Genomic DNA, 72,089 nt, shown 5'->3' with positions numbered 1-72,089 from the left:
GGTACCAAAAATGCCAGGATGACCTGCCAACGCAGAAGAATGAACCTCAGAGATGACTCTACTGGTCCAATCATCAGGAACAAACAGTTTATCAGGTGGGCAACGATCAGGTCTATCCGCCTGAAACTCCTGCAAGGCCCGCCGCAGGTCTGGAGAAACGGCTGACAATACCACTCCATCCTTAAGGATACCTGTGGGCTCAGAGTTACCAGGCGAGTCAGGCTCAAAACTCCTAGAAAGGGCATCCGCCTTAACATTCTTAGAACCCGGTAGGTATGACACCACAAAATTAAACCGAGAGAAAAATAATGACCAGCGCGCCTGTCTAGGATTCAGGCGCCTGGCAGTCTCAAGATAAACCAAATTTTTGTGGTCAGTCAATACCACCACCTGATGTCTGGCCCCCTCAAGCCAATGGCGCCACTCCTCAAAAGCCCACTTCATGGCCAAAAGCTCCCGATTCCCAACATCATAATTCCGCTCAGCGGGCGAAAATTTACGGGAAAAGAAGGCACAAGGCCTCATCACGGAGCAGTCAGAACTTTTCTGCGACAACACTGCCCCAGCTCCGATCTCAGAAGCGTCGACCTCAACCTGAAAAGGTAGAGCAACATCAGGCTGACGCAACACAGGGGCAGAGGAAAAACGGCGCTTAAGCTCCCGAAAGGCCTCCACAGCATCAGGGGACCAATCAGCAACATCAGCACCCTTCTTAGTCAAATCGGTCAATGGCTTAGCAATATCCGAAAAACCAGCAATAAATCGACGATAAAAGTTAGCAAAGCCCAAAAATTTCTGAAGACTCTTAAGAGAAGAGGGCTGCGTCCAATCACAAATAGCTTGAACCTTGACAGGATCCATTTCAATGGAAGAGGGGGAAAAAATATATCCCAAAAAGGAAATCCTCTGTACCCCAAAAACACACTTAGAACCCTTCACACACAAAGAATTAGACCGCAAAACCTGAAAAACCCTCCTGACTTGCTGGACATGAGAGTCCCAGTCATCCGAAAAAATCAGAATATCATCCAGATACACAATCATAAATTTATCCAAATAATCGCGAAAAATATCATGCATAAAGGACTGGAAAACTGACGGAGCATTTGAAAGACCAAAAGGCATCACTAAATACTCAAAGTGGCCCTCGGGCGTATTAAATGCGGTTTTCCACTCATCCCCCTGCCTGATTCGCACCAAATTATACGCCCCACGAAGGTCAATCTTAGAGAACCACTTGGCCCCCTTTATGCGAGCAAACAAATCAGTCAGCAACGGCAATGGGTATTGATATTTAACAGTGATTTTATTCAAAAGCCGATAATCAATACATGGTCTCAAAGAGCCGTCTTTTTTTGACACGAAGAAAAAACCGGCTCCTAAGGGAGATGACGATGGACGAATATGTCCCTTTTCCAAGGACTCCTTTATATATTCACGCATAGCAGCATGTTCAGGCACAGACAGATTAAATAAACGACCCTTTGGGTATTTACTACCCGGGATTAAATCTATGGCACAATCGCACTCTCGGTGCGGAGGTAACGAATCAAGCTTGGATTCTTCAAAGACGTCACGATAGTCAGACAGGAACTCAGGAATTTCAGAGGGAATAGATGATGAAATGGAAACCACAGGTACATCCCCATGAGCCCCCTTACATCCCCAGCTCAACACAGACATAGCTTTCCAGTCGAGGACTGGGTTGTGAGATTGCAGCCAAGGCAATCCTAGCACCAAATCATCATGTAGATTATACAGCACCAGAAAGCGAATAATCTCCTGGTGATCCGGATTAATACGCATAGTTACTTGTGTCCAGTATTGTGGTTTATTATTAGCCAATGGGGTGGAGTCAATCCCCTTCAGAGGAATAGGAGTCTCCAAAGGTTCTAAATCATACCCACAGCGTTTGGCAAAGGACCAATCCATAAGACTCAAAGCGGCGCCAGAGTCGACATAGGCGTCTGTGGTAATAGATGACAAAGAGCAAATCAGGGTCACAGATAGAATAAACTTAGACGGTAAGGTGCAAATGGAAACAGATTTACCAAGCTTTTTAGTGCGCTTAGAGCATGCTGATATAACATGAGTAGAATCACCACAATAGAAACACAACCCATTTTTCCGTCTAAAATTCTGCCGCTCGCTTCGGGACAGAATTCTATCACACTGCATACTCTCTGGCGATTTCTCAGTGGACACCGCCAGATGGTGCACTGGTTTGCGCTCCCGCAAACGCCTATCGATCTGAATAGCCATTGTCATGGACTCATTCAGACCCGCAGGCACAGGGAACCCCACCATAACATCCTTAATGGCATCAGAGAGACCCTCTCTGAAAGTCGCCGCCAGGGCGCACTCATTCCACTGAGTAAGCACAGACCATTTACGGAATCTTTGGCAGTAAATTTCCGCTTCATCTTGCCCCTGAGATAGGGACATCAAAGTTTTTTCTGCCTGAAGCTCCAAATGAGGTTCGTCATAAAGCAACCCCAAGGCCAGAAAAAACGCATCCACATTGAGCAACGCAGGATCCCCTGGTGTCAATGAAAAAGCCCAGTCTTGAGGGTCGCCCCGGAGCAAGGAAATCACAATCCTGACCTGCTGTGCAGGATCTCCGGCAGAGCGAGATTTCAGGGACAAAAATAATTTGCAATTATTTCGAAAATTCTGAAACCCAGATCTATTCCCCGAGAAAAATTCCGGCAAAGGAATTCTCGGCTCAGATACAGGTGCATGACAAACAAAATCTTGCAAATTTTGTACCTTAGTGGCGAGATTATTCAAACCTGCAGTTACACTCTGAAGATCCATTGCAAACAGGTGAACACAGAGCCATTCAAAGGAGAGAAAAAAAAAAAAAAAAAAAAATTTCAGCAGACTACTTATTTCTCTCCTTTCTCAGCCAAGGATTTTAACCCTTTAGTGGGCCGGTCAAACTGTCATGATCTCAATGGCAAGAGATCATAGCATCAGCATATATAGGAACTAGCTCTTGGAAGATGGAAACTGAGCTGACCATGAACTAAACCTAACGCACAACTAGCAGTGGCCGGGTAGCATGCCTACGTTGATTCTAGATGCCCAGCACCAGCCGGAGGACTAAATAAAGCTAGCAGAGGAAAATATTAGTCCTAGCTCACCTCTAGAGAAATACCCCGAAAGGAGACAGAGGCCCCCACATGTATTGGCGGTGAATCAAGATGAAATAACAAACGTAGTATGAAAATAGGTTTAGCAAATTTGAGGTCCACTTACTACATAGCAGAAGACAGAAAGGACACTTTCATGGTCAGCTAAAAACCCTATCAAAACACCATCCAGAAATTACTTTAAAACTCTGGCATTAACTCATAACACCAGAGTGGCAATTCCTGTTCACAAGAGCTTTCCAGACACAGTAACGAAACTACAGCTGTGAACTGGAACAAAAATGCAAAAACAAACATGGACAAGAGTCCAACTCATCTAGTAGTTGTCTAGGAGCAGGAACAAGCACAGAGAGGCTTCTGATAACATTGTTGACCGGCAAGCAACTAACAGAGCAGCAAGGTTATATAGCGACTCCCACATCTTGATGGGAACAGGTGAACAGAGAAGATGAAGACACCAGTTCAATTCCACCAGTAGCCACCGGGGGAGCCCAGAATCCAAATTCACAACAGAACTCCTTTAGTGCAATCAAACGTAACATCACTCCCCTTAGTGGCAGAGCAACATTACTGCAATGACCAGGACTCTGGGGCGCTGCACTCCCCCCCCCCCGGTTAAATCCAGTACTCCCGGACTGGGAAAACAAGAACAACAATACATGTTAACAGAAAACACACAAAATTTTGAAATATCATAAACAATTAAAAATAACAGTGCTTCCCTTTATGGGAGGTGAAGACTCTTGAACGTTGCAAAAGTTAGGTCATGCACAGTTTATGACTCTCAGTTCAGTGGTTGAAACAGCGAGGACCCCGAGTAAACAAAGGGGTCCCCTTTTAGAAGTTTTTGGAGCAATTCACTGTCCATTACTCCGTTGTCCATTTTAAAACCTGTAACAAAAGATATGCACACAAACAATTTTAACTAAATAGCAGCCCTCACTAATACCTCCAAGTTTTGTAGCGGAGGGGAGTTTGATTCTTGGTGCTGCGTGTCGACCTTCGCAGCGTAGGGGTTGCTACCAGCCTAACAGGGCCCGCTATGCTTGCTACCGCTGGTGTAGTGCACTGCCTTCTAGCTACACTTCTAGTGAGTCTGGGTAGCACTGGCAGGCTGGAGTTCTCAGGGCTGCTGCTACCAACAGTGGGTACGGCAGGTTCGCCGATAGCAGAGGGAGTATTTGCCAGTTCAACGGTCAGCACGGCATCTTCAGGTAGGGCTTGTTGAGGTTGCGGGGCCGGATGATCTGGTACCACCATTGGTTCTGGTGGGTTCGGCTGGTGGAACGTTAGAACAGGTACCACGATGGCCTGATTTATCTGAGTCCAGGACTGGGGAAAATCACCAAGGATGGTGTGGATCATCTTCTCCTTTTCTACAGGTGGGGAGGTTCCTGGATCCATTTCCCTCTCTCTCAGCTTATCAGGGCAGGCTTTAAGGTGGTCCCTGGATATCACCGTCGAGGTCTCCCCTCCATCCTTGCTGATGAGGCAAACCTTCGTGTTATCGAAATCGGATGGCAGGACGGTATACGGTTCCGCTTCCCATTGGTCGTCGAGTTTGTGTAGCCTCCTCTTTCGTTTGAGTACGTGCTCACCAGGTGGCAAGGGAATCGCAGGGGCATGCTGGTTGTAGTCCCTTTCCTGTTTTTGCCTGGCCTGAGCGAGGCTTCTTTCCACGCACTCCTGTACCTTGCGGTACCTTTGCTGCCTCTCGGTATCCCAATCGGCATCCGGCGAGGTATCTTCGGGGGTTAGGACCCCCATGTCCAGATCAACGGGTAACTTGCTAGACCTTCCTCGCATCAGGTACGCTGGAGTGCAGTTGGTGGAATTTACTGGGATGTGATTGTATATGTCCACCAAGTCAGGCAACTTCGTTGGCCACAGGCTCCGTTCCTCTACAGGCAAGGTCTTTAGTAAGTCGATCACCACCTGGTTCATCTTTTCGCACATTCCATTGGTTTGGGGATGGTACGGTGTGGTTCTGATCTTCTTACACCCGTACAGTTGGCAGAACTCTTGGTACACTTCCGCATCGAATGCTGGTCCCTGATCGGTCAGTACCTTCTCCGGGTAGCCATGGGGCCTACAAAAGTACTGCCTGAAGGCCTTGGCGGCTGTCCTGGCCGTTAGATCCTTGACAGGCACAACCACCAAAAATCTGGAGTAGTGATCCACAATGCTAAGAGCGTAGACATAGCCTGACCGGCTAGGTGTCAGCTTCACATGATCCAGCGCGACCAGTTCGAGCGGCCGCTTGGTGATGATAGACTGCAAGGGAGCCCGTTGGCTGCTATGGTCCTTCCTGCGTAGGCTACATGGACCGCACTCTCGACACCACTTCTCAATGGCTCTCTTCATGCCAATCCAATAGAACCTCCCTCGGAGTAGCCTCTCCAGCTTCTTCCATCCGAAGTGTCCGGCTCCATCGTGGTAGGCTCCCAGAACCATGGGCGCATCTCACCTTGGCACTACTATCTGCCATACCAATTCGTGAGTACGTGGGTCGATGCTTCTCCGGCACAGCTTGCCATCATGGATAAACAGTTTGCTTCTCCCCTTCCACGGCTGTTGGGTCTCCTGTGGATCATCTGGGCCGGGATGCAACCCTGCCTGCGTCAAGAGCTCTTTCACCTGACGGACCGCGGGGTCACCATCCTGGGTCTCCGCCCATCCGTGATGGGGCAGGGGATTCGGCGTGGCATCCGGCTGGTTCTTGTGCCTGTTCTTCACATGATGGGAGTTCTGAGTGGCTTTGGGGTGATGGAATGCAGGCAGCTCCACCTCTTCAAGTGCCTCCGGATCTTCCCCCGTTTCTGGCAAATTGGGCATTCGGGACAAGGCATCGGCATTTGCATTCTTGCGTCCTGCCCGGTACTTGATGGTGAAGTCGTAGTTGGACAGCCGGGCCATCCACCGCTGTTCCAAGGCCCCGAGTTTGGCGGTATCCAGATGCGTTAGCGGATTGTTATCCGTGAATTTCGCTGAGGCCAGGTAGTGTTTGAACCTCTCTGTCACTGCCTAGACAATGGCAAGGAATTCCAGTTTAAAGGAACTGTAGTTGTCAGGGTTCCTTTCCGTGGGACGAAGCTTCCTGCTGGCGTAAGCGATTACCCTCTCCTTGCCTTTCTGGACCTGGGACAGCACGGCCCCCAATCCTACATTGATGGCATCCGTGTACAGCACAAACGGTTGGTCGTATTCAGGGTAGGCCAGTACCTCTTCTCCCATCAGTGCCGACTTTAAGCAAGTAAAGGATCCTTCCAGCCCCTCCTTCCAATCAAATGGGGTGTTCCTCCCTTTGGTCTTCTTTGATTGGCCCACCAACAGGTCTTGCAAGGGCGCGGCCTTCTTGGTGAAGTCCTTAATGAACCTCCGGTAATAGCCTACCAGCCCGAGGAACTGCTGGACCTCGTGGAGGTTGCTGGGCTTTGGCCAGTCCTGGATCACCGTGACCTTGACGGGGTCTAGGGCCACTCCTTCAGCGCTCACCACATGGCCCAGGTACTGCACTTTAGGTTTCAGCAGATGACATTTGGACGGTTTCACCTTTAAGCCAAAGTTGGACAGGGCTTCAAACACCTCAGCCAGGTGCTTCAGATGGTCTTCGTAGGTCTTAGAGAAGACAATGACATAATCCAAATACAGCAGTACGGTCTCAAAGTTCTTGTGCCCCAGGCAGCACTCCATCATCCTCTGGAACGTCCCTGGGGCATTGCACAATCCGAAGGGCATGAAGTTAAATTTGCAGAGACCCATCGGTGTCGTGAAGGCCGTCTTCTCTTTGTCCGCCTCCACCATGGGAACCTGCCAGTACCCACTAGTGAGCTCTAAGGTAGAGAAGTAGTTAGCAGATTTTAAGGCAGCCAGAGACTCCTCTATCCTGGGCAGTGGGGATGCGTCCTTATGTGTAATGCGATTCAACTGCCTGTAATCAACACACATCCTCATTGTGCCATCCTTCATTTTAACAAGGACTAATGGAGCTGCCCAGGGGCTACAACTGTCTCTCACCACCAGAGCCTCCTTCATTTCTCGCAACATGTCCTTGGCACACTGGTAATGAGCTGGGGGTACAGGGCGATATCTCTCTTTTATGGGTCGGTGATCTCCCGTGGGGATGTGATGTTGGATCCCTTTCACCTGTCCAAAATCTAAGGGGTGTTTGCTGAATACCTGCTCGTACTCGTGAACCACCCTGTATGCCCCCTGTTTCTGATGGGATGGGGTGGAGTCAGTGCCCACATGCAATTCCCGACACCAATCTTTCGAGTGCCCTGCAGAACCGTTGTCCTCCGCCACGTTTGACGGTACCAAGGGTCCAGGTGTCTGTATCACACTATTATTGACAGCGAACAGTTTGGCGAGCGTGACATACTTGGTGAGGTGGACCTCTTCCTCCCCACAATTGAGGATACGTACGGGCACCCTCCCCTGGCGGACGTCGACCACCCCCCGGGCTGTCAGGATAGTAGGCCTATTGTCTGAATATACGGGTTCTACCAAGGCCTGGTAGTCCTTACCCCTGAGGCCTATGGCTGCCCAACACCATATTAACATCTCACTCCTGGGGGGTATCGTGATGGGGTTTGAATCACTCACAGTGACGCGACCAATCTCACCACCAGTCAGCTCTACCTGCTGTCTCTGCATCAGAGCTCTGATTTCTTTTTGCAGGGCGCGTTGTTCACTGTGGCCAGCGGTTTCTGCTACCTGTTGCAACAAAACAATAACTTCTGCAAGACAATTTTCTATAACATTAGTACCGATAGTCATCATGTGATTACATTCTCGGCGATCAATATCAACAATCACAATCCCATGGGCCTTCAATTCCACCCGCACCACCTTGATAGTGACCTCTTTATACCCCACTTGTGGCAACGGCTGACCATTACTGGCTATTATGGTGAAATCGTCATCGGGGCCACGAGTATTATCTGTGTCCTCCCAATACCGTTTATAAAGCACGTAAGGCATAGTCGTCACCTGAGAACCGGTGTCCAGCAAAGCGTTCATGGGGATACCGTCAATCACCACAGGAAGAACTGGTCACCCTCCAATGTATTTGGCTCTCCAATGCTGCTGGCCTGACCGTCCTACTCCTGGGGGTTGGCCCTTTGCCCCAGGGGTTACTCGTTTAAAGGACAGTACCTTGCAAGGTGGCCCACCTGATGGCAGTGGCGGCAGATGGGTCGTCCGTCCCGATGGAAGCGATCGTCGTCCCGGCCTCTGGTCGGCGGAGTCCTCCTCTGTTGCATCCAAGGGACATCCTCTGGTCTGGAGGCCAGCTGGATCTTCTCCTTGGGGGCCTCCTGTAGGGACTGCACCATCCGGGCCAGGGCATCAACGCTCTTGGTCAGCTCCTGCATCTGGAGGCAGAGTCCTGCAGGGGAGTCGTCCTCTAGGCTCTGGGCATCGGCCTCGGCGGCGACTGGGGCATCCGACGCCACCTCCTGGTGGTATGTGAGAGCGGGATGCCTGGGAGGCGCTGCACGGCTGGGCTGTCGCTCCTGCAACGCCTGAATAGCTTTATCCTTGAATTGCGCAAAAGTCAAGTCTGGATTTTGCATGGCCAGGAAGTGCAATTGGCCCCGTTGGTGACTGCACAGGAGCCCCTCAATGAACCGCTCCTTCAGGAGTTTATCCTCATCCTGCATGCTGTCGGGGTCACTCTGCTTAAAGGCCCGCAGTGCCTCATGGAGATTAAGGGCATAGTCCCGTAAGCTATCCTGCGGTCTCTGTTTGCATCCATAGAAAATCAATTTAATTTCTGTAGCAGTGCGGGTATCGAAGGTGGCTTTAAGCTTTGCAAAAACCTGCTGTGCAGTTCCCTTATCCGCGGCGGGCCAGGACTTCACTTCTCTCAGAGCCACCCCGAAGAGTTGGCCGATTATCATATGAACCTTCTGAGGCTCCATCAGGGGATAGAACTCGAGCAGGCTGCAGATTCCTTCTTTAAAATCAGTTAATGTGTGCGACTCCCCGGAGTATCGCGGGAGCAAGGCCGCTCCGGGCAGGTACGGCATAGAGAAGGGCATTATGGCCTTTGTGGTAGCGGCAGTGTCTGACTGGCTGATGGGGGCAGCGGGCTCTGCGGCCACCGGTGGTGGTGGTATTAGGGCCGCGGCTACGTCCGCTATGGGGACCGGAGCTGCCTCTGCATCCACGGCTGCGACCGCCGCCTCCCCCCTGACTCAGACATGGCTGTCCCTTCTTCCCACTAACCTGCTGGAGGTCGGAGTTCCTCTTCCGGGGTTGGCACTTTACCGCGCTTTCTCGTTCCGCGCTTCTGTTGACCGGTTCCGCCCACGAAGCTAAGGCTCCTCCCTCCGTGCGCGGCGATGGCGAATTGTGGCGGGAACTCTTGGCGGCAATAACAATGCACAGTCTTTGCAATAAGTCACAGTCCAAGCACAATAAATCACAGTTCCAAGACACACATGACCTGATTCTTAAGGCTTAAGTAGATCCTGTTCGTGACGCCAAGTTGTAGCGCCCCCACTGCCGCAGGGCAGAGGGGTACCCGGTACCGGGCCTCTGAGTCTCTGTTCTGGGGTTGTCACGGTGGCTAGACCCGGTCCGTGACCCTGCTGAGGGGCGCCCAATGAAAGGTGTGGATGGTGATGATGTTGTGGTGGTGCGGTGCAGGTCGCAGTAAATAACAAAGACACCGGGTTGCAGTCTCTTTACCTTTTTACTGAAGGTTTGGAGGTACCCAATCCAGAGTGCTGTTAACAGGGCTGGCTGAGACCGGCCGGTCCAACGGCACATCCGGAGTTCCCTTTGCAGGTGGGAATCAGTGTCTACCTTCTAGCGCCTGTGTGTTGTAGTCCTTCCCTGCTGAGCACCCCAGGATAGTCCTCACAACTGCTTCTATCTGTCTCTGATGTTCGTTCTCTCCGTCCCCCAGATGATATGGTCAGGACGCACCCGTATGACGGGGTAGGCCTGGAGTTCTTCCGGGACCCTAGAGTCACCCCTCTCCCACAGCTGCCTCCGTTGTCTGCTTAGGTGTTTTAGTGAGACAGCCAACCTATAATTGGCTGTCCTGCCGTGGTTTGAAGTAATGCTTAAAGTCTCTTACTTTCTCGGCGTTCCGGCCACCGACTGTTTGCGCCTCAGACGGATGTTGCCTCGATCTTACAGCACGACTCCCTCTGGTCCTATCGCCTCTTTGCTGTATTCCCGTTTTCTCACTTTTTGTCCTCGCTTAGGAATCTGTCAGGGTCCCATCCCTGACAGGTCCTCTCTCTAGCTCTTCCCAGTTACTTCTCTTTCTGTCTTCCTGTCCAACCCCCAGTTTTACCAGAGTGTGAGGAGTGGCCTACTAGATAGAACCACTCCCCCTGGTGGCCGGAGTGTGAAGTGTAGTGTGAGTGTTACCTGGTCAGGTGAACTCCTTTAGTGCAATCAGACGTAACATCACTCCCCTTAGTGGCAGTGCGACATTACTGCAACGACCAGGACTCTGGGGCGCTGCATCTCCTTATTGTGCATCTTGAAACAGCCGCATCGCTAGTTTTCAGAGATTCCTGTATTTCAGCTGATGTTATTTGTGAGTTTTTCTTTGCATCCCGAACAATTTGCCACGCAGCTGTAGATGACATTTTCGTTGGTCTACCTAACCGTGGTTTTGTTTTTACAGAGCCCCTGATTTTCCATTTGTTGATCACAGTTTGAGCGGTGCTGATTGGCATTATCAATTCCTTGGATATCTTTTTTTATCTTTTTGTATCCCTTTCCTGTTTTATACAGTTCAACTACCTTTTCCCGTAGATCCGTTAACAATTCTTTTGCTTTCTCCATGACTCACAATCCAGAAACGTCAGCTGCTGAATGAAAGATGCAAGAGTCTGTCTGGATCACAGAAACTCACTCAGCTTTTATGCACACACACTGATAACAAGCAAACAGGTCACAGGTGAAGATGTCACCTTTAGTAGCCATTCAAACCCATTTGTGTTAACTTCTGTGCATGTTATTATGCCAAAGTCACAAGGGTATGTGAACTTTTGATCAGGGTCATTTGGATGTTTTGGGTTGTCATTATGATTTTAAAAGAGAAAACACAGTAGTTTGACAATAAATGGCTTCACCCAACCACTAAACATGAGTGGATAAAAGTTTTTGTTTTTCTTATCCATATTGTCTGAAAAAATTCCAAGAAAGCAAAAATTTGTCCGAGTTATATAAACTTTTGAGCACAACCTTATATTTGCCACATATTTGTCAATTTTTTAAAGCATAGATTAAGCATTTCAGTCTCCTGATTTATTATGTGAAATACATGGTCCTTAATAGGAAACATGTCCCTCTCTGGGACTTCTAGTGTTAAATGAAAAGTTGAGCAACATTTCACAGATATGGTAATCTCTAGATAGAAACTGTAGTAAGTTGCATGCAGAAGCAAAATTTTGTTTTTCACAACAGTATATTTTTGCGAAAGAAATATGTATTCCTTTAATGGGTTTCTAAACTGTTCAACATCTCGAACGCATGTATTGTGTTATTTTGCTTGGCTTCTTAGTGTCGTTGGATGAAATATTTGAGGTTTCTTGCACAAGGCACATGACTTTCTGGGTCAGTTCATGTTACCTCAAATAGAGCTGACTGTGAAGACTAAGAATTTTCCTGTCAATTAGAGATCATAACCATAACATTTTTGAAAATCACAGAGGATTGTAAAATACATTTTATTTAAACAGAACCATTTATTGAAATTCCTTCTTTCTTCATAGTATTAACATTATGATGTAGCCTGTTGTGAATTTGCTTTTTGCTCCCTCTAGTGGTTACTAGTTTTTTGACTCTGGTTTTTCTGTCATTCCTTTTATCCGCACCTGGGTCGTTAGTTAGGGGGTGTTGCTATATAAGCTCCCTGGACCTTCAGTTCAATGCCTGGCAACGTAGTTATCAGAGCTAGTCTGCTGTGCTCTTGTCTACTGATCCTGGTTCCAGTTATATCAGCTAAGTCTGCCTTTTGCTTTTTGCTATTTGTTTTGGTTTTGTATTTTTGTCCAGCTTGTTCCAAATCTATATCCTGACCTTTGCTGGAAGCTCTAGGGAGCTGGTGGTCTCCCCCCGGACCGTTAGACGGTTCGGGGGTTCTTGAATTTCCAGTGTGGATTTTGATAGGGTTTTTGTTGACCATATAAGTTACCTTTCTTTATTCTGCTATCAGTAAGCGGGCCTCTCTGTGCTAAACCTGATTCATTTCTGTGTTTGTCATTTCCTCTTACCTCACCGTCATTATTTGTGGGGGGCTTCTATCCAGCTTTGGGGTCCCCTTCTCTGGAGGCAAGAAAGGTCTTTGTTTTCCTCTACTAGGGGTAGCTAGATTCTCCGGCTGGCGCGTGTCATCTAGAATCAACGTAGGAATGATTCCCGGCTACTTCTAGTGTTGGCGTTAGGAGTAGATATATGGTCAACCCAGTTACCACTGCCCTATGAGCTGGATTTTTGTATTCTGCAGACTTCCATGTTCCTCTGAGACCCTCGCCATTGGGGTCATAACAGTTTGCCAGGCCAGTATTAAATGTTTAATGCATTGCAGAAGAGGGATTATAAGAAAGAAGATTCTGAGTTTTTTTTTTTTTTTTTTTCTTCTTCCCCTTTACCTCAGAGTGGCTATGCTTGCTGCAGACATGAATGTCCAGACCTTGATTACAAGTGTGGACCAGCTGGCTACTCCTGTGCAGGGCATACAAGACTATGTTATCAGAAATCCTAGGTCAGAACCTAAAATACCGATTCCTGAACTATTTTCCGGAGACAGGTTTAAGTTTAGGAATTTCGTGAATAATTGTAAATTGTTTTTGTCCCTGAGACCCTGTTCATCTGGAGATTCTGCTCAGCAAGTAAAAATTGTTATTTCGTTCTTACGGGGCGACCCTCAGGATTGGGCTTTTTCGCTGGCGCCAGGAGATCCGGCATTGGCTGATCTTGATGCGTTTTTTCTGGCGCTCGGTTTACTTTATGAGGAACCCAATCTTGAGATTCAGGCAGAAAAGGCCTTGCTGGCTATGTCTCAGGGGCAGGACGAGGCTGAAGTGTATTGCCAAAAATTTCGGAAATGGTCCGTGCTGACACATTGGAACGAGTGTGCACTGGCCGCTAATTTTAGAAATGGCCTTTCTGAAGCCATTAAGAATGTTATGGTGGGTTTTCCCATTCCCACAGGTCTGAATGATACTATGGCACTGGCTATTCAAATTGACCGGCGGTTGCGGGAGCGCAAAACCGCAAATTCCCTCATGGTGTTGTCTGAACAGACACCTAATTCGGTGCAATGTGATAGAAAAACCGCAAATTCCCTCATGGTGTTGTCTGAACAGACACCTGATTTAATGCAATGTGATAGAATCCTGACTAGAAATGAGCGGAAAATTCATAGACGCCGGAATGGCTTGTGCTACTACTGTGGTGATTCTACACATGTTATCTCAGCATGCTCTAAACGTATAGCTAAGGTTGTTAGTCCTGTCACCGTTGGTAATTTGCAACCTAAATTTATTCTGTCTGTAACTTTGATTTGCTCACTGTCATCTTATCCTGTCATGGCGTTTGTAGATTCAGGTGCTGCCCTGAGTCTCATGGATCTCTCATTTGCTAAGCGCTGTGGTTTTACTCTTGAACCATTAGAAAATCCTATTCCTCTTAGGGGTATTGATGCTACACCATTGGCAGCAAATAAACCGCAGTATTGGACACAGGTTACCATGTGCATGACTCCTGAACACCGCGAGGTGATACGTTTCCTGGTTTTACATAAAATGCATGATTTGGTTGTTTTAGGGCTGCCATGGTTACAGACCCATAATCCAGTCCTGGACTGGAAGGCTATGTCAGTCTCAAGTTGGGGCTGTCGTGGTATTCATGGGGATTCCCTGCCTGTGTCTATTGCTTCTTCTACGCCTTTGGAAGTTCCGGAGTATTTGTCTGATTATCAGGATGTCTTCAGTGAGTCTGAGTCCAGTGCACTGCCTCCTCATAGGGACTGTGACTGTGCTATAGATTTGATCCCAGGCAGTAAGTTTCCTAAGGGAAGACTGTTTAATCTGTCGGTACCTGAACATACCGCTATGCGTTCATATATCAAGGAGTCTCTGGAGAAAGGACATATTCGTCCGTCTTCTTCCCCTCTTGGTGCGGGATTCTTTTTTGTGGCAAAAAAGGACGGATCTTTGAGACCTTGTATTGATTATCGGCTTTTAAATAAGATCACTGTCAAATTTCAGTATCCTTTACCGCTGTTGTCTGACTTGTTTGCCCGGATTAAGGGTGCCAAGTGGTTCACCAAGATAGACCTTCGTGGTGCGTACAACCTTGTGCGCATTAAGCAAGGTGATGAATGGAAAACCGCATTCAATACGCCCGAAGGTCATTTTGAGTACTTGGTGATGCCTTTTGGGCTCTCCAATGCGCCTTCAGTTTTTCAGTCCTTTATGCATGACATTTTCCGGAAGTATCTGGATAAATTTTTGATTGTTTATCTGGATGATATTTTGGTTTTTTCTGATAATTGGGATTCGCATGTGGAGCAGGTCAGGTTGGTCTTTAAAATTTTGCGTGAAAATTCTTTGTTTGTCAAGGGCTCAAAGTGTCTCTTTGGTGTACAGAAGGTTCCATTTTTGGGGTTCATTTTTTCTCCTTCTGCTGTGGAGATGGACCCAGTCAAGGTCCGAGCTATTCTTGATTGGACTCAGCCCTCGTCAGTTAAGAGTCTTCAGAAGTTCTTGGGCTTCGCTAACTTCTACCGTCGTTTTATTGCTAATTTTTCTAGCATTGTGAAACCTTTGACGGATATGACCAAGAAGGGCTCCGATGTAGCTAACTGGGCTCCTGCTGCCGTGGAGGCTTTCCAGGAGTTGAAACGCCGGTTTACTTCGGCGCCTGTTTTGTGCCAGCCTGACGTCTCACTTCCCTTTCAGGTTGAGGTGGATGCTTCGGAGATTGGGGCAGGGGCCGTTTTGTCGCAGAGAGGCCCTGGTTGCTCTGTTATGAAACCTTGTGCCTTTTTCTCTAGGAAGTTTTCGCCTGCCGAGCGAAATTATGATGTGGGCAATCGGGAGTTGTTGGCCATGAAATGGGCATTTGAGGAGTGGCGTCATTGGCTCGAGGGTGCTAAGCATCGTGTGGTGGTCTTGACTGATCACAAAAATCTGATGTATCTCGAGTCTGCTAAACGCCTTAATCCGAGACAGGCCCGCTGGTCATTGTTTTTCTCCCGCTTTGATTTTGTTGTCTCGTATTTACCAGGTTCAAAGAATGTGAAGGCCGATGCTCTTTCTAGGAGCTTTGTGCCTGATGCTCCTGGAGTCGCTGATCCTGTTGGTATTCTTAAAGATGGAGTTATCTTGTCAGCTATTTCTCCGGATCTGCGACGTGTGTTGCAGAGATTTCAGGCTGATAGGCCTGAGTCTTGTCCACCTGACAGACTGTTTGTCCTGGATAAGTGGACCAGCAGAGTCATTTCCGAGGTTCATTCCTCGGTGTTGGCAGGTCACCCGGGAATTTTTGGCACCAGAGATCTGGTGGCCAGGTCCTTTTGGTGGCCTTCCTTGTCAAGAGATGTGCGGTCATTTGTGCAGTCCTGTGGGACTTGTGCTCGAGCTAAGCCTTGCTGTTCTCGTGCCAGCGGTTTGCTCTTGCCCTTGCCTGTCCCGAAGAGACCTTGGACACATATCTCCATGGATTTCATTTCTGATCTTCCGCTATCTCAGGGCATGTCCGTTATCTGGGTGATATGTGATCGCTTCTCCAAGATGGTCCATTTGGTTCCTTTGCCTAAGCTGCCTTCCTCTTCCGATCTGGTTCCTGTGTTTTTCCAGAACGTGGTTCGTTTGCACGGCATCCCTGAGAATATTGTGTCAGACAGAGGATCCCAGTTCGTTTCCAGGTTCTGGCGATCCTTTTGTAGTAGGATGGGCATTGATTTGTCGTTTTCGTCTGCTTTCCATCCTCAGACTAATGGACAGACGGAGCGAACCAATCAGACTTTGGAGGCTTATTTGAGGTGTTTTGTCTCTGCTGATCAGGACGATTGGGTGACATTCTTGCCGTTGGCTGAGTTTGCCCTTAATAATCGGGCTAGTTCCGCCACCTTGGTTTCGCCTTTTTTCTGCAACTCTGGTTTCCATCCTCGCTTTTCTTCGGGTCATGTGGAGCCTTCTGACTGTCCTGGGGTGGATTCTGTGGTGGATAGGTTGCAGCAGATCTGGAATCATGTGGTGGACAACTTGAAGTTGTCACAGGAGAAGGCTCAGCGCTTTGCCAACCGCCGCCGCGGTGTGGGTCCCCGACTACGCGTTGGGGATTTGGTATGGCTTTCTTCCCGCTTTGTTCCTATGAAGGTCTCCTCTCCCAAATTTAAACCTCGTTTTATTGGGCCTTACAAGATATTGGAAATCCTTAATCCTGTATCTTTTCGTCTGGATCTTCCTGTGTCGTTTGCTATTCACAATGTATTTCATAGGTCCTTGTTGCGGCGGTACATTGTGCCTGTAGTTCCTTCTGCTGAGCCTCCTGCTCCGGTGTTGGTTGAGGGCGAGTTGGAGTACGTGGTGGAGAAGATCTTGGATTCTCGCCTCTCCAGGCGGAGGCTTCAGTACCTGGTCAAGTGGAAGGGCTATGGTCAGGAGGATAATTCCTGGGTGGTTGCCTCTGATGTTCATGCGGCCGATTTAGTTCGTGCCTTTCATGCCGCTCATCCTGATCGCCCTGGTGGTCGTGGTGAGGGTTCGGTGACCCCTCACTAAGGGGGGGGTACTGTTGTGAATTTGCTTTTTGCTCCCTCTAGTGGTTACTAGTTTTTTGACTCTGGTTTTTCTGTCATTCCTTTTATCCGCACCTGGGTCGTTAGTTAGGGGTGTTGCTATATAAGCTCCCTGGACCTTCAGTTCAATGCCTGGCAACGTAGTTATCAGAGCTAGTCTGCTGTGCTCTTGTCTACTGATCCTGGTTCCAGTTATATCAGCTAAGTCTGCCTTTTGCTTTTTGCTATTTGTTTTGGTTTTGTATTTTTGTCCAGCTTGTTCCAAATCTATATCCTGACCTTTGCTGGAAGCTCTAGGGAGCTGGTGTTCTCCCCCCGGACCGTTAGACGGTTCGGGGGTTCTTGAATTTCCAGTGTGGATTTTGATAGGGTTTTTGTTGACCATATAAGTTACCTTTCTTTATTCTGCTATCAGTAAGCGGGCCTCTCTGTGCTAAACCTGATTCATTTCTGTGTTTGTCATTTCCTCTTACCTCACCGTCATTATTTGTGGGGGGCTTCTATCCAGCTTTGGGGTCCCCTTCTCTGGAGGCAAGAAAGGTCTTTGTTTTCCTCTACTAGGGGTAGCTAGATTCTCCGGCTGGCGCGTGTCATCTAGAATCAACGTAGGAATGATTCCCGGCTACTTCTAGTGTTGGCGTTAGGAGTAGATATATGGTCAACCCAGTTACCACTGCCCTATGAGCTGGATTTTTGTATTCTGCAGACTTCCACGTTCCTCTGAGACCCTCGCCATTGGGGTCATAACAGTAGCCCCTCATGTGAGCCTAATGTTTGCAATAATTTATATAAATATACAGTATGTATATGTAAGATGCAGATGGATAGGAAGTAGTGATAAGCGAGCACTAAAATGCTCGCGTGCTCATTGCTCGGGTCGAGCAAATTGGAATGCTCGGGTGCCCGACCCGAGCAACGAGCCCAATGTAAGTCTATGGGAAAGTCGAGCATTTTTGCAGCGACCACCCCATCGGCTGAAGTTGATGGAAACAGTGCTCAAATGACAAGGGAATATCATGGGGAATACCCTGGAAGCATTTCTGACTCCCAGGTCACAGCTGTGAACAATGTTGTCAGAGTCTTACGACACTTTTACAGGCGCACAATAAAACATACAAAAACGAAACCACAATGGATTTTCCTGGGAAATATGTTAAGGAATATCTTTTCCAGGCTAATGACTTCTATATAAGGCAAAATAAATAACCCAAAACAAAAATGCTCCTCCACCACTTGGGCTATATTCACACGTAGCGTTTTGGATGCGTTTTTCAACTTTACCATTGCGTTCAACCAGGACAAATGCATTCCCTGGGAAATGTAATTTTAGCATTTAACAACCTTATTTGGTCATGTTGTGCGTGACATATCATCAGACACATCCTGTTTCATTTATGAAGGAGGGACTCTGAAAGTCACAGAGTCTTTTTTTTATAGGGCCATCAGTCAGACCTCACTTTTCTCAGAGAACTATCAGTCAGCTTTTGTTGCTCACATTATTAAACAATGAGTCCCTTATACTGTTATAGTGTATGCAGTGAGTGGCAGGGCTGTCCAAAATTTGGATGCACCCCAACAACCCATTCAACAGATGTCATGAATGACCACATGCAACCAAAGTTCCCAGGATTCATTTGGTACTCCAATACTGTTTGCTTATGCATTGAATGCAAAGCATTCCCTGCACCAAAGTTACATGCACCCCAATAGCCTTTGAACCCATGTACTGGATGGCCACATGGAAACCAAGTTCACATAATTCATTTGGTACTCCCATACTGTTTGCTTATGCATTTGTAAGGAGAAGAACCAAGCTAGGTGTGTTTCCTCTGTGACATGTCCGGAACCATTGGGGCTGTCACCTATGTTGCAGGGGGTAAAGCTTAAGGCCCCGGACTGCTCCCGGCAGTTGAGAAAAGGGGGTTATATATAGTCTGCTCCACACTCCTCGTACACATGGCCCTGCTCCATACACCTTTTACACACGTGGCTCCGCTCCGTACACCCCATACACATGTGACTCTGCTCCGTACACCACGTACACACATGGCTCTGCTCCATACACCTCATACACATGCGGCTCCGCTCCGCACACCTCGAACACACGCGGCTCTGTTCCGTACACCTTAAACACACACGGCTCCGCTCTGTACACCCCGTAGACATGTGGCTACGGTCCGTACACTTCGCACACACATGGCTCTGCTACATCCACACTGTGCTGGGCCTGCAAAAGTGGAGACAATTGTGTCTTCTCCTCATGGTCCTGCATGCTCCATTCTGGCTGCTGTCTGAGTCCTCGTGTGTGCCTGCTTCTTCACTGCTGTGACTGACTGTCATGATATGCTGATACACTGGGACTCAGAGAGTAGCCACAATGGAGCACACAGGAACTGCTGCTTCTGGAGGACACTGTTCTTCTTGCTTTGGCTGCAGAAATTACCTCGGTCCAGGAGTAAGTAAGCAGGAAGACGACCTGAGCTCTCTCTGAATGACGAGAAGAGGGGGAGACAGAGAGGGCATGTCCTGATACAAGAGGGGGCGTGTCCACTGCTTCCCACTAGTACAGTGCAGGAAAAGAAGATCTCGGATTGGACAGTGGGACAGAGTCTCAAAAATGGGAGTGTCCCGCTGGATCCGGGACAGTTGGGAGGTCTGTGTAAAGGTACAGTGCCTCGATGTATCACTTAGTTTACAGGGTGCAAAGGTCCTGACACAATCAGAGTTCTTAGATTTAGTAATGCAGCAGATGTGAGAAAGCTGCCCCTTGCCACAAGAGGCTCTTCTGTAGACAATAAGCTGCCTATAACAGAAGGGAACGGAGTTGGACCACCATGCACATCTGCTGTAGCTGATGTAGTCTAGACAATGATAATCACAAAGTGATTCCTTTTAAAAGATTACAGTACAGTTATAGATAGTGACTAGAGATTGGCGAACCTAAACAGTAAACTCGGTGTCTGTACTGAACACCTACTGTTCGGGCATGGACGCCGAACATGGACTTCACCAGGAAGTCCATGTTACTGTTTGGGTTCAGCTCCCCTGAACACCGGGTGTTTGTCGAGCAGTCAAATGCATGACAGTGTGGCCAACACTGCTTCTAATCAGCGGCAAAATCATTACCGCCGACAGACAGTCATGATTCCCATGACAGCATGTGCCTGCAGCTGTGATCGGAGGTATAAATTTTACCTCCGGTCACTGGTGCAGGCTGATGGGACTACTGTTCCCCTCAGCCTATGCCTGCTGCTGCTAATAACAGTGAGAGCAGGTGGCGGCTGATGGGAGAATTAATCAGCCGGTGCCTGCGCTCTAAATAAATTATTTTTTTTTAAAAATGGTGTGGCATCCCCTGTATTTTTGATCACCAGCCAGGAAAAACTTAGGCTTCACATCATCGGACAATGCAAAGGTGACATCAGCCCGACAAATATGAACCCCACTGGCCACCACTTCAGGGTAAGTGGGAAGAGCGGGGTAAAGCGCTAAAATTGGGGCATCTAATAGGAGCAATGAATGCAAAAGTCACCGACACTGCTGAGTAAATAACTGCAAAGTACCTATCTTACTATGGTATTAATATAAAAAAAAACACTGTGCACTGAGAGTTTCTTAGCTGTAGATTTCATGGACAACAGCTGCGTGCAAGTCTTACATCACCAAGCACAATGCCAAAACATCAGATGTAGTGGTATAAGGCAAGTCGTGAATGGACACTGGTGCAGTGAAACTTGTTTTGTGTTGTGATGAATTACTTATCTGGCAGTTCTCCACTAATCTCATGGATGAGTTTGGGTTTTGTAAATGCTGCAAGGACATTATCTGTTTCTCTACATAGTGCCAACTGTAACGTTTTTTGGACGATAGATAATGCTCTGGGGTTGTTTTTCCAGAGGTTGTTTTTCAGAGATTGTTATAGGTTCCTTAGTTTCAGTGACAGGAAATCTTAATGATTCAGAATACCAAGACATATGGACAATTGTATGTGTCCAATTTTCTGAGAACGGTTTGGGGAACTCCATTTTCTGTATCAACAAGGCTGTTTCAAAGACTCTTCTAGATGGATGGGCAAAAATTCCCACAGACACACTCCAAAATCTTGTAGAAAGCCAGCACACAAGAGTGAAATCCTGTATTGCTGCAAAATCATACAATATCACTAGTGTCATACCCTAAGCCATGGGCCCGGTCTCTCATGGGACACCGGCACCGATCACGCAGCTCCACTGGTACTGCTCACCCTGTCCGTGGCTCCAGACGATCGGTGGCTCCTTTCTCTGCTAGGAACCTGCATCCCCTTGGCAGGTCTGGAAATGCTCTTAAGAGGAGCGCCCCACTTCCTGCACATACTTAAAGCAGCAGGGCACCTGTTCTCTATTAGGGCTGTTTGTGCTGTGATGCTCTTTGCTTAAAAGGCATCCTCCCCTTAAGAGAGGTGCCTGGACAACGTGTTCATTCTTAGGATCGTTGCCTCCTGCTCAGGCCACACTTAGCTGTGCTCTGTGATTGGAACTCTGTGGCTTTGCACTATAATAATTTCTCTGTCTCCACAGAATCCTCTGGTGGCAGTTCCATATCCTGGATTCCTCTGGGATCTATCCAGATACCACTACCGGCTGGATCAGTCTTTCTAGGATTACACGGAACTCCCGGGATTCTCTCAAGTATTCTACAGTATCTGCTATCCGGTATGTACGGGTTGTCTCTCTGGTCCGGGTTTAGCGGCATTAAGGCCTCCTGGTGTTGTGACGGGGAATACCTGTGTAGGGGTATACCTTGCCCGGTGCTCCACTACATGGCACAGCGTCGTGATCCAGAGGATCCTCCCATCAGGCACCTTTTCCCTTTTTGTTAAACTTCCTTTACTAAACATCTTTGTGGATCGCCCCCACGTTAAGGGCAATGGGGTACTCAGTACCGGGTCTATCTCTCTGGATTCTGGGGATGTCCCGGTGGCCCGACCCGGTCTGTGGCCCTTCTGAGGGGCGTCCAATTAAAAGTGAAGTAGTTTGTACGGTGTTCGTGATGCCACCTGTGGTATTCGGTCAGGGTGACCGACGCTGCAGGGGTCCACTGGGGTGATGGAATGGCAGCTAGATGGTATACCTTCCCACAGGTGAAGTATGTCCCCAGGGCTTCCCAGATGTGTAGGTGGTGATGGTGGACGTTGTAAGGCACAATGAATAACGAGGACACAAAGGTTGCAGTCTCTTTACCTTTTACTGAAGACTTCAGAGTCCACAGTCCAGAGCACCGTTCACAGGGCAAGCAGAGACCGGCCGGTCCGAAGGCACATCCAGAATTCCCTTATCCAGGTGGAAATCAGGAGCCTTCCTACTAGCGCCTGTGTGTTGTAGTACCTCCCTGCTGAGCACCGCGGGATAGTCCTCAAAACTTTTGTGGATGTTTCTGATCTTCTCTCTCTCTGTCCCCCAGATGATATGGATAGGACAACCCATATGACGGGTTAGGCCTGGAGCTATTTTATAGGGACCCTAGTGACGCCCCTCTCCCACAATTTTGCCTCCGTGTCTTCATAGGTATTAAGGTCGGGCAGCCAACTTGGAATCAACCGTCCTGCCGGTCTCTGAAGTAATGCGTAGAGCCTTATACTCCCTCGGTGTTCTGGCCACCAGCTACACGCCTCAGAAGGAGGCTGCGATCTTGGGGCAGAACTCCTCCCGGTATTAACTCTTTGTGCTGTGACTTCGTTTCTCACTCTCCACAATATACTTCGCTTCGTGTCCTTTCTTAGGATGCTGCCACAATGGGTGCAGGCGCAACTCCGTAACGCTCTATCTCGTGCTTGGTCTCTGTCAGGATCCCACCCCTGACAGGGACCCTCTGTCTGCAGCTCAGATGTTCCTCCTTCTCCCCCTGTCTGCCTCACAGGTCCTCTCTGGGTCAAACCCAGGTCGCTTCTCACTAACTTCCTATCCAACCCACCAGTTTTACCCGTGTGTGAGGAGTGGCCTAGTAGATAGCACCTTTGCTCCCCCTGGTGGACTGGAGTGTGAAGTGTAGTGTGTGACTGTGATACCTGGTCAGGTGAACTCCTTTAGTACCATCAGACGTAATATCACTCTCCCAGGTGGAAGAGCGACACTACTGCAACGACCAGGACTCTGGGGCGCTGCATTTGGTTTTATGAAGCTCATTCTCCTGTCTCTTGAGTATCGGGTATATAGCTATCTCTGCACCATCAGTGGTCTAGTGAGTGCACTACACATCAATTCCTGTGGGCATAACAGCTAGTAATGAGAAAATCTGCTGAAATTCAAATTTGACGATTTATTTAAATATGGTCAGGAAACTTGATTTTCATCAGATGTATTCTATGCATATTGAATGTGCCTTATTATGCCAGCCAGCTACTATTTTGCTGAATTCATGCAAACTAAATCACAAGATCTTTGGATTCAGGTGGATCTAAATTTTTGTCAAAATTCAAGGCAAATTTCATTTGACATGAACTGATACACTTATATCTAAATGTTGTGAAAGCCTCTGTAGGTGTAGTGTAATCCCAATACAATTATGGGAACACTTGAGCATTACATTATAACCCTAAGTAAATTAAACTTCAACAATTTCAATATGTCAACTTATTAAGCATAAGCAGTTGTCTATCAAATTATTTTTCTTTGGTACAAATAATAGTGACAAAAAGTGCACTGGAGAGGCTCAAAGTCAAGCATTTGAAATGGAAATATAAAGCTCTATTGCATTTGACAATTACTCCAAACAATATAACTGCAATATTGAAAAAAGTTTAGGAAACAATAAAGAGATTCACTTGATAGGGAAAAAAATATGAGAATTGCTAGCAGCAGTGCCATATTCAGTGTATTCAGTGTGACTTATCAGTGATATGGAGTAACTAGCATCTGTTCTACTGCATTTGATTTACAAATGCACTTTTTTGCTCATTCTTAGGGCTTGTTTCCACTTGTGAGAAACACATCCGTATCTCGCATGTGAAAACCAAGCTCTGGCGCCGGCGCTTGGGAGCGGAGCGTGCGGCTCCATGTGTTCCTATGCAGCCGCACGCTCCACTCCCAAGTGCCGGTGCCAGAGCTTGGCTTTCACATGCGAGATACGGACGTGTTTCTCGCAAGTGGAAACAAGCCCTTAGCCTGCCGTCACACTAGCAGCATTTGGTCAGTATTTTACATCAGTATTTGTAAGCCAAAACCAGGAGTGGGTGATAAATACAGAAGTGGTGCATATGTCTCTATTATACTTTTCCTCTATTTGTTCCACTCCTGGTTTTGGCTTACAAATACTGATGTAAAATACTGACCAAATACTGTTAGTGTGACAGCAGCCTTAATGTACTAAAAAGCAGAAGCAAGACTTCCATTGTAGGTACTGATTTTCTTGTTCATGTACCTACTTTGTATTTCTTAGTGAAGAAGTTTGAGGGAGGGGTTTGGATTTAAAAAACTTAGAAAATAAAAAAGTAGACATTTAACTGTGCACATCTGTCTTTGCACACCAGTTTTACCAGTCCAGTTTGACAAGTGCATGCCACTTTCATGCTGCACTCAAACAAAAAAGGTGACAAGTTGGTGACTCTAGGTTCAGCACCTGTACACACTTAGTCTGTTTGGATGTGGCGGTCAGTTTTTGTGAAACTCCTAAGCTGCAATCTGCTGCCACATTTTGTTTTAGGTACAACTACCTACATGAGATGGGTGGACCTTTGCATGTTCGGGTCTGGCAGGTTCGGCTGAACAATTAAAAATAGTTTGAACTCCGGTACCAGAGCAGTACCAGGACCCGAACCTGAACCTAGACCCAATTTACTTGAAAGGGGGGCCCGAACATCCAGTGTTTGCCATGCTGTCATGTGCATGACAGAGCAGCAAACACGGCTTCTGATCAGCGGTAAAATCATTACTGCCGATCAGAGAGCCGCGGTTCCCACACAGTCAAATGACAGCGTGAGCCCACAGCTGTGATCGAAGGCAGCTGATGGGAGTATTCATCAGCCGACGCCTGTGCTCTAAATAAGTAATTAAATTAAAACATTGTGGGTTATCCTGTATTTTTGATAACCATCCAGGCAAAACTGACAGCTGGGGGCTGCAACCTTCAGCTGTCAGCATTAACAAGGCTGGCTATCAAGAATAAAGGGGTCCCCATGCTGATTTTTTTTCAATTAATTAAATAAATAATTTAGAAAATGGCATGTGGCCCCACATTTTTGACAAATTGCTAAAGCAGACAGCTGGGGCTAGTATTCTCAGGCTGGTAAGAGGCCATGGATCTACATCTATTTGATGTGCCAATTCTGGCACTTTTCCAAACTCTTCCCACCTGCCATGTAGTGGTGACAAGTGGGGTTCATATTTGTGGGATTCGTTGTTTTCACCTTTGTATACATCCGATCACAGCTGCAGGCTCATGCTGTTATATAACAGTGTGGGAAGCGCGGCTCTCTCACCGGCGGTAATGATTTTACCATCCATCAGAAGCAGTGTTGCCGCACTGGCATGCACATGACAGTGCAACAAACACTCGGAGTTTGAGGGGCCGAACCAGAAAATTAACACAGACTTCCTGGTGAAGCCCGTGTTTGGTGTCCGTGCCTGAACAGTAGGTGTTTGGTACGGATGCCGAACTTTACTGTTCGCGTTTGCCCATCTCTACTACCTACTGTACCTAACATTTCTATATAATGGTTCTTTTGGTAATGGTTAAAAAAATGGCTCTGAAAAGATTGTCAAAAGTTAATTACAGTCTTGTACAAAATGTATGGTATAAGGAAAGGTTACAATGGCAATGGACAATGTAGTATAGAAGAAAGAAAAACATATTCCGGCTAATAATGTGGGAACTTTCAGCCATTATTGGCACAAACAGTAGTACTACCAAACACAGACCACAATTCTTCTCATTTGCCTCCGTCAAGTCTTTTAGTGGAGATGAAGCAAAGGTCATTACAGAATGCATTGCACATCAGTCCTCTCAGTCACAGCAGGATGATGTTAACTGTAAGAGTGACACTATCAGTTAGAGTCAGTATTTTGCACCAAAAATGTATACTTTTTGGAATTTTTTGGACTATTTAAAAAGGCATTATAAGTCTGTAAGTGCACTGTATTATTAAATGGGCTTCTGATTGATATCAGGTTTTGTGAAGAAACAGAGCTCATGGAGTAACAGAATACCTTGCAAACACTGTTTTTGAACAAGCTCTGTTTCTTCAACGATTAACTGGGACACAGCTGTGGGGTAATGAGTCATCGTGAGTATTCCACCTACTGGATATTGTGCAGGGGTATTTAATTATTTGAACTCAGTGCATATTTATGCTTGCCTGATGAAGGAGCCAGTTAGGGCCTCGAAACGCGTTGCATAGATAAAAAGTATTTCATTTACTTAACGTTACCAGTGGAAATCCTTCCTATACTGCTTGGCAGCGCTCGTTCCAACACCATATTTTTTCCTTCTACGCAATTTCTTCTGGTTCTCTTCGAATCCAGTGGGTGGAGCAGCAGGAGATTTCATTTCAACTTTCTTCAGTGTTGTGCCTGGATCGCACAACCCAATCAGGTGAGCACACTCGCACAGAGATCTGCACAAGGTGCACTTTCTTTTCTCTCCATATATACCTATGCACTGTAACCCCCCTACTACACCACATATTTATTTACTTGTGCAGGGGGGATGGTGGTAATGAGGACCTCTGCTATGAAGCTCCATGATTTCTATGTATGCCAATGACTTCAATGTATCATTTTTGTTGTAGTTTATGACCTATACCATGTTTATTTTTTATCATGTCAAAAGAGCAAGTGATAAATTGTTAAGAAAATACATTTAACATCAATGCTTTCTATTCATTGTTCTTCTTGCTGTTTTCTAAATCATATAACTTATAAAAATAAATAAATGTTCTAGTGGATGATGATTATGAACCAAAAAAGTTATGTGAAGAGGAAAACCAATCCTTGTAGTCATAGTGCTTGTAACTGTGGTCATAGCACTTAATATCTACATGTCACATTGATTAACACGCTATGCTTAACATGTTGATTCCCTGAGGTTCTGCAGCTTGTCCAGAGTGACTGGGTGTCAAGTTCAGAATATTGGAGGCTTTGTAAAATACTCATTGCTGAAAAATAGGATTTACATGTCTACTTTAATATATCATTTTGTTATGTTCAGCATCAAATCAATCTCTGGAGATAAAATGAAATAGGCTTTTTTCACTTAATTGTAGAGTTTCAGAAGGAAGACAACATTTTGTGTTTGACAATACTGTCAGTCATGGCGTGTCCCATCCAGAGAAACAGGAAACACTTTGTGTGAAAGAAGTTTGAATTGTGAACTCTTACAGATGAAGTCAAACATTAGATCAGTTCCTGTGCGCATTCATTTATCACAATGTAAACTGATAAGACAAGGTTACAAAAAAAACACTTGAATGATGCTAATAAAATACCGGTGCTCTTCAAGTAAAGAGAAAGCTATATGCTCCCAACCACAGCGTTCATCTCCAAAATAACAGATCATGCTAAATATGTTTTATGCAATTAAGCATCATTTATCAAGTTAGTTCATGTTTGTTTCATCAATATATTGAACTGCTCTGTAAAAATGAGAATGGTTTATAACGAAGTTCAGCAATTCACAGAGCTCTCCATTGGAGTGAGCATAGAGAGGCACGTTCAGTCGCTTCTCACAAAATTAGAATATCATCAAAAAGTTAATTTATTTCAGTTCTTCAATACAAAAAGTGAAACTCATATATTATATAGAGCCATTACAGAGTGATCTATTTCAAGTGTTTATTTCTGTTAATGTTGATGATTATGGATTACAGCCAATGAAAACCCAAAAGTCATTATCTCAGTAAATTAGAATAATTAACAAAAAAAACACCTGCAAAGGCTTCCTAAGCATTTAAAAAGGTTCCTTAGTCTGTTTCAGTAGGTTCCACAATCATTGGGAAGATTGCTGGCTTGACAGATGTTCAGAAGGCAGTCATTGACACACTCCACAAGGAGGGTAAGCTACAAAAGTTCATTGCTAAAGAAGCTGGCTGTTCACAGACTGCTGTATCCAAGCATATTTATGGAAAGTTGATTGAAAGGAAAAAGTGTGGTAGAAAAAGGTGCACAAGCAACCGGGATAACTGCAGCCTTGAAAGGATTGTTAAGGAAAGGCCATTCAAAAATTTAGGAGAGATTCACAAGGAGTGAACTGATGCTGGAGTCATTGTTTCAAGAGCTACCACACACAGAAGTATCCAGGACATTGGCTACAAGTGTCGCATTCCTTGTGTCAAACCACTCATGACCAATAGACAACGCCAGAACCGTCTTACCTGGGTGAAGGAGAAAAAAAAACTGGACTGTTGCTCAGTGGTCCTAGGTGTTGTTTTTAGATGAAAGTAAATTTTGCATTTCATTTGGAAGTCAAGGTCCCATAGTCTGGAGGAAGAGTGGCGAGGCGGACAATCCAAACTGCTTGAGGTCTAGTGTGAAGTTTCCACAATCAGTGATGATTTGGGGAGCTGGTGTAGGTCTGCTGTGTTTTCTCAAGACCAAAGTCAGCAAAGCCGTCTACCAGGAAATTTTAGAGCACTTCATGCTTCCCTCTGCCGATAAATGTTTTGGAGTTGGAAATTGGAGTCTCCAGCAGGACTTGGCACCTGTCCACACTGCCAAAAGTACCTATAAATGGTTTAAAAACAACAGTATCACTGTGTTTGATTGGCCAGCAAACTCGCTGGCCATAGAGAATCTATGGGGTACTGTCAAGAGGAAGATGAGTGACACCAAATTCAACAATGCAGACGAGCTGAAGGCTGCTATCAAAGCAACCTGGGCTTCCATAACACCTAGGCAGTGCCAATGGCTGATCGCTTCCATGCCATGCCACATTGATGCAGTAACTGATGTGTGACGCCCCAGGGTCCTGGTTGTCAAAGTGGCATTGCTTTCCTCACAGGGAGAGTGATGTCATGCTTGGAAGCGATAGAGGATTCCTTCTAACAGGTAATTAGCACATACAACACCGTTCTTACTCCAGGCCAGAAGGGGGAGCTCTACACCCAACTTCAGGGGAGCTGCTTTCTCTGGTCGGGAGGAGGAGTTAGTTGCTAGGCAGTTGCTAGGCAGTTGGGAAGTATTAGACAGTTGGTGCCGGACAGCAGACTGGAGCAGTCTGAGGCAGAAGGACGGGTGAGGGGCCGTACAACCTAAAGTGCTGTAGCTCCTAGATAGCGAGATAAAGAAGGAAGAACAGCTTTTAGTGAATGTGCCGGAGAGGAAGCACAGGAGAGTGACAAAATGGTAGAATAGCTGCGAGAGGGCTACCTCCCTGACAGAGCGCAGATACCGGTAACGGGATGACCGAGGTTGTGTCATACTCTAGGAGGCACAGCAGAAACTGGTAGGACAGCTAGACTACACGCAACCTGTCTGCCCTAATATTCAGGAGACACAGTGACACATAGAGCCCGGGTCATGATACAGACCCTGTAAAAAGGCTCGAGTCACCTGTCATACTGGTTTGTGTCGCACTTGAATAAAGGACAGATATAACTGAGAGGACCTTGCTAAGAAGCCATAGGCAGTAAGGAACTAAACCACAGTGCTAGAAGGAAGGCTTTTAACTCCACCTGGTAAAGCTGAACTCTGAACTCGCTTCCAAGCCGGCCGGACCCTGCCTGTACCTGTGATCTGGTGCCCTGGACTTTTTGCTACCTGCTACCATCAGTAAACCAGGTAAAAAGACTGCACAACTGTGTCCTTCATTCTTTACTGCACCACTCACCATCCTCCATCTATTCACCGGGAGCCCTGGGGACCTACTTCATCTTTGGGAAGTTATACCATCTGGCTGCCATAACATCACCCCATTGGACCCCTTTAAGCAGCGTTGGTCACCTCTGACCGAATAACACAGGTGGAGTCACAAACTTTCTTTATTTCAAAAACCCCTTTAAAAAGACTTTCCCTTTAACATGGGCACCCAGGGCCACGGACCGGGTCTTTGCCGATTTGACACATCCCTTTAAGTATCGAACCCGGTACTGAGTATCCCAAAAGGAGAAAAAGGAGCCCCGACCATTTATTGAGTGCATTTACTTAACATACATTTCAGTAGGCCAACATTTCGGATTTTAAAATCATTTTTCAAGCTGGTGGTATAAAGTATTCTAATTTATGAGATAATGACTTTTGGGTTTTCATTGGCTGTAAGCCATAATCATCAACATAAACAGAAATAAACACTTCAAATAGATCACTCTGTTTGTAATGACTCTATATAATATATGAGTTTCATTTTTTGTATTGAAGAACCGAAATAAATTATCTTTTTGATAATATTAAAATTTTGTGAGAAGCCCCTGTATTTGTGACCAGCTCTACATTCATATATGGGTGAGACTCCTTTCTCGAGATAGGTGCTGTCCCAGATTTGATACCCTCATCTATCAGACATTTATGGCATACCAGATGGATATGATATAGAAATACAGTATTTTTTAATTATTTGAAGGGCAGGTTTCCTAATTTACCCTAGTTGCAGAACTGTTTTCTCTATATTAATTGTTTGAGATGAGACACCAAATTATTTTAAGAATGAAGAACTGCAGCATTCATACATATTATATATCTGTAATTAAAACTTATGTTTGGAAAGTGTGTTGCACTGTTAATGCCTACTATCACTTTTGTCAGACAACTCGCTTATCTACATTTGCATGCATAAATATCAAAATGAAACATCGGCATGCTCTATCTATCTATACTGTCAATTTTCTCCAAGCTAGTTAGTTTAGGATAAATTTTATGATACCTTCTCTACATACCACCGAATGAGAGGAGGAAATCCAAACCCCCCCATCTCTCTGTAGCATAAAAAATGAGCATTGTAGCTGTGAATCTAGTTTTCGCGTGAGATGAAATACTTAAATAGGTTGTCCAGCACTTAGTTTTCAGGCCCATGGTAAAAAAAAACAGAGGCAATTACCTGCCCGTTGTAACCAATGCTGGCTCAGAGAGGTCGCCGGCGAATCAGCTGCTTCACATCAACAGAGCAGGTCTTCTTCTTTTGGTCACCCAGTCAAGGGGGCGTAATTTACAATGTCATGCTGATTGACAGCCAACTTCCTGCAGCTAGACAGTCACGCCCCGTCAACAAGAGCAGAAGAGAAGCCACTGCTCTGTCGATGTGTTGTCAGCAAATGGAGCTGAATCACCATCACGAGCGGTCCTTGACCCCTTTGGGTCGGCATAGATCGATACTAGGCACGAAAGTTAGGTAGTTAGCAACTCCCTGCCTCTTAGTTCTTAGGCACATTGTAATATAAAAAAAAAGTCCTGGATAACCCCTTTAAGATGGCCTAAAGCATCAGCATCTCTGTGTATCTCTCTGTCATGCTCTCTCTTGTTCCTGTGGCTCTTCCCACTTCCCCCTCTTCATAGACTTCTATGGGAGCAAACATAGCTCAGTTTCTCCATAAAATGTTAATCTGCCATATCTCTCAAGATGGATTTGAACTATTTTGATAATGAATAATAAGTTTTCCGAGGGGAGTGAGAATAGTGAAGAAGTGCCTCATGATTAAAGAAACAAACTAATTGCTGTAAATAGATATATAGCAGCGTTTAATGCAGACGATGGTACTATTGATCCGTGGAAAGTTTTTTAAATGACAAGCACGTCTATTAAACCTTAAGAATGGTAGATTACATGTCCTTATTTAACCCAGGAATTTTTTTCAATACAAGGAAAAATAATATCAATAAAATGAATATTCTATTAACATGATAAATTAATTTAATTAAGTCCTTTAGTAGCATAGAGATGAAATGTATGTCCAATTTTAGTGAAGCGAGAAATTTGCAAAGAGTTATTTTCATCCAGAAACTGGCTATAAAGTAATGTAAATTTGTGACTATATTTCATTAATAGAATGTTTTCCGTACAGATCTATTCACATCATTTCATTCTTCTGTGAAATTAGCAGAAGTGAATTAACTTTGCATTAAAATTTTACAGATGACTTTATCCTTTTAACTACATAAGCAGAACAGCAAACTTCACTGGTACTGCTAAATAAAGTTGTGTTTCAGCTTACTCTAACACATTTTTAGCCAAATGTGAGAAAATAGCAGTAGAGCACATTATTAAGATCATAGCCTGCAGTTATTGGACCTACACCCATCACTAAGCAAGATACTGTGATAATTTACTTCTAATTAAATAATCTCTTATTCAGTGACTTTACATCACATTTATGGCCTTGCAATAAAGAAACTAGTAATCAAGACCAAATGAGATGATAGTAATATGAAACAACAACTAAATAGTATTTCATGTAGATGGTCTGATTTAATATAGTTGTTAAAACTGATATATTCTACCATGTAATGACTTTACATTTAGTAGTGCCTAGGCTTTTATGGTTGAACAAAATGGTGCAGCAGTAGCAGTAAAATCGGACTACCACTTGCAGCCTAATATGGGAGGATGTCATGGATGTTTTAAAGAGTAGACATTACAGTTGCATTCCTCTTGCAAAGTGCAAAGCTCGGAAGGGAAGTAGCGCAATATTACAGTGCAGACTGTGTTGAATTTGTGTGAGGGTGCCATGTCATTTTGGCAGAGCCCCTGAGGTGCTAACACAGCAGAACCCCCATAGCTGACCCCATTTTACAAACTAAACCTCTCAATGAAATCATATAGGGGTGCTGTGATTATTGATACTTTTATACCACAGGTGTGTCACAGTCCTTTATACCAGTGAGCAGTGAAGATAAAATAATTAATATTTTTACCACGAAGATTGTGTGCTAGACCCAAGTTTTACATTTTCATGCTGGCAAAAGGGTAAAAAAGTCACCAAAATGTGTCCAGCAATTTCTACTGAACGTGGCAATACCTCATATGTGGCGGTACTGTATTACTTAGCCATAGGCCGGGGTCACACTTGAGTGTGCAATGCGAGAACTCGCACGAGTCTCTCACATCAATACCCCGCACTGTCCCGGCACTCGGAACCGGAGTGTGCGTCTGCATGTACAGTATTTCCATGCAGCCGCACGCTCCGGTCCCGAGTGCCGGTGGCAGTGCCGGGTATTGATACGAGAGACTTGTGCGAGTTTCTCGCATTGCACAGCAAGTGTGACCCAAGCCATATGGAGAGACTCGGGAGGGACAAAACGCTATTTGCATCCTGAAGACAGATTTTCCTAGAATAGTTTGCGGATTCCATATAAAGCACGTAAGTGCTAGAAAAGCATAATCCCCCCTCAAATTACCCATTTTGGAAATTATAACCCTTTGAGAATGTATCTACAGATGTATTGACGATTTTGACTCCGTGGGCATTTTCCATAAACAAACAACAGTGGATGTTGCTGTGTGAAAATTGCAAACTTCCGTTGCAGTGAAAAGTACATTATGCCCATACATTATACATGTACAATAATATACATTATACAATATAATGTATATAAGTACATTATGGAGACATGCACCTATAAATTAGGCTGGCTCTCATCGCTTCAGAAATGTCAAACATGTGAATGCTATATGTGGTTTAGGCAAACTAATGGAGTCCAAATCGTCACTACACTTATAGATAAATTATGGGCATACAGGTAACAGAAATGTTACATTAGTCCTACCTGTATGCCTCATAAAGCCAGATGTTACAGTCTGTCTTTATGTTAATGATTTCTACCAGGCTCTGGGATGTGGGGTGCCTGGAAGAAATCCCTACCACCTGTCTTCATTGTGATACTTATCCCCTCCCATCAGGATCAGTTAAGGACCCGCATCCCACACCTGCGCCCTGACCTCACTCGGAAATGCATACTTCATACTCCCTTCTTTGGGAGCTCCACAGAAAGGTCCAAAATAAAAGGTCCAAAATGTTTTTTCTAAATAATTTGTGCCCCTTTTAGAATAATCAACTCACTTTTATCATCTAATATCCTTTTCACTGGCTTGTAGTTATGTAAAAAAGTAGGTCTTTAAATTTTATATTCTCTGTTAGGTGCTATACTGTATGTACAGTAATCTCTATGGCCTCTATAAAAATACCTGTATCTATTATCAAATCTATGCGTTCTAGTTCTATCAAAACATCTTCAGGTTCAAACACCTGATATGACTATATATAGTAAAATATTATCACAACCCAAACTGTTTGGAGATCTGGGACTTCTCGACTTGCAAGTTTATTACAAGGCCACCCACTTAGGTAAATGGATGAGATTAAAAGAGTTTCTCGGCAACAGATTAATAAATAATTGTAAAGTTTATCAGAAATTGAAAAAGCTTCATAATTTATTTGCTATTAAAATTCTTCTCTGCTCCTGAGCTGTCATGTATAATGTTATCTCCATCTCCTTATTTCTTCATACAGTCCATTCAAAACACAAAACACAGTGATCTCTTGTCTGTGCTTTGCATGGTTCAGCCAGCAGTTGTTCAGTGAGTTCTGAATGGTGATATCATGGAGGTGTGACCTGTGATTGTAAGCTTACAGTTACTGGAGAGAAAGGAAATTTAATGGCACACTCCACTCAGAAGAAAACCTAGGATAAAAAAAATGAGCAAATACCCTGCAGAAAATAATTAAGAAAATAGAAATATTACATGTAAATAAGAAAATACATTTAGTTGACACAGTTTTGATTAAAACAAAAGCGTAAAATCCATCCTAATGTGACAAGGTGTTCCCAATTAGGATGGTCCTATCTCTACTCTTAAACCTCTCTATGAGCCAGCAAGCCTCAATAGACGAGGGCAGAGTAGGACCCAGACCTGACTGATATATAGACAAATATAAACAGACCACCATGGGAAACATCTGTAATTGTCTGTCACGCATGCTCAACACTATGGATGTTATTGTAAAACAATGGGGAGACAAAGAGCGCAATAGGGTCTTATCCACGTTACACAGAGGAGAATATACACTAAATTTGCTCACCTGGTTAGGTGGTATTTCCTGATGAAGGGGGCATGAGACCCCTGAAACGCGTTGAATAAAACCACTGTGAATCAACTATACTCTCCTGAAATTCATCTTAGCGGCAGCGCAGAATTTTAACTACAAATTTCCCTTTGAAGACAACACTATGGATGAGCAGAAGCAGAACAATAAGGAAAACGGACTTTCCAACATGCAAACTTTATAACCCAAGAGAGAAAATGGAGTTCAAGTCCAAAAGATTTTTTAAAAGGGGTATAATTTTATTGCAACAATCCATATTGTTTATAAATACATAATAAACAATAGTACATTATAAATATCAATGATCATAGAGATTTCAACCGAAAGGAACAGGTGGAAAAAAGGATCAGTGGATGCGCCAGATATCACCACATATCTCAAAATATAAAGTGCAACATGCCATGTTATTAATACGGGAAGAGAAGTAATCAGGAAGGAAAGGTAATATACACACTGAAAGTGCAGATATATAATCGTGTGGGGATAAGTGCCTAGCTATACCATAGCATTCCATACCTGAGGACTCTTACCCATCATGTGGTGACCACTCGCACTCCACCGTGCAGTGAGCCGGTATAGGTAGTGTCAAGATAGCAGAAGGGAGAGGAATGTTTAGGAGAAAACATTGTATGTTCAGCGATTAAGTGAGCTGTAATAATAATCTTTTATTTTTATATAGCGCTAACATATTCCTTTATAATTCGCTTTACAGTTTGCACACATTATCATCCTTGCAGATGTAGTCCTTGATGGGATTTGAACCCAGGACTCCAGTGCAGCAAGGCTGCAGTGCTATCCACTGAGCCACCGTGCTGCCCTATGTCTTTTTCTTACTTTTTTATACCTTTTTCTTATTGTAAGCACTGTACCTTTTTGCATTAAAACATACAACTTTAACAAGTTGAACCTTATATGTTCTAAAGAATCCATAGCTTTAAACTGTGTGAGCCTTATGATTGGCAGACAGTAGTAGTAATATTTCGGGAATTCATCGCCTGTGTGTTCGGTGAGTGGTGGCAGCGTGTATGAGCGGGTGTGTGGCCTGGGTTGGTGTGTGAGTTATGCTCCCATTACAGCATAGGACAGAGGTTGAATGCTGGACTGAAAGATAGATAGATTAACCATTGCAGGCGCAACCCCAAGTCACGTGCTGAGAAGCGGGTACGTGACAAATTGGTGGCAGCACGGTCGGATAGATACAACTATGCCTCTGGGGAAATGCAGAGCTGTAGGACAGATACAACTATGCCTCTGGGGAAATGCAGTCCTAGAGGTAGAACTAGTAGAAAATTCAAGATGTAAACAATTAGATACCACAAGGTTGATTGCATGGGGCTGAAGGGAACAAAAACAATGAAAATAACAACGAAATTTGGAAAGTGTTTAAAGGAACAGCCAGGCAGTTTATTTATTTATTGTGCTTGTAAAAACCATTTCATTGACCTATTTATACAATCACTAGATGGTGGCCCAATTCTAGCGCATCGGGTATTCTAGAATATGTATAGTAGTATATAGCACAGCCCATGTAGTATATAGCACAGCCCATGTAGTATGTTGCACAGCCCACGCAGTATATAACACAGCCCACGTAGTATATAATACAGCCCACGTAGTATATAACACAGCCCATGTAGTATATAACACAGCTCACGTAGTATATAACACAGCCCACGTAGTATGTAACACAGCCACGTAGTATATTCCCCAGCCACATGGTATATAGCACAGCCACGTAGTATATTTCCCAGCCTTGTAGTATATAACACAGCCCACATAGTATATAACACAGCCCACGCTGTATATAATGCAGCCCATGCCATATATAACACAGTACACGCAGTATATAACACAGCCCACGCAGTGTATAACACAGGCCACACAGTATATAACACAGCCCATGCAGTATACAACACAGGCCACGTAGTATATCATACAGAGACATAGTATATAGCACTGCCCATGTATTATATAACACAGCCCACATAGTATATAACACAGCCCATGTAGTATATAACATAGGCCACGTAGTATATAGTACAGAGATGTAGTATATAGCACCGCCCATTTAGTATATAGCACAGCCATGTAGTATATTGCACAGCCATGTAGTATATAGCACAGCCCACGCAGTATATAACACAGGCTACGCAGTATATAACACAGGCCATGCAGTATCTAACACAGCCCACATAGTATATAACACAGCCCATGCAGTATCTAACACAGTCCACATAGTATATAACACAGTCCACATAGTATATAGCAATGTGGGCACCATATCCCTTTTTAAAAAAGAATTAAAATAAAAAATAGTTATATACTCATCTTCCGGGGGCCCCTGGATCCAGCCCAGGCCTTTAGCTATGGTCATTGCGATGCTCCGTTCCAAGTAATGCATTGCGGCAATAGCACATGATGATGTAGCGGTCTCGCGAGACCACTATATCATTTCCGGTCATTGCCACAATGGATTCTTAGGACCGGAGCATTGCGAGGAGCGGGAAAGGCACCGGAAGGTGAGAATATAATGATTTTTTATTTTTTTAATTATTTTTAACATTAGATTTTTTTACTATTGATGCTGCATAGGCAGCATCAATAGTAAAAAGTTGGTCACACAGGGTTAATAGCAGCGTTAAGGGACTGCGTTACACCGCATTATGCCGCGGTGTAACGCAGTCTGTTTAACGGACTGCTAAACCGCTGTGGGGGCACTGACTGAAGGGCAGTAGGGAGGGGGCAGTGACTGGAGGGGAGTAGGGAAGGGGAATTCGCAGCCAGACTGTGCCCGTCGCTGATTGGTCGCGGCCAGCCGGCCGTGACCAATCAGCAATGCAGGATTTACGTGACAGACAAACAGACGGAAGTGACCCTTAGATGATTATATAGATAGATAGCGAGATGACATTGAACTTCTCTTGTTGTTTAATAAGACTCAACAACTTCTGTGGGCCAATCAATCAATTTCGATCAATGAATAGTGAGATCTTCAGTAACATCTTCACTACTTTCTTAGTTTACTGTGATCTATATTAAAAACTTAACTTTATCACCACTCATTCTTCCCTTGCTCTAGTTTCTACTATCTCTACTTTTTACCCAGATCTGCAATTTTTATATATATATATCAATATCCCGAGCTCAAATTACATCTGGCCAGTTATTGCAACACCACAATCTATAAACCTTTTACTAAAAGAACTTGTCTTTCAAATGCACAAGTTTTGCTCAGACAATTTCCCTTTCAGTGTCTCATGTCATGTATACAGAAGTGTCAGTGTTTTCTATGTGATGTATACTGCAGTCTCAGTGTCTCCTTTGTGATGTACATACAGCAGTCTCAGTGTATCCTATGTGATGTATATATAGCAGTCTCAGTATATTCATTTGATGTATACATCAAACCTCTCACTGTTTTGAGATTCATAAATGTAACATGAGTAGTGATGCATTTCCCAATCTGAGGAGACCTGCAGAGTGATATACATCTGTGTTTAGATCAAATTTCTGCGAAGGTCAGACCGACACAAACTTCGACAGTCTTGAATAGCAAATCATCAATACCACCTAACATCTCGCTACTCACCAAAAAAAAACCTACAATAAAGGAACTGGTATGAGTTATTAATGAAAATGCCATTATCCGTTCCAAAACTGCTTAACTTATACAACAAATTAGAACCCCAAAGTTACAGTTTATTTACTTTCCAAGAGGTTAAACTAAGTACCATTTTTCCGACTCTGATGTCAACTTTATTTAAACTTTCTGATATAGCTTTTCATGATGTATACTGCTTCAAGAATACTGCTTTAAATGATTATATACAGTAGATGGTATAGAACACCTGAGAAATTGTACCACATCAGATTAACAGATAATACATTGTGTGAAAGATGTAATTTGCAGGTTTAATTTTTTCACATGTATGGTGATCCAGTAGAGATTGAACCCTGGAAAACATGCTTAAAGATAAATTCACAAGTTCTTCCTTCACTGGAACTCAAGATTTAGGAGCTGAATGTTTTGCCCAAACAATTATACTCCAATGGTGTATTGTCTGACTGAATTATTTTGGTTCAATTTGATCAGTTTCTCCACCACCATTATTGTAAGTATGAGGTGCAATCAGAAAGTTTTATGAAGAAAGCAAAAGTCTCGTTACAGATTCTGTAAATTCGCATTTTTTTAAAAACCTCGGATAGCCCTGTCTTTTGTTGACTTTTGGATGTTGACTTGATTCATGAAATAGCTGGACACTGCTGGATCCCTTTTTTATCGAAAAAGGTCAATAAATGAATAATTGCCTATAGTTCACATATATCAATTATATATGTATATTAATTATATGAGGTTAAAACAGATTAACACCAATATTTTAATTGATAAAAAAGAAAAACATATGCAATAAAAAAAAACGAAAAGTTCACGGTGATTTACTCTCTCATCTTACTTTTCTATTCTTCGCTGCTGGTATTTACTTTTTTCATTGGATTCATCTCTGGAGAGCTTAATGTTTTTGATTTTAATTATGTAGGCATTTTAAAGTTAAGTTTAATATATAAAACAATGCTGGTGAACAAGAAATATGCTTTCTAGAAACGGGCATTCCTTTACAATGTAACATGCTAGTGTCTCCTATATGAAGGAAACTGTGAATACTAAATAATAGATGACATTGACCTATTTGAAGCATACTTTACTTCAGTGAAAGAAGCTGAATTTGAAAATTCATTTTCTGTGATTAGAATTTTCAACATTTACCAGGAAATAAATATTCTAAAAAATAAGATAGGATTTATGCTAGTTGAAAATGTGGCAATGTTTAATACAGTCTAATTTTTTTTAATTAATCTTATTTTTATAATACAGGATATACATTTTTAAATAAGAATTTTAGCATTAGGGCAAGGCCTGAAGGTTAGAGGTCTTAAAGGGGTGGTGCAAAGTCAAACAAAATTTCATCCTAAATCCCTTTGTATTTAGTGCCATAATCTTAGCTATTTCCTAATATACTTGTATTTAAAATACCCTATCCTTCCATAACTACTCTATCTGATGTGTTGTGAACTCTGTTTTCGGGCTCCCTCTTGTGGTCACTGGTGGTATGGTGTGACTTTTGCTTTGGGCTCCCCCTGGTGGCTTTGTTTGTTATCCTGCTGGTCTCTGGCTATCAGCTGGTTCGTTATCCTCTGGGAGGTTCCTATATAGCTCTGTTTTACTTCCACTTGTGGCCGGCTGTCGATGTAATCAGTGCTACTCAGTTTCCTTCTGACTACCTTGCTCCCAGTCCATCCAGGATAAGCTAAGTTTTGTTTGCTCATTTTTTGATCAGCAGTGTTTATCATGTTTTCTGTTCCAGCTTGCTAAAATGTAATTCCCTCACTTGCTGGTTGCTCTAGTGGGCTGAGTTTCTCCCCACACACTGTTAGTTGGTGTGTGGGTTCTTGAAATCTCAGGATGGATATTTTGTAACGGTTTTTTATTGATCGCATAGACCCCTGCTCTATTTTCTGCTTTCTAGTACTAGTGGGCCTCTTTTGCTGAATCTGATTTCATCCCTATGTATGTGCCTTCTTCTTACTTCACCGTTAATATTTGTTGGGGGCTTCTATATCTTTGGGGATTATTTCTCTGGAGGCAAGCGAGGTCTTTCTTTCTCTTTAGGGGTAGCTAGTTCCTCAGGCTGGCTCGAGACCTCTAAGAATTTTTTAGGCACATTCACCGGCTACCTCTAGTTGTTTTGGATAGGTTCAGATTTGCGATCAGTCCAGTTACCATCTCCCTAGAGCTCGTCCTTAGTTTAATCACTTGCTGATCTATTTGTGATCCTCCGCCACTTGGGATCATAACAGTACAGCCGGCCAGTAAAGTGTTAATTGCATGGCAGAAGCAGGAGAAAAGAAGCCTTGAGAATTTTTTTTTTTTTTTGTTGCCGTGTGTCTAGCTGCTGTTGCTGCTTCTCTCCTCCTCTTAATCTTGGTGTGGCTCTGAGTTCAGCTGCTGACATGGATGTCCAGAGCTTGGCTTCCAGTCTGGATCATCTTGCTGCTAGGGTTCAAAGTATTCAGGATTTTGTTGTTCACAGTCCTATGTCAGAGCCTAGAATACCTATTCCGGAGTTGTTTTCTGGAGATAGATCTAGGTTCCTGAATTTTAGGAACAATTGTAAGTTGTTTCTTTCTTTGAAACCTCGTTCCTCTGGTGATGCCGTTCAGCAAGTTAAGATTATCATTTCCTTTTTGCGTGGTGACCCCCAAGATTGGGCCTTCGCATTGGCGCCAGGGGATCCTGCATTGCTTAGTGTAGATGCGTTTTTTCTAGCCCTTGGATTGCTCTATGAGGAACCTAATCTTGAGAACCAGGCTGAAAAAACGTTATTGGCCCTCTCGCAGGGGCAAGATGAAGCAGAGGTGTACTGCCAGAAATTTCAGAAATGGTCGGTGCTTACTCAGTGGGATGAGTGTGTCCTGGCTGCAAATTTCAGAGAAGGTCTTTCTGAAGCCATTAAGAATGTCATGGTGGGGTTCCCTACGCCTGCAGGTCTGAATGAGTCAATGACTCTGGCCATTCAGATTGATTGGCGTTTGCGGGAGCGCAAACAAGTGCACTATTTGGCGGTGTCTTCTGAACAGACACCTGAATCTATGCAATGTGACAGAATTCTGACCAGAAGTGAACGGCAAAATTATAGACGGCAAAATGGGTTGTGCTTTTACTGTGGTGACTCAGCTCATGTTATCTCAGCATGTTCTAAGCGCAAAAAAAAGGTTGATAAATCTGTCACCATTGGTACTTTACAGCCTAAGTTCATTTTGTCTGTTACACTGATTTGTTCCCTGTCATCTTACCCGGTTAATGCTTTTGTAGATTCAGGTGCCGCCCTGAGTCTGATGGATTGGTCATTTGCCAGGCGCTGTGGTTTTGATTTGGAGCCTTTAAAATTCCCTATTCCACTAAGGGGAATTTATTCTACACCATTGGCTACGAATAGACCTCAGTACTGGACACAAGTGACCATGTGCATGACTCCTGTTCATCGGGAGGTGATTCGCTTTCTTGTACTGCATAATTTGCATGATGTCGTCGTGTTGGGTCTACCATGGTTGCAGACTCATAATCCAGTCCTGGATTGGAAAGCTATGTCGGTGTCAAGTTGGGGTTGTCAGGGAGTTCATGGTGACGCTCCTGTGGTGTCAATTGCTTCGTCCACTCCTTCTGAAGTCCCTACGTTTTTGTCAGACTACCAGGATGTATTTGAGGAGCCCAAACTCAATTCTCTACCTCCTCATAGGGACTGTGATTGTGCTATAAATTTGATTCCTGGTAGTAAGTTTCCTAAGGGACGACTTTTCAATTTATCTGTGCCGGAGCATGCTGCCATGCGGAGTTATATAAAGGAGTCTTTAGAGAAGGGACATATTCGCCCGTCCTCATCCCCTCTTGGTGCAGGATTCTTTTTTGTGGCTAAAAAGGATGGTTCCCTGAGACCCTGTATTGATTATCGCCTTTTGAATAAAATCACGGTCAAATTTCAGTATCCTTTGCCATTGTTAACTGATTTGTTTGCTCGCATTAGGGGGTCTAGTTGGTTCACCAAGATAGATCTTCGTGGTGCGTATAACCTTGTGCGTATAAAACAGGGTGATGAATGGAAAACTGCATTTAATACGCCTGAAGGCCATTTTGAGTACCTGGTGATGCCTTTTGGACTTTCTAATGCTCCTTCAGTCTTTCAGTCCTTTATGCATGACATCTTCTGTGAATATCTGGATAAGTTTATGATTGTGTATCTGGATGATATTCTGTTTTTTTCGGATGATTGGGAGTCTCATGTTAAGCAGGTCAGGATGGTCTTTCAGGTCCTACGTGACAATGCTTTATTTGTGAAGGGCTCAAAATGTCTTTTTGGAGTCCAGAAGATTTCTTTTTTGGGTTTCATTTTTTCTCCTTCTACTATTGAGATGGACCCAGTCAAGGTTCAGGCTATTCATGACTGGACGCAGCCTACATCTGTTAAGAGTCTTCAGAAGTTCTTGGGTTTTGCTAATTTTTACCGTCGCTTCATAGCTAATTTTTCTGGCGTTGTTAAGCCTTTGACGGATTTGACCAAGAAGGGTTCTGATGTGACTAATTGGTCTTCTGCGGCTGTGGAGGCCTTTCGGGAGCTGAAGCGTCGGTTTTCTTCGGCTCCGGTCTTATGTCAGCCAGATGTCTCACTTCCCTTCCAGGTGGAGGTTGATGCTTCCGAGATTGGAGCGGGGGCTGTTTTGTCGCAGAGAAGCCCCGATGGCTCTGTGATGAAGCCATGTGCTTTCTTTTCAAGAAAGTTTTCGCCTGCCGAGCGGAATTATGATGTCGGTAATCCGGAGCTGTTGGCTATGAAGTGGGCATTTGAGGAGTGGCGACATTGGCTTGAGGGAGCTAAACATCGTGTGGTGGTCTTGACTGACCACAAGAATTTGATTTATCTCAAGTCGGCCAAGCGGCTGAATCCCAGACAGGCTCGTTGGTCGTTGTTTTTCTCTCGTTTTGATTTCATGGTCTCGTACCTGCCGGGTTCGAAGAATGTGAAAGCTGATGCTCTTTCTAGGAGTTTTGTGCCTGACTCTCCTGGAGATTCAGAGCCGGCTGGTATCCTTAGAGAAGGGGTGATTTTGTCTGCCATCTCCCCAGATTTGCGACGTGTGCTGCAAGAGTTTCAGGTGGATAGACCTGACCGCTGTCCACCGGAGAGACTGTTTGTCCCGGATAGATGGACCAACAGAGTCATCTCCGAGGTTCATTCTTCGGTGTTGGCGGGCCATCCTGGAATATTTGGTACCAGAGACTTGGTGGCCAGGTCTTTTTGGTGGCCTTCCTTGTCACGGGATGTGCGTTCCTTTGTGCAGTCTTGTGGAATTTGTGCTCGGGCGAAGCCTTGCTGTTCTCGTCCCAGTGGTTTGCTGTTACCTTTGCCTGTCCCGAAGAGGCCTTGGATGCACATTTCCATGGATTTTATTTCAGATCTCCCTGTCTCTCAGAGAATGTCTGTCATCTGGGTGGTGTGTGATCGTTTTTCTAAGATGGTCCATTTGGTGCCCTTGCCTAAGTTGCCTTCCTCCTCCGAGTTGGTTCCACTGTTTTTTCAAAATGTGGTTCGTTTGCACGGGATTCCTGAGAACATTGTTTCTGACAGAGGATCCCAGTTTGTGTCTAGATTTTGGCGGACCTTTTGTGCTAAGTTGGGCATTGAATTGTCTTTTTCGTCGGCCTTCCATCCTCAGACGAATGGCCAAACCGAGCGAACTAATCAGACCTTGGAGACTTATTTAAGATGTTTTGTTTCTGCTGACCAGGACGACTGGGTTACTTTTTTACCGTTGGCCGAGTTTGCCCTTAATAATCGGGCTAGTTCTGCTACTTTGGTTTCTCCTTTTTTTTGTAATTCGGGGTTTCATCCTCGTTTTTCCTCGGGTCAGGTGGAGCCTTCTGACTGTCCTGGAGTGGATGTTGTGGTGGATAGGTTGCATCAGATTTGGAATCATGTGGTGGACAATTTGAAGTTGTCACAAGAGAAGGCTCAGCTCTTTGCCAACCGCCATCGCTGTGTGGGTCCCCGACTTCGCGTTGGGGACTTGGTGTGGTTGTCTTCTCGCTTCGTTCCTATGAAGGTCTCCTCTCCTAAGTTCAAGCCTCGGTTTATCGGTCCTTATAAGATTCTGGAAGTCCTTGGCCCCGTGTCATTCCGTCTGGACCTCCCGGCATCATTTGCTATTCATAATGTGTTCCATCGCTCGTTGTTGTGGAGGTATGTGGTACCTGTGGTTCCTCCGGTTGAGCCTCCTGCCCCGGTGCTGGTTGAGGGAGAATTGGAGTACGTGGTGGAGAAGATCTTGGATTCTCGTGTTTCTAGACGGACGCTCCAGTATTTGGTCAAGTGGAAGGGCTATGGTCAGGAGGATAATTCTTGGGTTGTCGCCTCTGATGTTCATGCGGCCGATTTGGTTCGTGCCTTCCATGTGGCTCATCCTGATCGCCCTGGGGGTTTTCATGAGGGTTCGATGACCCCTCCTTAAGGGGGGGTACTGTTGTGAACTCTGTTTTCGGGCTCCCTCTTGTGGTCACTGGTGGTATGGTGTGACTTTTGCTTTGGGCTCCCCCTGGTGGCTTTGTTTGTTATCCTGCTGGTCTCTGGCTATCAGCTGGTTCGTTATCCTCTGGGAGGTTCCTATATAGCTCTGTTTTACTTCCACTTGTTGCTGGCTGTCGATGTAATCAGTGCTACTCAGATTCCTTCTGACTACCTTGCTCCCAGTCCATCCAGGATAAGCTAAGTTTTGTTTGCTCATTTTTTGATCAGCAGTGTTTATCATGTTTTCTGTTCCAGCTTGCTAAAATGTAATTCCCTCGCTTGCTGGTTGCTCTAGTGGGCTGAGTTTCTCCCCACACACCGTTAGTTGGTGTGTGGGTTCTTGAAATCTCAGGATGGATATTTTGTAAGGGTTTTTTATTGATCGCATAGACCCCTGCTCTATTTTCTGCTTTCTAGTACTAGTGGGCCTCTTTTGCTGAATCTGATTTCATCCCTATGTATGTGCCTTCTTCTTACTTCACCGTTAATATTTGTTGGGGGCTTCTATATCTTTGGGGATTATTTCTCTGGAGGCAAGTGAGGTCTTTCTTTCTCTTTAGGGGTAGCTAGTTCCTCAGGCTGGCTCTAGACGTCTAAGAATTTTTTAGGCACGTTCACCGGCTACCTCTAGTTGTTTTGGATAGGTTCAGATTTGCGATCAGTCCAGTTACCATCTCCCTAGAGCTCGTCCTTAGTTTAATCACTTGCTCATCTATTTGTGATCCTCCGCCACTTGGGATCATAACACTGATGCATCATCAGAGCAGGGAGCGGAGGCTGCGGTCACTGTCACTCCCCTTGCCCCCTCCCTGAACCAAAGCATCATCAGTGACACTCGTTTCAGGGGCTGCTATGTACTTGCTGTGTCCCTCCTTGTGAGCTGTGCACTATGCGATGGTCAGTGACAGCGTCTGCTCTGTTGTCCATTCAGATCAGTAATAATCATGTCCAATAGAATATTTTTATGTACTTGACATGTTATAGCCTTTGTTAAATACATTGTGTACCCTATTGTATTACTGCATGCATGTATGGTTCTGCATTGTGTTATAATGCTTTTTTTACATAGTTACATAGTTACATAGTTATTAAGGTTGAAGGAAGACTGTAAGTCCATCTAGTTCAACCCATAGCCTAACCTAACATGCCCTAACATGTTGATCCAGAGGAAGGCAAAAAAAACCCATGTGGCAAAGAGTAACTCCACCATGGGGAAAAAAATTCCTTCCCGACTCCACATACGGCAATCAGACTAGTTCCCTGGATCAACGCCTTATCAAGGAATCTAGTGTATATACCCTGTAACATTATACTTTTCCAGAAAGGTATCCAGTCCCCTCTTAAATTTAATTAATGAATCACTCATTACAACATCATACGGCAGAGAGTTCCATAGTCTCACTGCTCTTACAGTAAAGAATCCGCGTCTGTTATTATGCTTAAACCTTCTTTCCTCCAGACGTAGAGGATGCCCCCTTGTCCCTGTCTCAGGTCTATGATTAAAAAGATCATCAGAAAGGTCTTTGTACTGTCCCCTCATATATTTATACATTAAAATAAGATCACCCCTTAGTCTTCGTTTTTCCAAACTAAATAGCCCCAAGTGTAATAACCTATCTTGGTATTGCAGACCCCCCAGTCCTCTAATAACCTTGGTCGCTCTTCTCTGCACCCGCTCCAGTTCAGCTATGTCTTTCTTATACACCGGAGACCAGAACTGTGCACAGTATTCTAAGTGTGGTCGAACTAGTGACTTGTATAGAGGTAAAATTATGTTCTTTTAGACATTTTTATATATATATATTTTGGATTTATTAATAAATAAATTGTTTTATTTGAGACATTTATGGACCATTTGGCTTTTTGATGATATTCTATACTGTGCATATTAGGTATACTATATATAATTATATACTTATATTATTTACATATATATAGTATATATCCATAAATAAATATTGATAGTATATATCTATATCTTTAGGCAGGGCCGGACTGGGACTAAAATTCAGCCCTGGCATTTGAAGTTACACAGGCCCACTTGTCACATGGTGACTGTATAATATCTTTGTACACTTGTAGGCAGGGCCGGTTTTAGGCGAAGTGGGGCCCTAGACAAAGTTTAAAATGGGGCCCCAAATTCTAACATATTGCACATCACACAAAAGCATTTCAGTTGTATTTACATGCGCTGATCTCAGGACGCTAAATGAGTTTGATCGACCATACTGAAGTTGTTCAACGCTTGTTTCCCGGCCTCTTTCCACCGTCTGAGACAGAATGATGGGACAGAACGATCACTAACAGATCACCATACAGTATCATGTTATCAGCAGCACATCTACAGTTTACGCTGGCGATGTGCTGCTGAGAACAATTTTTGTTCCGGCAAAAACAATCTGAATATGCAGCATTTTACTTGTTTAGTAAAATACACCCCATTGTCCTCCATATATTATAATGTGCACCACAGTCCTCCATATAGTATAATACACTCCCTATAGTGCTCCATATATTAAAATACACTGCTCAGTCCTCCACAGAGCAAAATACACTCCTCATAGTGCTCCATATAGTATAATGCACCGCTATAGTCATCCATGTAGTACAATTCACTTCCCATAGTATAATGCACCCCATAGTCCTTCATATAGTATAACGTATTCCCCATAGTCCTCAATACAGTATAATGCAGCCCACATACAGTATAATGCAGCCACCACCCTACAGAGTATAATGCAGCCACCCCAGAGTATAATGTAACCCCCCATAGAATATAATGCAGCCCCCCATAGAGTATGATGAAATCACCCCTCATAGAATATAAATATAATACAGCCCCCCATAGAATTTAATGTAGCCCCGAATAGAATAGAATACAGCCCACCTCCCCATAGAATATAATGCAGCCCCATCAGAGTATGATGCAATCATCCCTCATAAAATCTAATACAGCCCCCATAGAATATAATACAGCCCACCTCTCCATAATATATAATGTAGCCCCCATAGAATATAATGCATCCCCCATAGTATATAAGACAGCCTCCCCCATAGAATATAATATACCCCCATAGTATATAACACAGCCTCCCCTACAGAATATAATATACCCCCATAGTATATAACACAGCCTCCCCTACAGAATATAATATACCCCCACAATAGTATATAACACAGCCACATAGTATATAACACGGCCTCCCCCATAGAATATAATATACCCCCTATAGTATACAGCACAGCCCGCACAGTGCTATATACAGCACAGCCCGCACAGTGCTATATACAGCACAGCCCGCACAGTGCTATATACAGCACAGCCCGCACAGTGCTACATACAGCACAGCCCGCACAGTGCTACATACAGCACAGCCCGCAGTGCTACATACAGCACAGCCCGCACAGTGCTACATACAGCACAGCACGCACAGTGCTACATACAGCACAGCCCGCACAGTGCTACATACAGCACAGCCCGCACAGGGCTACATACAGCACAGCCCGCACAGTGCTACATACAGCACAGCCCGCACAGTGCTACATACAGCACAGCCCGCACAGGGCTACATACAGCAGGGCTACATACAGCACAGCCCGCACAGTGCTACATACAGCACAGCACGCACAGTGCTACATACAGCACAGCCCGCACAGTGCTACATACAGCACAGCCCGCACAGGGCTACATACAGCACAGCCCGCACAGTGCTACATACAGCACAGCCCGCACAGTGCTACATACAGCACAGCCCGCACAGGGCTACATACAGCAGGGCTACATACAGCACAGCCCGCACAGTGCTACATACAGCACAGCCCGCACAGTGCTATATACAGCACAGCCCGCACAGTGCTATATAAAGCACAGCCCGCACAGTGCTATATACAGCACAGCCCGCACAGTGCTATATACAGCACAGCCCGCACAGGGATATATAGAGCACAGCCCACATCTCATCTCTCCCCCACCAACCCCCCCCCCGATAATGGCCCCACAGTCCAGTTAAAAAAAAACCAAACACTCTCCTCACCTCTCCTTTTGCCCGCGCTGCTCGAGTCCCTGCTCCTGTCTCGACGGCTGCAGTCTGCCCAGGACACAGCAGGTGCGCGATGATATGACGTCATCGCGCACCCGCAGTGTACTGTCAGAGGCAGAGCGGGGAATGATGGGAGAGGGAGCGTCAGGAGACGCTCTCTCCTCCATCATTGGATTGAACTATACCGGCGTCATAGACGCCGGTATAGTTAAATGCGGCGGCTGCGGCACTGGCGGGGGGAGGGGGAGGAACAGTGCAGTGGCCCACTACTGGCACCGGCCCTTCTGGCATTTGCCAGAAGGGCCCGATGGCCCTTCTGGCCCTGTCTTTAGGTGTTTATATATACAGTGTATATATATATATATATATTGCTCAAAAAAATAAAGAGAACACTTAAACAACAGAGTATAACTCCAAGTATATCAATCTTCTGTGAAATCAAACTGTCCACTACGGAAGCAACAAAGTTTGACAATCAATTTCACATGCTGTTGTGCAAATTGAATAGACAACAGAAGGAATTTATTGGCAATTATCAAGACACACTCAATAAAGGAGTGGTTCTGCAGCTGGGGACCACAGACCACATCTCAGTACCAATTCTTTCTGGCTGATGTTTTGGTCACTTTTGAATGTTGGTTGTGCTTTCACACTCGTGGTAGCATGAGACAAACTCTGCAACCCACACAAGTGGCTCAGGTAGTGTTTTAGTGGCTCAGGTTTATGTTTTATGGTTCTCAACACATTCCATTATGTAATGAATAAAGATTTGCAACTGAAATATTTAATTCAGTGATATCTAGGATGTGGTATTTTAGTGTTCCCTTTAATTTTTTGAGCAGTGTGTGTATATATATATATATATATATATATATATATATATATATATATATATATACTGCATATACACATATGCACAGTTGTGCTTAAAAGTTTACATACCCTTTCCATCCAGGATGGAATATCAATGCGAGCTGTGGCAAGAAGGTTTGCTGTGTCTGTCAGCGTAGTGTCCAGAGACTGGAGGAGCTACCAGGAGACAGGCAAGTACACCAGGAGACAGGCAAGCACACCAGGAGACATAGAGGGGGCCGTAGGAGGGCAACAACCCAGCAGCAGGTCCGCTACCTCAGCCTTTGTGCAAGGAGGAACAGGAGGAGCACTGCCAGAGCCATGCAAAATGACCTCTAGCAGGCCACAAATGGGCATGTGTCTGCACAAATGGTTAGAAACTGACTCCATGAGGATGGTCTGAGTGCCTGACATCCACAGATGGGGGTTGTGCTCACAGCCCAACACTGTGCAGGATGCTCGGCATTTGCCACAGAACACCAGGTTTGACAAATTCACCAATGGCACCCTGTTCTCTTCACAGATGAAGGCAGGTTCACACTGAGCACATGTGAATGACGTGACAGAGTCTGGAGACGCCGTGAAGAGTGACCTGCTGCCTGCATCATCCTTCAGCATGACTGGTTTGGCAGTGGGTCAGTAATGGTGTGGGGTGGCATTTTTTTAAAGGGCCGCACAGCCATTCATGTGCTCGCCATTATGTTCCGAGATGAGATCCTCAGATCCCTTGTGAGACCCTATGCTGGTGCGGTTGGCCTTGGGTTCCTACTAATGCAGGATAATACCAGACCTCATGTGGCTGGAATGTGTCAGCAGTTCCTAAAAAATGAAGACATTGAAGCTATGGACTGGTCTGCCCGTTCCCCAGACCTGAATCCGATTGAACACATCTGGGACATTCATGTCTTGCACCATCCACCAACGTCACGTTGCACCACAGTCTGTCCATGAGTTGGCGGATGCTTTAGTCCAGATCTGGGAGGAGATCCCTCAGGAGACCATCCGCTGCCTCATCAGGAGCATACCCAGGCATTGTAGGGAGGTCATACAGGCACGTGGAGGCCACACACACAATAGAACATCATTTTCTTGGCTTGAGGCATTTCCACTGAAGTTGGACCAGCCTGTAATTTGATTTTCCACTTTGATTTTGAGTATCATTCCAAATCCAGACCTCCATGAGATATTAATTTTGATTTACGTTGATCATTTTTATGTTTTATGGTTCTCAACACATTCCATTATGTAAAGAATAAAGATTTGCAACTGAAATATTTCATTCAGTGATATCTAGGATGTGGTATTTTAGTGTTCCCTTTAATTTTTTGAGCAGTGTGTATATATATATATACATATATATATATATATATATATATATACATATATATATATATATATATATATATATATATATATATATATATATACAGTACAGACCAAAAGTTTGGACACACCTTCCCATTCAAAGCTTTTTCTGTATTTTCATGACTTAGAAAATTGTACATTCACACTGAAGGCATCAAAACTATGAATTAACACATGTGGAATTATATATTTAACAAAAAAGTGTGAAACAACTGAAATTATGTCTTATATTGTAGGTTCTTCAAAGTAGCCACCTTTTGCTTTGATGACTGCTTTGCACACTCTTGGCATTCTCTTGATGAGCTTCAAGAGGCAGTCACCGGGAATGGTTTTCACTTCACAGGTGTGCCCTGTCAGGTTTAATAAGTGGGATTTCTTGCCTTATAAATGGGGTTGGGACCATCAGTTGTGTTGTGCAGAAGTCTGGTGGATACACAGCTGATAGTCCTACTGATTGGACTGTTAGAATTTGTATTATAGCAAGAAAAAAGCAGCTAAGTAAAGAAAAACGAGTGGCCATCATTACTTTAAGAAATGAAGGTCAGTCAGTCCGAAAAATTGGGAAAACTTTGAAAGTGTCCCCAAGTGCAGTTGCAAAAACCATCAAGCGCTACAAAGAAACTGGGTCACATGAGGACCGCTCCAGGAAAGGAAGACCAAGAGTCACCTCTGCTTCTGAGGATAAGTGTATCCGAGTCACCAGCCTCAGAAATTGCAGGTTAACAGCAGCTCAGATTAGAGACCAGGTCCATGCCACACAGAGTTCTAGCAGCAGACACATCTCTACAACAACTGTTAAGAGGAGACTTTATGCAGCAGGCCTTCATAGTAAAATAGCTGCTAGGAAACCACTGCAAAGGACAGGCAACAAGCAGAAGAGACTTGTTTGGGCTAAAGAACACAAGGAATGGACATTAGACCAGTGGAAATCTGTGCTTTGGTCTGATGAGTCCAAATTTGAGATCTTTGGTTCCAACCACCGTGTCTTTGTGGGACGCAGAAAAGGTGTACGGATGGACTCTACATGCCTGGTTCCCACCGTGAAGCATGGAGGAGGACGTGTGACGGTGTGAGGGTGCTTTGCTGGTGACACTGTTGGGGATTTATTCAAAATTGAGCACATACTGAACCAGCATGGCTACCACAGCATCTTGCAGCGGCATGCTACTCCCTCCGATTTGTGTTTAGTTGGACCATCATTTATTTTTCAACAGGACAATGACCCCAAACACACCTCCAGGCTGTGTAAGGGCTATTTGACCAAGAAGGAGAGTGATGGGGTGCTACGCCAGATGACCTGGCGTCCACAGTCACCAGACCTGAACCCAATCGAGATGGTTTGGGGTGAGCTGGACCGCAGAGTGAAGGCAAAAAGGCATCTCTGGGAACTCCTTCAAGATTGTTGGAAGACCATTTCTGGTGACTACCTCTTGAAGCTCATCAAGAGAATGCCAAGAGTGTGAAAAGCAGTAATCAAGGCAAAAGGTGGAACCTAGAATATAAGACATATTTTCAGTTTTTTCACACTTTTTTGTTAAGTATATAATTCCACATGGCTTAATTCATACTTTTGATGCCTTCAGTGTGAATGTACAATTTTCTAAGTCATGAAAATACAGAAAAATCTTTGAATGAGAAGGTGTGTCCAAACTTTTGGTCTGTACTGTATATATATATATATATATATATATATATATATATATATATATATATATATATATATATATATATATACACACACACACGCACAGTTGTGCTTAAAAGTTTACATACCCCTGCAGAATTTTTGCTTTCTTTGCATTTTTTTCAAAGGATATGAATGAGAGTGCCAAAACTTTTTCTCCACTCATGGTCAGTGGTTGTGTGAAGCCATTTATTTTCAAACTACTGTGGGTTCTCTTTTTAAATCATAATAGCAACCCAAAACATCCAAATAACCCTGATCAAAAGTTTACATACCCCATTTTTTAACACTGTGTATTGCACCCTCTAACATTAACCCCTTAACCCCCAAAGCTTTTTTCGATTTTGCGTTTTAGTTTTTTACTCCACTCCTTCCCAGAGCCATAACTTTTTTATTTTTCCATCAATATGGCCATGTGAGGGCTTATTTTTTGATGAACGAGTTGTATTTTTGAATTACTCCATTGGTTTTACCATGTCATGTACTAGAAAATGGGAAAAAAATTTCAAGTATGGTGAAATTGCAAAAAAAGGTTCACTAAATGCTAAAACTGACCTGCCATTATGATTCTCCAGGTCATTACCAGTACATAGACACCAAACATGTCTAGGTTATTTTTTATCTAAGTGGTGAAAAAAAATTCCAAACTTTGCTAAACAAAAAAAAAAAAAATTGTGCAATTTTCCGGTACCCATAGCGTCTTCATCTTTTATGATCTGGGGTTGGATGAGGGCTTATTTTTTGTGTGCTGAGCTGATGTTTTTAATGAAAAAAAACAAAACAGCTTACTTGTCCTTGCTTTGAGGTGGGCTCACTGCCGGAGCCCATGTCAAAGCGGGGGATACTGCCATCAGCGTAATAGTGCGTCCGAAGGCAGTAAGGGGTTAATGACAGCTTGAAGTATTTTGTGGTAGTTGTGGGTGAGGTTCTTTAAGAGCTGCCCACTCTTCACAAATGCCTCCAGTTCCTGTAAAATCCAGGGCTGTCTAGCATGAACTGCTTGCTTGAGATCTCCCCTGTTATGAATTCCGTTCTCGGACTCCCTCCTGTGGTAATGAATGGTACTTTGGTTGTTTCTGCTCTTGGACTCCCTCTGGTGGCTTCGAGCGGAATGGCTGGTCACTGAGGTTGGCTTTATCAGCTGCTCTCGTTTATTGCTGTGCTGGCTTCCCTATTTAACTCAACTCAGATCGTTACTTCATGCCAGCTGTCAATGTTTCAGTATTGGTTCAGATCTCTCTTGGACTTCTCTGAGGACCTGTCTACTCCAGAAGAAGCTAAGTCTTTGCTAGTTCATTTGTTGTTACTGCTTTCTGAATATATTTCTTAGTACTGCTAATTTCTAGTCCAGCTTGCTATCATGATATTCCCTTGCTAGCTGGAAGTTCTGGGGGTGCAGAGTGGCACCTCCGCACCGTGAGTCTTTGTGGGGAGTCTTTTTGCTTACTCTGCGTGGTTTTTTGTAGTCTTTTGTGCTGACCGCATAGTTCCCTGTTCTATCCTCTGACTATTTAGTGAAGTCTGGCCTCCTTTGCTAAAACCTGTTTCATTCCTGTGTTTGTGACTTTCCTCTTAACTCACAGTCAATATATGTGGGGGTCTGCCTTTATCTTTGGGGAATTTCTCTGAGGCAAGGTAAGGCTTCTATTTCAATGTTTAGGTGTAGTTAGCTCTTAGGCTGTGAAGAGGCGTCTAGGGAGAGTTAGGTACGCTCCACGGCTATTTCTAGTGTGTGTGACAGGAGTAGGGTTTGCGGTCAGCAGAGTTCCCACTACCCCAGAGCTAGTCCCGATTTTGAGTTTACTCATCAGGTCATTCCGGGTGCTCCTAACCACCAGGTCCATAACAGTACAGCTGGCCCTAAAGTGGTAATGCATCTCAAAAGAGGGATAAGAGAAGTTCTGAACCCATTTTTTTTTCTTTGCAGTGTGTTTTGTCTCTCTTTTCCCCTTAACCTCTGGGTGGTTCAGGACTCAGGTGTAGATATGGATATTCAAGGTCTGTCCTCTTGTGTGGATCATCTCACTGCAAGGGTACAAAGCATTCAAGATTATGTAGTTCAGAATCCGATGTTAGAGCCTAGAATTCCAATTCCTGATTTGTTTTCTGGGGATAGATCTAAGTTTCTGAATTTGAAAAATAATTGTAAACTGTTTCTTGCTTTGAAACGCTGCTCCTCTGGTGACCCCATTCAGCAAGTAAAAATTATTATTTCTTTGTTGCGTGGCGACCCTCAAGACTGGGCATTCTCCCTTGCGCCAGGAGATCCTGCATTGCTTAATGTAGATGCGTTTTTTCTGGCGCTTGGATTGCTTTATGACGAACCGAATTCAGTGGATCAGGCAGAGAAAATCTTGCTAGCTTTGTGTAAGGGTCAGGATGAAGCGGAGATATATTGTCAGAAGTTTAGAAAATGGTCTGTGCTTACTCAATGGAATGAGTGTGCCCTGGCAGCAATTTTTAGAAAGGGTCTTTCTGAAGCCTTTAAGGATGTTATGGTGGGATTCCCCACGCCCGCTGGTCTGAATGAATCAATGTCCTTGGCCATCCAAATTGATCGGCGTTTGCGCGAGCGCAAAATTGTGCACCATTTGGCGGTGTCCTCTGAGCAGAGGCCTGAGCTTATGCAATGTGATAGAACTTTGACCAGAACTGAACGGCAAGAACACAGACATCAGAATAGGCTGTGTTTTTACTGTGGTGACCCCACTCATGCTATCTCTGATTGTCCTAAGCGCACTAAGCGGTTCGCTAGGTCTGTCACCATTGGTACTGTACAGCCTAAATTTCTTTTGTCTGTTACTCTGATTTGCTCTCTGTCGTCTTACTCGGTTATGGCATTTGTGGATTCAGGCGCTGCCCTGAATTTGATGGACTTGGAGTTTGCCAGGCGCTGTGGTTTTTTCTTGGAGCCTTTGCAGTATCCTATTCCATTAAGGGGAATTGATGCCACGCCGTTGGCCAAGAATAAACCTCAGTACTGGACTCAGCTGACCATGTGCATGGCTCCTGCACATCAGGAAGATATTCGCTTTTTGGTGTTGCATAATTTGCATGATGTGGTCGTGTTGGGTTTGCCATGGCTACAGGTTCATAATCCAGTATTGGATCGGAAATCAATGTCTGTGTCTAGTTGGGGTTGTCAAGGGGTACATGGCGATGTTCCGTTGGTGTCAATTTCTGCTTCCACTCCTTCTGATGTCCCTGAGTTTCTGTCGGATTACCAGGATGTATTTGATGAGCCCAAGTCCAGTGTCCTACCCCCTCATAGGGATTGTGATTGTGCTATAAATTTGATTCCTGGTAGTAAGTTTCCTAAGGGCCGACTTTTCAATTTATCCGTGCCAGAGCACGCCGCTATGCGGAGTTATACAAAGGAGTCCTTGGAGAAAGGGCATATTCGCCCGTCTTCATCTCCGTTGGGAGCAGGGTTCTTTTTTGTGGCCAAGAAGGATGGTTCTCTGAGACCCTGTATAGATTACCGCCTTCTCAATAAAATCACGGTCAAATTTCAGTACCCTTTGCCTCTGCTGTCTGATTTGTTTGCTCGGATTAAGGGGGCTAGTTGGTTCACCAAGATAGATCTTCGAGGGGCGTATAACCTTGTGCGTATTAAATAGGGCGATGAATGGAAAACAGCATTTAATACGCCCGAGGGCCATATTGAGTACCTGGTAATGCCATTCGGGCTTTCAAATGCTCCATCTGTGTTTCAGTCCTTTATGCATGACATCTTCCGAAAGTATCTGCATAGATTCATGATTGTATATTTGAATGATATTTTGGTCTTTTCGGATGATTGGGAGTCTCATGTGAAACAGGTCAGAATGGTATTCCAGGTCCTTCGTGCTAATTCCTTGTTTGTGAAGGGGTCTAAATGTCTCTTCGGAGTTCAGAAGGTTTCCTTTTTGGGCTTCATTTTTTCCCCTTCTACTATCGAGATGGATCCTGTTAAAGTTCAGGCCATTTATGATTGGACTCAACCTACATCTGTGAAGAGCCTCCAGAAATTCCTGGGCTTTGCTAATTTTTACCGTCGCTTCATCGCTAATTTTTCTAGTGTGGTTAAACCTTTGACTGATTTGACAAAGAAAGGTGCTGATGTGGTGAATTGGTCCTCTGCGGCCGTTGAGGCTTTTCAGGAGCTGAAACGTCGTTTTTTTTCGGCCCCTGTGTTGCGTTAGCCAGATGTTTCTTCTCACTTTTCAGGTCGAGGTTGATGCTTCTGAGATTGGAGCAGGGGCTGTTTTGTCTCAAAGAAGTTCTGATGGCTCTGTGATGAAGCCATGTGCCTTCTTTTCTAGAAAGTTTTTGCCTGCTGAGCGTAATTATGATGTTGGCAATCGGGAGCTGCTAGCTATGAAGTGGGCATTCGAGGAGTGGCGACATTGGCTTGCGGGAGCCAAGCACCGTATTGTGGTCTTGACGGATCACAAGAATCTGACTTACCTCGAGTCTGCCAAGCGGTTGAATCCTAGACAGGCTCGATGGTCGCTGTTTTTCTCCCGTTTCGATTTTGTGGTCTCATACCCTCCAGGTTCTAAGAATGTGAAGGCGGATGCCCTTTCTAGGAGTTTTGTGCCTGATTCTCCGGGAGTCCCTGAGGCGGCTGGTATTCTCAAAGAGGGGGTAATTCTGTCTGCCATCTCCCCTGATTTGCGGCGGGTGCTGCAGGAGTTTCAGGCTGATAGACCTGACCGTTGTCCAGCGGAGAAACTGTTTGTCCCTGATAGATGGACTAGCAGAGTTATTTCTGAGGTTCATTGCTCGGTGTTGGCTGGTCATCCTGGGATTTTTGGTACCAGAGATTTGGTGGCTAGGTCCTTTTGGTGGCCTTCCTTGTCACGGGATGTGCGTTCTTTTGTGCAGTCCTGTGGGACTTGTGCTCGGGCTAAGCCCTGCTGTTCTCGTGCCAGTGGGTTGCTTTTGCCCTTGCCAGTCCCGAAAAGGCCTTGGACACATGTTTCCATGGATTTTATTTCAGATCTTCCTGTCTCTCAAAGGATGTCTGTCATCTGGGTGGTTTGTGATCGCTTTTCTAAGATGGTCCATTTGGTACCCTTGCATAAATTACCTTCCTCCTCTGATTTGGTGCCATTATTTTTTCAACATGTGGTTCGTTTGCATGGCATTCCGGAGAACATTGTGTCGGACAGAGGTTCCCAGTTTGTCTCTAGGTTTTGGCGGTCCTTTTGTGCTAAGATGGGCATTGATTTGTCTATTTCTTCGGCTTTCCATCCTCAAACAAATGGCCAAACCAAACGAACCAACCTGACTTTGGAAACCTATCTGAGATGCTTTGTTTCTGCTGATCAGGATGATTGGGTGACCTTCTTGCCATTGGCTGAGTTCGCCCTTAATAATCGGGCTAGTTCGGCTACTTTGGTTTCGCCTTTTTTTTGCAATTCTGGTTTTCATCCTCGTTTTTCTTCGGGGCAGGTTGAGCCTTCTGACTGTCCTGGTGTGGATTCTGTGGTGGACAAGTTGCAGCAAATTTGGACTCACGTAGTGGACAATCTGACGTTGTCCCAGGAGAAGGCTCAACGTTTCGCTAACCGCCGTCGTTGTGTTGGTCCCCGACTTCGTGTTGGGGATTTGGTTTGGTTGTCTTCTCGTTATGTTCCTATGAAGGTTTCTTCTCCTAAGTTTAAGCCTCGTTTCATTGGTCCTTATAAGATTTCTGAAATTCTCAACCTTGTGTCATTTTGTTTGGTCCTTCCAGCTTCTTTTGCCATCCATAATGTGTTCCATAGGTCGTTGTTGCGGAGGTATGTGGCGCCTATGGTTCCCTCCGTTGATCCTCCTGCTCCGGTGTTGGTTGAGGGGGAGTTGGAGTATGCAGTGGAAAAAATGTTGGATTCTCGTATTTCGAGACAGAAGCTTCAGTACCTGGTTAAGTGGAAGGGTTATGGTCAGGAGGATAATTCCTGGGTTGTTGCCTCCGATGTCCATGCTGCCGATTTAGTTCGTGCCTTTCATTTGGGTCGTCCTGATCGGCCTGGGGGCCCTGGTGAGGGTTCGGTGACCCCTCCTCAAGGGGGGGATACTGTTGTGAATTCTGTTCTCGGACTCCCTCCTGTGGTCATGAATGGTACTTTGGTTGGTTCTGCTCTTGGACTCCCTCTGGTGGCTTCGAGCGGAACGGCTGGTCACTGAGGTTGGCTTTATCAGCTGCTCTCGTTTATTGCTGTGCTGGCTTCCCTATTTAACTCCACTCAGATCGTTACTTCATGCCAGCTGTCAATGTTTCAGTATTGGTTCAGATCTCTCTTGGACTTCTCTGAGGACCTGTCTACTCCAGCAGAAGCTAAGTCTTTGCTAGTTCATTTGTTGTTACTGCTTTCTGAATATATTTCTTAGTACTGCTAATTTCTAGTCCAGCTTGCTATCATGATTAGGGTTGAGCAACTTTTATTTTTATAGGATCGGGTCGGGTTTCACGAAACCCGACTTTCTCAAAAGTCAGGTCGAGTGAAATCGGCCAATCCTATAAAAAATTCGGGGTCGGGGTCGGCCGAAACACGAAACCCAATGCAGTGCAATGGGATACTATGGTTCCCAGGGTCTGAAGGAGAGGAAACTCTCCTTCAGGCCCTGGAATCCATATTAATGTGTAAAATAAAGAATTAAAATAAAAAATATTGATATACTCACCTCTCCGACGCAGCCTGCACCTTACCGAGGGAACCAGCAGCCTTCTTTGCTTAAAATGCGCGCGTGAATGGCCTTAGATGACGTCACGGCTTCTGATTGGTCACGGCCGCCCATGTGACCGCCACGCGACCAATCACAAGCCGTGACGTAATTCTCAGGTCCTAAATTCCTAATTCTAGGAATTTAGGACCTGAGAATTACGTCACGGCTTGTGATTGGTCGCGTGGCGGTCACATGGGCGGCCGCGACCAATCAGAAGCCGTGACGTCATCTAAGGCCATTCACGCGCTCATTTTAAGCAAAGAAGGCTGCCGGTTACCAGCGGTAAGGTCCAGGCTGTGTCGGAGAGGTGAGTATATCAATATTTTTTATTTTAATTCTTTATTTTACACTTAAATGTGGATTCCGATACCGATTTCCGATATCGCAAACATATCCGAACTCGGTATCGGAATTCCGATACCAGATTCAGAAGATCGCCGACCTCATGGCCGACCCCACACAGGGGTCGGGTCGGGTTTCATGTAACCTGACTTTGCCAAAAGTCGGCGACTTCTGAAAATGGCCCACCCGTTTCGCTCAACCCAAATCATGATATTCCCTTGCTAGCTGGAAGTTCTGGGGGTGCAGAGTGGCACCTCCACACCTTGAGTCGGTGTGGGGAGTCTTTTTGCTTACTCTGCGTGGTTTTTTGTAGTCTTTGTGCTGACCGCATAGTTCCCTGTTCTATCCTCTGACTATTTAGTGAAGTCTGGCCTCCTTTGCTAAAACCTGTTTCATTCCTGTGTTTGTGACTTTCCTCTTAACTCACAGTCAATATATGTGGGGGTCTGCCTTTATCTTTGGGGAATTTCTCTGAGGCAAGGTAAGGCTTCTATTTCAATCTTTAGGTGTAGTTAGCTCTTAGGCTGTGAAGAGGCGTCTAGGGAGAGTTAGGTACACTCCACGGCTATTTCTAGTGTGTGTGACAGGAGTAGGGTTTGCGGTCAGCAGAGTTCCCACTACCCCAGAGCTAGTCCCGATTTTGAGTTTACTCATCAGGTCATTCCGGGTGCTCCTAACCACCAGGTCCATAACACTCCCCACAGTGGCTCAATGATATTGAGGTCAGGAGACTGAGATGGCCTCTCCAGAACCTTCACTTTTTTCTGCTGTAGTCAATGACAGGCCAATTTGGCCTTGGGTATTTGATCATTGTCATGTTGGAATATCCAAGTACGTCTCATGTGCAGCTTTCGGAATGGTGAGTGCAAATTTGCCTCCAGTATTTGCTGCATTCATCTTTCCTTCAACTTTGACCAAGTTTCCTGTGCCTTTGTAGACTGTTGTGATTCGGTTCGTGGGCTCCCCCGGTGGTCTCTTGTGGTACTGGTGTCCTGCAAGCTTTGCCTTCTCAGTTCACCTGTTCCTATCAGGATGTGGGAGTATCCTATTTAACCTTGCTCCTCAGTCATTCTAATGCTGGCCATCAATGTATCCAGAGTGATTCTGTTGCATGTTCCTGCTCCCAGTTTTCTGCTCAGCTAAGTTGGACACTTTAGTCCTTAAGTCTATTTTTGTATGTTTTGTCCAGTTTGCACTTATGTGAATCTCTGCAGCTGGAAGCTCTTGTTGGGCTGAAATTACCACTCCAGTGGCATGAGTTGTCACATGAGTTAAGGTAATTTCAGGATGGTGTTTTGAAGGGTTTTGCAGCTGACCGCGAAGTCCTCTGTTGTATCTTTCTGCTATTTAGTTAGCGGGCCTCTCTGTGCTAAATCTGCTTTCATACTACATGTGTCTTTTCATCTGCTCTCACCGTTATTATATGTGGGGGGCTGCTATCTCCTGTGGGGACATTCTCTGGAGGCAAGCCAGGACTGTGTTTTCTTCTACCAGGGGTAGTTAGTTCTCCGGCTGGCGCGCGGCATCTAGAGACAACGCAGGAATGCCCCCTGGCTACTTCTAGTGTGGTGTGTAGGTTTAGCATCGCGGTCAGCTCTAGTTTCCATCACCCGAGAGCTTGTCCGTTTATTCTATGCTTCTGATGTTTCCTTGCCATTGGAAACCATAACAGAAGAGGTCGTGGCCGTGGGCGGTCATTGTCAGCTGGTAATGATGGTAGTGGTGGTGGAGCATCAGGTGGTCGTGGTAAAAGCAGTACAGCACCTAAGTCTCGAGTTGTTGAGCCAGGTTCCTTGTCTGGCTACACAAGGCCTCGAACGCTCTCTTTTCTGGGAGTAATAAACCACAATACTGGACACAAGTGACTATGCGTATGACTCCAGACCATCAAGAGGTGATTCGCTTCCTTGTACTGTATAATCTACATGATGTGTTGGTGCTGGGATTGCCATGGTTGCAAACTCATAACCCAGTCCTTGACTGGAAAACAATGTCTGTACTAAGCTGGGGATGTCAGGGAAATCATGGGGACACATCTTTGGTCTCCATTGCTTCATCTATTCCCTCTGAAATTCCTGAGTTTTTGTCTGATTATCGTGAGGTTTTTGAGGAATCTACTCTTAATTCTCTTCCTCCTCACAGAGATTGCGATTGCGCCATAGATTTGATCCCTGGCAGTGAATTTCCTAAGGGTCGTCTATTCAATCTGTCTGTACCTGAACATGCTGCCATGCGAGAGTATATTAGGGAGTCCTTGGAAAAGGGACATATTCGTCCTTCTTCGTCTCCTCTTGGAGCGGGGTTCTTTTTCGTAGCTAAAAGCGATGGTTCTTTGAGACCTTGTATTGATTATAGACTCTTGAATAAGATCACAGTCAAGTATCAGTATCCTTTGCCATTGCTGACAGATTTATTTGCTCGCATTGAGGGGGCGAAGTGGTTCTCTAAGATTGATCTTCGCGGTGCGTATAATTTGGTGCGAATTAAGCAGGGGGATGAGTGGAAAACCGCATTTAATACGCCCGAGGGCCATTTTGAGTATTTGGTGATGCCTTTTGGTCTGTCAAATGCCCCTTCGGTCTTTCAGTCTTTTATGCACAATATTTTCCGTGAATATCTGGATAAATTTATGATTGTGTATTTGGACGATATCTTGATTTTTTCGGATGACTGGGAATCTCATGTTCAACAAGTTAGGAGGGTTTTTCAGGTTTTACGGACCAATTCTCTGTTTGTTAAAGGTTCAAAGTGTGTTTTTGGGGTTCAGAAGATTTCTTTTTTGGGGTACATTTTTTCCTCCTCTTCTATTGAGATGGATCCTGTGAAGGTTCGGGCTATTTGTGACTGGACGCAACTGACTTCTCTTAAGGGCCTTCAGAAATTTTTGGGCTTTGCTAACTTTTATCGTCGATTCATAACTGGTTTTTCTAGCGTTGTCAGGCCTTTGACTGATTTGACTAAAAAGGGTGCTGATGTTGCAGATTGGTCTCCTGCTGCTGTGGAGGCCTTTCGGGAGCTTAAGCGCCGTTTTTCTTCTGCTCCGGTGTTGTGCCAGCCTGATGTTTCTCTTCCTTTTCAGGTGGAAGTTGATGCTTCCGAGATCGGAGCGGGGGCGGTTTTGTCGCAGAAAAGTTCAGATTGTTCAGTGATGAGACCTTGTGCGTTCTTTTCTCGAAAATTTTCGCCCGCCGAGCGAAATTATGACGTCGGTAATCGGGAGCTTTTGGCGATGAAGTGGGCATTCGAGGAGTGGCGTCATTGGCTTGAGGGTGCTAAACATCAGGTGGTGGTCTTGACTGATCACAAAAATTTGATTTATCTTGAGTCGGCCAGACGTCTGAATCCTAGACAGGTGCGCTGGTCGTTGTTTTTCTCCCGGTTTAATTTTGTGGTTTCGTATCTGCCAGGTACTAAGAATGTGAAGGCGGATGCCCTTTCTAGGAGTTTTGAACCTGATTCCCCTGGTGATTCTAAACCTACGGGTATACTTAAGGATGGGGTGATATTGTCTGCTGTCTTCCCAGACCTGCGACGTGCTTTACAAGAGTTTCAGGCGGATCGGCCTGATCGTTGTCCGCCTGGTAGATTGTTTGTGCCGGATGAGTGGACCAATAGAGTCATCTCGGAGGTTCATTCTTCTGCGTTGGCAGGTCATCCGGGAATTTTTGGTACCAGAGATTTGGTGGCTAGGTCCTTCTGGTGGCCTTCCCTGTCTCGGGACGTGCGTACTTTTGTGCAGTCTTGCGATGTTTGTGCTCGGGCCAAGCCTTGTTGTTCTCGGGCTAGTGGGTTGTTGTTGCCCTTGCCTGTTCCTAAGAGGCCTTGGACACACATCTCTATGGATTTTATTTCTGATCTCCCTGTTTCTCAGAAGATGTCCGTCATTTGGGTGGTGTGTGACCGCTTTTCTAAGATGGTTCATTTGGTGCCCTTGCCCAAGCTGCCTTCCTCATCTGAGTTGGTGCCCCTGTTTTTTCAGAATGTGGTTCGGCTGCATGGTATTCCGGAGAATATCGTTTCCGACAGGGGATCCCAGTTTGTGTCCAGATTTTGGCGGGCGTTTTGTGCCAGGATGGGCATTGATTTGTCTTTTTCGTCTGCATTTCATCCCCAGACAAATGGCCAGACGGAACGTACTAATCAGACCTTGGAGACTTATTTGAGGTGTTTCGTGTCTGCTGATCAGGATGACTGGGTCTCCTTTTTGCCATAATCGGGCCAGTTCTGCCACTTTGGTCTCCCCTTTCTTTTGCAATTCAGGGTTCCATCCTCGTTTTTCATCTGGTCAGGTGGAGTCTTCGGATTGTCCTGGAGTGGATACCATGGTGGATAGGTTGCATCGTATTTGGGGGCAGGTTGTGGACAATTTGGAGTTGTCCCAGGAGAAGACTCAACGTTTTGCTAATCGCCATCGTCGAGTTGGTCCTCGTCTTCGTGTTGGGGACTTGGTGTGGTTGTCCTCCCGTTTTGTCCCTATGAGGGTCTCTTCTCCTAAGTTTAAGCCTCGGTTCATCGGTCCTTATAAGATTTTGGAAATTCTTAACCCTGTGTCTTTTCGTTTGGACCTCCCAGCATCCTTTGCTATCCATAATGTCTTCCATCGGTCATTATTGCGGAGGTATGAGGTACCACTTGTGCCTTCTGTTGAGCCTCCTGCTCCTGTGCTGGTTGAGGGTGAATTGGAGTACGTGGTGGAGAAAATCTTGGACTCCCGTGTTTCCAGACGGAGACTTCAATATCTGGTGAAATGGAAGGGATACGGTCAAGAGGATAATTCTTGGGTTACAGCTTCTGATGTTCATGCTTCTGATTTGGTCCGTGCCTTTCATAGGGCTCATCCAGATCGCCCTGGTGGTTCTTGTGAGGGTTCGGTGCCCCCTCCTTAAGGGGGGGGTACTGTTGTGATTCGGTTTGTGGGCTCCCCCGGTGGTCTCTTGTGGTACTGGTGTCCTGCAAGCTTTGCCTTCTCAGTTCACCTGTTCCTATCAGGATGTGGGAGTATCCTATTTAACCTTGCTCCTCAGTCATTCTAATGCTGGCCATCAATGTATCCAGAGTGATTCTGTTGCATGTTCCTGCTCCCAGTTTTCTGCTCAGCTAAGTTGGACACTTTAGTCCTTAAGTCTATTTTTGTATGTTTTGTCCAGTTTGCACTTATGTGAATCTCTGCAGCTGGAAGCTCTTGTTGGGCTGAAATTACCACTCCAGTGGCATGAGTTGTCACATGAGTTAAGGTAATTTCAGGATGGTGTTTTGAAGGGTTTTGCAGCTGACCTGTCATGAATCCCCAATGGCTAGGGAAAGCACAGGACAAGCAAAGTACAAATAAATAACGGACGAGCTCTAGGGTGATGGAACCTGGGCTGACCGCTGCCCTACGCCTGACAAACGCAACTAGAGATAGCCAGGGAGCGTGCCTACATTGGTTCTAGACGCCACGCACCAGCCTAAGAGCTAACTAGTACTGCAGAGAAAATAAAGACCTCACTTGCCTCCAGAGGAATGAACCCCAAAAGATATAGTTGCCCCCTCACATGTATTGACGGTGAAATGAGAGGAAGGCACACACATAGAGATGATATATATAGCTTTAGCAAATTGAGGCCCACTGTAAACTAGAAAGCAGAATGATACAAAAGGGGACTGAGCGGTCAGCAAAAAACCCTAATCAAAAAAACCATCCTGAGATTACAAGAACCCATGTGCCAACTCATGGCACATGGGGAGAACCTCAGTCCACTAGAGCTACCAGCTAGCATAGAGACATAATAAGCAAGCTGGACAAAAAACCAAACAACTGAAAATCAGCACTTAGCTTATCCTGAAAGATCTGGGAGCAGGTAGGCAGGAACCAAACAGAGCACATCTGAATACATTGATAGCCGGCAAGGGAATGACAGAAAGGCCAGGTAAAATAGGAAACACCCAGCCTCTGATGGACAGGTGGAAACCAAAGGCCGCAACCCACCAAAGTCACCCAGTACCAGCAGTAACCACCAGAGGGAGCCCACAAACAGAATCCACAACAGTACCCCCCCCTTGAGGAGGGGTCACCGAACCCTCACGAGAACCCCCAGGGCGATCAGGGTGAGCCCTATGGAAGGCGCGGACCAAATCAGTCGCATGAACATCGGAGGCGACCACCCAGGAATTATCCTCCTGACCATAACCCTTCCACTTAACCAAATACTGGAGTTTGCGTCTGGAAACACGAGAATCCAAGATCTTCTCAACAACATACTCCAATTCTCCCTCCACCAGCACCGGAGCAGGAGGCTCAACCGAAGGAACAACGGGCACCTCATACCTCCGCAACAACAACCGATGGAACACATTATGAATAGCAAACGATGCTGGGAGATCCAAACGAAAAGATACAGGGTTAAGAATCTCCGAGATCCTATAAGGACCGATGAACCGAGGCTTGAACTTAGGAGAAGAGACCTTCATAGGGACAAAACGAGAAGACAACCACACCAAATCCCCAACAAGAAGTCGGGGACCCACGCGGCGACGGCGATTAGCAAACTGCTGAGTCTTCTCCTGAGATAACTTCAAATTGTCCACCACCTGATTCCAAATCTGATGTAGCCTGTCCACCACCACGTCCACTCCAGGACAATCCGAAGACTCCACCTGACCAGAGGAAAAACGAGGATGAAACCCCGAATTACAAAAAAAAGGAGAGACCAACGTGGCAGAACTAGCCCGATTATTAAGAGCAAATTCGGCCAGTGGCAAAAAAGCAACCCAGTCATCTTGATCAGCAGAAACAAAACACCTCAAATAAGTTTCCAAGGTCTGATTAGTTCGCTCCGTCTGGCCATTCGTCTGAGGATGGAATGCAGACGAGAAAGACAAATCAATGCCCATCTTGGCACAAAACGTCCGCCAAAATCTAGACACAAACTGGGATCCTCTGTCAGAAACGATATTCTCCGGAATCCCATGCAAACGAACCACGTTCTGAAAAAATAAAGGGACCAACTCAGAGGAGGAGGGCAACTTAGGCAAGGGCACCAAATGAACCATCTTAGAAAAGCGGTCACACACAACCCAGATAACGGACATTTTCTGTGAAACCGGGAGATCAGAAATAAAATCCATGGAAATGTGCGTCCAAGGCCTCTTCGGGATGGGCAAGGATAACAACAACCCACTGGCCCGAGAACAGCAAGGCTTAGCTCGAGCACACACTTCACAAGACTGCACAAAGGTACGCACATCCCTAGACAAGGAAGGCCACCAAAAAGACCTGGCCACCAAGTCTCTAGTACCAAATATTCCAGGATGACCAGCCAACACAGAAGAATGGACCTCGGAGATGACTCTACTGGTCCAATCATCCGGGACAAACAGTCTTTCTGGTGGACAACGATCCGGTTTATCCACCTGAAATTCCTGCAATGCACGTCGCAAGTCTGGGGATACGGCGGACAATATTACCCCATCCCTAAGGATACCAGTAGGCCCAGAGTCTCCAGGAGAGTCAGGCACAAAACTCCTGGAAAGAGCATCTGCCTTCACATTCTTTGAACCTGGCAGGTATGAAACCACGAAATTGAAACGAGAAAAAAAACAACGACCAACGAGCCTGTCTAGGATTCAAACGCCTGGCAGACTCAAGATAAATGAGATTCTTGTGATCAGTCAAGACCACCACACGATGTTTAGCACCCTCAAGCCAATGACGCCACTCCTCAAATGCCCACTTCATGGCCAAAAGCTCCCGATTACCCACATCATAATTGCGCTCGGCGGGCGAGAATTTTCTAGAGAAGAATGCACATGGCTTCATCACCGAGCCATTAGAACTTTTCTGTGACAAAACCGCCCCCGCTCCAATCTCGGAAGCATCAACCTCAACCTGAAAAGGAAGTGAAACATCTGGTTGACACAACACAGGAGCAGAAGAAAACCGGCGCTTAAGTTCCTGAAAGGCCTCCACGGCCGCAGGAGACCAATCAGCAACATCAGCACCCTTTTTAGTCAAATCAGTCAAAGGTTTAACAATACTGGAAAAATTAGCAATGAACCGACGATAAAAATTAGCAAACCCCAAGAACTTCTGAAGGTTCTTAACAGATGTAGGTTGTGTCCAGTCACAAATAGCCTGAACCTTGACGGGATCCATCTCAATAGTAGAAGGAGAAAAAATGTACCCCAAAAAAGAAATCTTCTGGACTCCGAAGAGACACTTTGAGCCCTTCACAAACAGAGAATTGGCCCGCAGAACCTGAAACACCTTCCTGACCTGTAGAACATGAGACTCCCAGTCATCAGAAAACACCAAAATATCATCCAAATACACAATCATAAACTTATCCAGATATTCACGGAAAATATTGTGCATAAAGGACTGAAAGACTGACGGAGCATTGGAGAGTCCAAAAGGCATTACCAAATACTCAAAATGGCCCTCAGGCGTATTAAATGCGGTTTTCCACTCATCACCCTGTTTTATCCGCACCAGATTATACGCACCGCGAAGATCTATCTTAGTGAACCACCTAGCCCCCTTAATGCGAGCAAACAAATCAGTTAATAATGGCAATGGATACTGATATTTGACTGTAATCTTATTCAGAAGGCGATAATCTATACAAGGCCTCAGGGAACCATCTTTTTTTGCCACAAAAAAAAACCTGCTCCCAGAGGGGACGAAGATGGACGAATATGTCCCTTTTCCAAGGACTCCTTAATATAATTCCGCATAGCAGTATGCTCTGGCAGTGACAGATTAAATAAACGACCCTTAGGGAACTTACTGCCAGGAATCAATTCTATAGCACAGTCACACTCTCTATGAGGAGGGAGCGAATTGAGCTTAGGCTCCTCAAAAACATCCCTATAGTCAGACAAAAACGCAGGGATCTCAGAAGGAGTAGATGAAGCGATTGAAATCGGAGGTGCATCATCATGAACCCCCTGACATCCCCAGCTTAACACAGACATTGTTTTCCAGTCCAGGACAGGATTATGAGTTTGTAACCATGGCAGACCAAGCACTAGTACATCATGTAAATTATACAGTACAAGGAAGCGAATCACCTCCTGATGAACGGGAGTCATGCGCATGGTCACTTGTGTCCAGTACTGCGGTTTATTCATAGCCAATGGTGTAGAGTCAATTCCCTTCAGAGGAATAGGAACTTCCAGAGGCTCCAGACTAAAACCGCAGCGTTTAGCAAATGACCAATCCATAAGACTCAGGGCAGCGCCCGAATCCACATAGGCATCGACGGAAATGGAAGACAGTGAAAAAATCAGAGTCACAGACAAAATGAACTTAGGCTGCAGAGTACCAATGGCAAAAGATTTATCAACCCTTTTTGTGCGTTTAGAGCATGCTGATATAACATGAGCTGAATCACCACAATAAAAACACAATCCATTTTTCCGCCTATAATTTTGCCGTTCACTTCTGGACTGAATTCTATCACATTGCATAGTCTCAGGTGCCTGTTCAGAAGACACCGCCAACTGGTGCACGGGTTTGCGCTCCCGTAAACGCCGATCAATCTGAATGGCCATAGCCATAGACTCATTCAGACCTGTAGGCATAGGGAACCCCACCATAATATCCTTAATGGCCTCAGAAAGACCATTTCTGAAGTTTGCAGCCAGGGCGCACTCATTCCACTGAGTAAGCACCGACCATTTCCGAAATTTTTGACAATATATTTCCGCTTCATCATGCCCCTGAGAGAGGGCTAATAAAGCCTTTTCAGCCTGAATCTCCAGGTTAGGTTCCTCATAGAGCAATCCCAATGCCAGAAAAAACGCATCCACACTGAGCAATGCAGGATCCCCTGGTGCCAATGCAAATGCCCAATTCTGAGGGTCGCCCCGCAGGAAAGATATTACAATCTTGACCTGTTGAGCAGGGTCTCCAGAGGAGCGAGATTTTAAAGAAAGAAACAATTTACAATTGTTCCTGAAATTCAGGAAGGTAGATCTATCTCCAGAAAAGAACTCTGGAATAGGAATTCTAGGTTCAGACATGGGAGTGTGAACAACAAAATCCTGTATGTTTTGAACTTTTGCCGCGAGATTACTCAGGCTGGAAGCCAAACTCTGGACATCCATGTTAAACAGCTAAGATCAGAGCCATTCAAGGGTTAAGAGGAGGTAAGAAGCAGCTAGACAGCAATTAAGGGCTAGGCAGCAAAACTCTGAAGGGAAAAAAAAAAAAAAATTCCCTTAAACACTTCTTTACCTCCTGCTTCAGCCCAAACAATTAACACTTTGTGGGCCGGCTATACTGTCATGAATCCCCAATGGCTAGGGAAAGCACAGGACAAGCAAAGTTCAAATAAATAACGGACGAGCTCTAGGGTGATGGAACCTGGGCTGACCGCTGCCCTACGCCTGACAAACGCAACTAGAGATAGCCAGGGAGCGTGCCTACGTTGGTTCTAGACGCCACGCACCAGCCTAAGAGCTAACTAGTACTGCAGAGAAAATAAAGACCTCACTTGCCTCCAGAGGAATGAACCCCAAAAGATATAGTTGCCCCCTCACATGTATTGACTGTGAAATGAGAGGAAGGCACACACATAGAGATGATATATATAGCTTTAGCAAATTGAGGCCCGCTGTAAACTAGATAGCAGAATGATACAAAAGGGGACTGAGCGGTCAGCAAAAAACCCTAATCAAAAAAACCATCCTGAGATTACAAGAACCCATGTGCCAACTCATGGCACATGGGGAGAACCTCAGTCCACTAGAGCTACCAGCTAGCATAGAGACATAATAAGCAAGCTGGACAAAAAACCAAACAACTGAAAATCAGCACTTAGCTTATCCTGAAAGATCTGGGAGCAGGTAGGCAGGAACCAAACAGAGCACATCTGAATACATTGATAGCCGGCAAGGGAATGACAGAAAGGCCAGGTAAAATAGGAAACACCCAGCCTCTGATGGACAGGTGGAAACCAAAGGCCGCAACCCACCAAAGTCACCCAGTACCAGCAGTAACCACCAGAGGGAGCCCACAAACAGAATCCACAACACTGACCGCGAAGTCCTCTGTTGTATCTTTCTGCTATTTAGTTAGCGGGCCTCTCTGTGCTAAATCTGCTTTCATACTACATGTGTCTTTTCATCTGCTCTCACCGTTATTATATGTGGGGGGCTGCTATCTCCTGTGGGGACATTCTCTGGAGGCAAGCCAGGACTGTGTTTTCTTCTACCAGGGGTAGTTAGTTCTCCGGCTGGCGCGCGGCATCTAGAGACAACGCAGGAATGCCCCCTGGCTACTTCTAGTGTGGTGTGTAGGTTTAGCATCGCGGTCAGCTCTAGTTTCCATCACCCGAGAGCTTGTCCGTTTATTCTATGCTTCTGATGTTTCCTTGCCATTGGAAACCATAACAGTAGACATCCTGAAAACATCAACAATCCACCTCCGTGCTTTACAGTAGGAATGGTGTTCCTTTCATCATAGGCCGTCTTGACCTCTCTCCTAATGTAATGTTTATGGTTGTGGCCAACAAGTTCAAATTTAGTCTCATCAATCCAAATTACCTTATTACAGAAGTTTTGAGTTTTGTCTCCGTCCTGTTTTGTGTATTGTAGGCGAGATACTTTGTGGCATTTGCACAGTAATAGCTTTCTTCTAGCGACTCGACCATGCAGCCCATTTTTCTTCAAGCGCCTCCGTATTGTGCATCTTGAAACAGCTAAACCACTATTTTTACCTGTGTTTCAGCTGATGTTATTTGTGGGTTTTTCTTTGCATCACAAACAATTTTCCTGGCAGTTTTGGATGACATTTTTGTTGGTCTACCTAACCATGCTTTTGTTTTTACAGAGCCCCTGATTTCCATTTGTTAATCACAGTTTAAATGCTGCTGACTGGCATTATCAATTTCTTGGATATCTTTTTGTATCCTTTTCCTGTTTTATACAGTTCAACTACCTTTTCCCGTAGATCCGTTGACAACTCTTTTGCTTTCCCCATGACTCACAATCCAGAAAAGTCAGTGGCTGGATGAAAGATGCAAGAATCTTTCTGGATCACAGAAGCTCAGTCAGCTTTTATGCATACACACTGATTA

Source organism: Ranitomeya variabilis, chromosome 2, assembly GCF_051348905.1.
Source record: "Ranitomeya variabilis isolate aRanVar5 chromosome 2, aRanVar5.hap1, whole genome shotgun sequence".
Lineage (NCBI taxonomy): Eukaryota > Metazoa > Chordata > Amphibia > Anura > Dendrobatidae > Ranitomeya > Ranitomeya variabilis.
This window is presented reverse-complemented; position numbering follows the sequence as displayed.